Source organism: Hydractinia symbiolongicarpus, chromosome 1 (assembly GCF_029227915.1).
Source record: "Hydractinia symbiolongicarpus strain clone_291-10 chromosome 1, HSymV2.1, whole genome shotgun sequence".
Classification (NCBI taxonomy): Eukaryota; Metazoa; Cnidaria; class Hydrozoa; order Anthoathecata; family Hydractiniidae; genus Hydractinia; species Hydractinia symbiolongicarpus.
In genome coordinates, this window is record NC_079875.1 from 3,580,035 (window position 1) to 3,640,982 (window position 60,948).

Consider the following 60,948-nt stretch of genomic DNA (forward strand, 5'->3'; position numbering starts at 1 on the left):
TGCATACTGTGAATGAAGAATGCCAATTGTTTTCGCTTGCGAACCCTGGGGGACTCAGCCCCACGCTCCGCAACACTTTCTATCACTTCTAGGTTTTATGCACCTTTACCATTCTTTGCGCAAAATAAGATGGCTAAGATTAGTTGCTTTGGAGCTGAATAAAACTCTTATGTTAGTGTGCCTGTTTTAAACTATTTCTGAGAAACCTAACACAAGTTAGAAAATAGATGTGGAAGATGAGAGTTGTGTAAAATGTTGAGTTTAAATGTAAAAATTTGTAGTTTTGCTACATTTGTGTGATAGGCAAAAAAAGGTTTGAAATGCAGACACAAGTTGTGTGAGGTGTTTTTCCCTTTTAAATGTATCTAGTATACATCTAGCGAGTGTTTAAATAATATGAATCACAAATCGAAGTTTGCAATGATTTTTTTCCTTAAATTCTGTGCTGTAGATAACCCACTCACTCTTTGACGTCATTATTAACTTTCCAAAATCCAGATAGGTTTCTTGCTACAGACTATTTGCATTTAAAAATCTATATCTATATCTAGACGTGAGTGAAGAGAAAGTGGTTCGCAGTCTATTTGATGAAGGTTTCTCTCTACCTGCAGTACCAGTAACACCCACTTACAAACGAAGACATTCAGAATCGAGTATGTTAGCGATAATTTATTTAGTATATACTTCTATTTCGTATTTTTAAACACATAAAATGTATATTTACTAATGCCTCCTCCTCGCGAACTAAAGAGAATCTGTCATCTTTGTTGCGCAGTGTAAACCATGCTATATGTTTAGCCATACGAACTAAAGTTCCAAACACACCAGAAGGTAAACAAATCAATGATATGATGTGGAAAAAGCAGGATAGAGAAAGGTAAGTCTTGTCAAACTCTTGTTCTATTCATTTTATGCCGCCGGACTATTTTGTGGTTATTTGTCTGTTTTTCAGCATGTTATAAAAGAACGCTCGGGTAAACAGAGTGATAATTTGAGAATCATACGTTAAGGGCTGCTCATAAAATTTATAAATTTAGAGCTTTAGTTGTGTGTATCAATTGTGTTCTTTAATCTATTTTTCGTGTTCCTGTTATTCTTTTATGAAAACGAGTTTTGGTGTTGCTACCTATTAACACCAAAATCTTGTATGGGAACAAATTTTTCACGGGTACTAAATTTCGCGGATTTTGCGGTTTTTTGTTAATATCCTGAAATTAATTCCTGCAACATTTTGCAAAGCTAAATGGCCGCAAAATCTCACAAGATCGTAAGATTCCTTTCTTTACTGTTATTATTATCATTTTATTTTTGTTTTTATTTAAATATTATATAAAGACAAAAATCAGTACACACGACCGAACATGCTACGAAAAATTTATATATGGTTCCACATACTGCAATCTTTTACTCAGTAAAAATCAAGAGTTGCCATCTGCGAAAATTAGTTCTCACAATAAATTAGCAACATTTCTTAGCAGCGTAACATTCCTGCAAAAATTAACTAAATTTCATCCACAAAATAAAAATGGCTGCGAAAAAATTTCTCAGTTGGTTCTGTGTACTTTTTAGACGGCATTCCAACATCGACAAAAAGATGAAGCCAATCGAAGAATCGCCACTTAAAGAACTGCAGTGTAAGTAGCAAATTGTCATATTTCAGCATGTGTAGATGCTGATTCGTCATGGCTGTAAGTAGCAAATTGTGATATTTCAGCATGTGTAGGTGCTGATTCGTCATGGCGTATTCGTGTGTTAAGATGTAGAGTTGTGGGTTTATCTCTTAAGCCCGCCGATTGAATCTAGCTCGCTGTCAGCAATTTGTTAGCGACGCACAAAATAGTTTTACTTTATATGAGTTCAACGTGTATTCACAGTAGATGAGTTTTTGACGTTTTATGTCATGTGACGTGTCACGTGTTAAAATACACGAAGGTTGGGTTCTTGTCGAGACATGCTTTTTTAAGTAAGCCTTTGGTATTCAATTATTCGGTTAAGTATAGGTTGATGTGTTGTCTACATTTGCTTTTACCCGATTATTGATGTGAAGTACCTTAATGTTTAACCCTATTCGGACCAGATGGGGCTGAAATTTGGCGACTTTCCACTATTTTTAATCAACTTCTACAGAGCCAAAAAAATTGTGGTGTGACGTTACGTGTGTTGCCGGAAAAAATGTTAGACAAATTATCTTTCTCTCAAATATTCTTATAACAGTTCCAGAGTCAAGCCTTTTTTATGCGTTTATTAACTAAGTTACTCTATGTTCCACCGTTTTAGCTTTTTTCAGGGTAGGACTATATGATGACGTCATCTTCAAATAAATGACGTCATTAATTTTTTTATCTCAATTGTTCTCCAACATGCTAACAAATATTCGTGTCCAGGGGCTTTTTTCGTCACATTTAGAAGAAGGGACTTTTTTACCCCCATAAAGCCCAGACTAGGGTTAAACCGATAACGATCAATGAGTATAAACATATTTCTTAAGAACTGGCAGAACTGTGTCGAATGACGAGAAAACCACATAATCGTGTCCTTGGCACCACGTAAAGTATCGGATCTCGCTTTTCTCACATGCCCTTTCTGTGTACTTTTTCTCTCTTTAGCACCGTGTAAGAAGCAGCGTTCGCTCTTTCATCGTTCGAAATCGTTTGGTTGCCACACATCACCACGACGGTTTTATGCAATCAAACGGCATCTGACAATGACGACAAACAACCATGACAAGTCCGAAAGTGGATCCGATAATCTTTGGAAATTTCATGGAGACGAGGTTAAATCGGAACCAAAAAGTGACGTAAGCACAACACCTATTGAAAGAAAGTTAAAAAGAAGAAATACTCTCTTATCAAATTTTACTGATGATCTAAAGTCGCCTGAAAATAAACGGATTTTGAACGAGAAGAAAGATTCTGGATTCGAGGCTTTGGAATTTGTAAACGAGACAACCACGTGTCCGCGTAGAGGTATATTCTGCGCGCGCAACTCGTCTGAGACGAGCGGAACTAACACGCTTTCTTTCGAGTCGACGGAATGTGTGACCCGACAACATACGTTGAAGCGTCCTCTCAGTCCGGACAAGCGATTGACGAAAAGAATCCGGTTAGACGAAAACGACAAGGACGAAGATTTGTTGAGTTTGGATGACAAAACTCTATCATGCCATCTCAATGTACCAAACCGTTCACTTTTTGTTTCTGAGACAACCTCTGATTGGTTAACGGAGATTGAAAAGGAACAAAAAGCTAATACGCCGAAGAGTTTAACATTTCGCGATGCTTTCCTAGAATTATCTAGAACTCCTGCGTCTTGCTCAAAAAACTCGCCAACAATCGTAAAAGCTCTAGAACAAGCAATAACTGTATCGCCCTGTCTATCAGCTAGCAGCCTGGAATGCTTAGAAAACGCGCCGATACTTTCGCCTGTTGAGACGAAACAAACTTTTCGCCGACGAAGAATGTTGGCTCCGGAATACGAAACACAGTAGGACACACGTAACCATAATAAGGAGAAAATTTTACTATATTACGCCTGTTTACGCCGGCATTTTACTTGCTTTATTTTTAAAATAGAACGGTCAAACTTTCCCAAACAAACACCTTAAAAGCTGATCTTTTGTACGCCACTTTGCGAACTTGAACGCCCTCCAGTGTGCGTTAAAATGAATAACATCGATCGTAGCCAACTATTCTCGCATTTGGTAACCTAATATATAGCAAGATTAACAAAGTTTTATCGAAGATGAAAAATAATACAATATATTTGCTTTTGTTTTTGCTGTGCTGACGTATAGTGGTGCAGCACGCCTGATGGTGTTCGAAGTAAATTGTCCACCGTCCCAAAGTTGAGGTATCCCTGTTTTGCTACCTCTTAAAATAAGCTAGATTGACAAAAAAAATCAAAACCAAATGTTTTGGTATCCTTTTAGTTAAAACTTCCGGGACATGAAAATTTTCACAATGTATTTATACGCAAATATGTTTTTATTTGAATTTTTGCGCCTGTAAAAGGCAACATAATCCGATGGAACTGCAGTGAAAGATAATCATAAAATAACCATAAATGTTTGATATATAAAAAATTTTTTGTCCTACAAAAGAAATTGCAGAATAAATAAATAAGAAATAAGATCTAATAAACATTTACCTTCCGCAAAATACATCGCCAAAATATACAAAATCAACATGAAAACGAGGTTAGTTTGGAGAGACAATTCTATCAATCAAACATTTTCAAAATTTTTGCAGGTTCTAAATTATTTTGGCAAAAAAATTAACTTTTGAAGCTTTTTACTTTTTTTAAATTCTTTATAGAATGTTTTTTTGACACTTAAAGAAAATTATAAGAATATAATCCTGTTTGCCTGTTACGAAAACAGACACCACACTCTGTGTTGTTATAAGAGATTCATCCATCCATAGATTTGATTCATAGTACTTCTCACAATAGATATTGCGGTTTACGAAGTATTAGTGAAATCAAGCACGCTGTGTAAGATGAAGATGATCACAATGAATTGATATTAAGAATGAATAGAATAATTTTTAGTGACCATCAGAAAAGAAACAAAACAAGATGATGTAATCGAAATAGTTTTTCAACGAAACAAGCCTCTTGATCAATATCAAAGAAAGTAGGATTTTTCTCAAGCCGTTTATATCATAACTCGATATGACGTTTTATACTCTAATGCTAATATTGTTTGGAGCCGTGCAGAAATGCTTTGCACAAGCATGCAGCAGAGAAAGGATGATTATTCTTTCCCAATTTTACCAAAGTATGCTATAACTCCCCCCCCCCCCCTTTCCAATGCAATATGTAGAGAATTGTATTGGGCGATGTCGAGAGACAGAAGCATATAAATCTTGTGGTTTTACAAAACAGGATGTCATTACTTTCTGTCACCTGCTTCGTACAGATCGTTATAAATTGCCACAACCCACACCTCACAATCCAACTATAATCTCGTATTACGAAGCCAAATCATGCAACCAGTATGATAAAGATCTTGTGAAGTATTCAGTTCCACATGCTAAAGATTGTAAGGATGTGTATAAGAGAGGATTTACCGAAACTGGTGTGTATAAAGTAGGTGAATTCTACAAATATTGTGAAATGAACTATCTTGGTGGTGGATGGACAGTCGTAGAGAAGCGCTTTAACGGCGCCGTTAACTTTACCAGAACTTGGAACGCCTACAGAGAAGGGTTTGGTAACTTGAGAAACGAGTTTTGGTTAGGAAATGAGTACTTACATCTACTTACTAAAGATACGGAAAACGAAGTATTGTTTATCTTGAAGAAATTCAACGATGTTACAGAATACATGGCGTTGTATGATGGTTTTAGTGTAGATGATGAATCAACTAGATACAAATTGACGACCGGAACATACACAGAGGATGGAATCGCATCTCCTGCTGGAGACAGCTTCTCCTACCATGATGGTGAAGATTTTAACACTTTTGACAGCGACAATGCACTTTTATGTGCACAAAGATTTAGCGCTTGGTGGACGAAAGCCTGTCATTTTACCTCGTTAAATGGGGTATACTCAACTAACGGATCGTGCCAAAGTGGAAAGTGCATTCACTTGCATCCTTTTTTACCACATGGAAAGTCTCTTGAAGAAGCAACCATGATGGTACGGAAGAAAAATTAAATAATCAAGAGTAAATATTTGCCTTAAGCCAGATTTCCACTTAAAAAAGATACGCGTATCGTAGCGATATCAGTTGATGTGATTAAACCAATAATATATTGGTCGAATTGTTTATTACTAAAGTACTTGTCAAGAATGTTTTATCTCTGACAAATTATACTTAGTACTTAAATTCGCACCATGTAAATTGTGTGCTATTTTTGCGAATTGTTGGTCCGATTGTTTAAATTGGGCATTGTTTACATAAAAGAGTATAATTAGAATGTGAAATAATTTTTAACTACTTTAGGGGGTTTAATTTCACAAATTTTATAATTTTTTGTTAGTTCCTGCGAAATTATTTTGTGAGTTTTTTCTTAGCTCCACGAAAATTATTAAAAATTGCATAATTAAGACCTGAATTTTAACTTACGCGTTCTTTAGGGAACGTCTGAACGTCTTCTTCATTAAAAGGTCCTAAAAACAGTATAAGTTGTAAAAATGCATTCAATACACCTTTCCCGAGACCATGAGTCATACTTTTTTTTAAAACTCGTAAAATATGAATACCATATTTGAATTCAGCATGTTTTGTTTAATTTATGTGTAAAAGTTTAACTTTATACGCCAACAGAAAGTACTATTTTGAGGAGATATATATCACAGTTAAAGTCTTCTTAATGGTCAAGTTACCATGTCCCGCCTCGTTTTCAAAAAGAGGTTGCACATGCCACAAATCTTTAAATTAGAATAGCAGGTTGTTTACTTGCTGCATAGTTTTGAAATTTTCTTTGTTTATGACATTTTTGATAAGGAATTCAAATCTGTTGTCCGTTTTTCATCAGAAAAAGTTGCAGCACATCAAAAGAATAAGTCTCGGGAAAGGTGTATTTCTTTTTTTGAGAAGCAAAATATTAGGACTTGTTACTTTCGGCTTCGTGCTACTAAGAATGATATTTTTATACTGTATAATTTCTTAATTATAAGATTCCAACAATTTTATTAAAATCTAGCACACTCTCGATTAGACATAGAGGACCATACCTTTGGAATACTTTTTTATCTAATGCAATTAAACCACACAAAACCCTTAAGTTTTTTACGAGGAGTGTAAAAAAAATTCATTAACGACGGAACTTATAGACATTTGTAAATATTTTAGATACACACTCTCAAAGACCTTTGTAGATTATACTAATCATTTTTTAATATATATAATTATAATAGTTTGATATTTATTTCAACTCTTATCTTTTTTGCTTAAAAAGCGGGGCTTGGTGATAAGGCAACTTGTGCCTTCTTTTTGCTCCAGCCATTTAAAGAAGTCCTGTAACATTTATATGACGGTAAAATATATACCTATCATGCTGTAGTTAAATTTAATTCTCGCCAAAATTGATTCCATGAAGTTAAATATGTGATATACAAAAACTACGATTAAACTTTCGACAATCTGCAAAAACAGTTTTCGGTCTCCTTCTTCTTGCTACTTTTCTCCCTTGTAAGAAACACGAGACTTTTAACTACTGTCTTGCAAAATTGAGAAAATTTGTAAGTTAGTGAATAAACAGAATTTGCTGAAAAGCATTGTGAGTGTATAAAACAGTATTCAAATAAATTTTCTGCTCAACTCAAAAGTTTTTTAAACGTAATTCTATGACAATGTAGTCTGTGTTTTCGGTAGTTCTAGAGAAATAGTTCGCCGCCATTATAGAAAGTACCCGTGTCGGGGTTGTTTGTGACATTTTTATTTACCAATTACATTTTTAGTTCAAATGATGTAGCTGTAATTTTTTTCGAGTCTCTATTTTTCCCCATCCTTAACTCGATATAGTTTGACCCTACTTTATATCGCATATCGTGTGTTATGTTATAGCACGGTTATAACATCGCACAGACAAAATGTGGGTTTTGTAACAAGAGATGAAAAGAGTTTTTGTTGTAGTTCCTTTGATTTTCTATAACGTCAACGTTCATTCGTTGGTTTTTCGTCGCTCATAATTTTTGTCCCCCTCACGACTTTTAAAGTAACATGAGGCTCAATTAGTTTAAAAATAAAAAATAGAAAAAACCAAGCATTATAAAACGAACAACAGATACGAAAAAAACTTAAACTGAATGTGACAATTGATTTGTGCACCAGCGAACACATGAATGTGATAATCAAAAGCAACAGTTGATCTTGGAAAGAGAAAAAACTTAACAATTAAAAAAGTATATCAAGCCTTAGCCAAATTTTTTATCCTTTTTTGAGAATGCATGTCTTTAAGTAATACAAGAGTAGTTTTCATACCTGTTGTATAGTCTGTATTTTATCTTCAACTTTATATTCTATTCTGTTTCTGGAAAAAGAAGACGTGTTTCTTTGTTCTTTGTGAACTATACTTTATCCCTTAGAAGCAATGTCATTGAGTAATTTCATTTCTATAACCTTTCGCCGTACCGCTCGAACCGCTTTCTGTAATGTGGCTGGCTTCCGCAAATAATTGTACCAAAGGTAACAAATAATATTAAACTCGTGTTGCTTTTCATCCTTTTCTACCTCACATTTATATTGCCGTCTCAGGGGCGGCGCCAGAATTTCCATAGTGTGGGGGGAGGGAGCTTAGACATAGTGGGAGACTTTGAGATTTTAGTGCCAATCAACGAGCGAAGCGAGTTGCCGCAACAGTAGGGTCCAGGGCGCGCTGTAACCCCCTGGTGGGGTCCGCCAACGCAATTTAAGAGTGCTAAAACACGTAAAACGGCTATTTCGGCCCTGCTTGTTACGTACTGATTGCATTGGTATGTGTCACTGCATTACAAATTGCATTATCTAGTGAGATAGCCTACAGACTCTCTGGTTGAATAACATCAATTTTGATGCAGTATTAGAGACACGTATTGATAGAAAATAAAAAATATTACTTAGCAAAAAAAGCCCCCCCTAGTGGCGCCGCCCCTGAGTGTGAATGTCAAAAAGGAGGATGGGTTTTTTCAACAAAGATGAAAACTAGATATTTGAATTCAAAAGAAAGAAGTATAGTGCAAAGAAGTTGTTTACTGGCATTTCTAAGTTTTTTGGCTGGCTCTTCCACTTCTCCATCTACCATCTTTATACGAAAAAATTATTAACAAAGAAAGGGAAAGATTTCTCCGTGGTGCGTAAATTATAAAAACGTTGCTGTAAGAATTAACACTGCGTTGGAGATAAACGAAAGTTGGAAATATCTTGTGCAAAAGCTACTTCGGATTAATTCTTTCTTGACGTCACGGTATTAATCCGGCTTTGAATGTTTGTTGACAAGCTAAATCGTGACGCCACAAAATATTATTTCCATTTTAAATCCAGTTAAAATTATTAAAATACCATGCAAAAACGTACGTTTTATATTTATTCAGTACAACAGATCAAAAAAGGAGCGCCCGCCAATACAAAATCATTTTTCGTCACAACACCTAGTTTTTCATCATAGATACTTTTGGAAATAAAATTGCCGACCTCGTTCCCAGGGTTTTTTAATTATTTCACAGGAGGGTTGAAACCTTCTTTAGCTTCCGTTGCATAAAATCCCTAAGAAGCCTTTTAAATAGAACAAAGGCCTGGAAATGAGGTTGCACGTAACATTTTTTTCAAACTGAAAGAATTTTTGATCAGTTACAGGATTAACACTACTTTCACAACTCTTCTTTCACCGTAGATTATCTGTCAATTAAAGTTTTAAATTTTGTCACCTCGTATCCTTAAATTTGTTTATGATGATTTCCACGCAACGTTCACACGGCTGTGCATATGTATGCCAGACATGATTTTTTTATTTTTTATTAGCAGCTAGTTCCATGAAAAAATCGACTTACGCAGATAAACAGTTAAAAGCCATTTTATTTAAAAAATTTTGACGTCAAAAAATATCAGTAAACTGAGGTTATCTAAAAACCACTTGATTTAATTTACGAACCTATCCACGTTTCGAATTTATTGCGTCGTAATTATTTATCGTAACATTAAGCTATAAGGGTTTTCAGGGTGAAAAAAATGGGGTTCACAGGTCACGACTCTACACGTCCTACATAAAACTTTTTAGCAAGAAAAATTTAATTTATCTACATAAATATACATGCTACAAAAAAATGATCTTTATTGAAATGTTATAATCGTCTTTGCTTTTTTGGTTTTGGACCATTATGTGGAATAGGCGTGACGTCAGTGACAGAAACAATATCCAGACCTCCTGCTACCAAGCCTTTGACTGCTTCCTGAAGATAAATAAAAACATAAAATTCTTATTGGAATATTCCACTCCTTTTCTTTCTTTAACGAAAAGTTTATTCTAAAAAGTTATTCGGCGCGCTAAGCTACCCTTTTTAAACCATATGAGCGCCCAACTACATCCTATAGAGAGCTTTAGCCGCCCCCTTTCCCCTAAGTATAATCTTGCCACTCCCACCTCCATTAAGCCTTTCCTTAGTTTCTATAAATAAAATACCGTATTTACTCTAGAATTCCTCCTGTAGTAAGCCTGCCTTTGTTTATAAGCTTGAATCGCTCTTCCCGCAGAAGGAATAATAGTATAAATATGGGAACCGTCCGATACTTATCCAAACAACTAGCCAATGAGACAAAAAGTATTTAGCGCTGTTGTGAGACATATTTACCAAACGTCCTGGTCCCATTCCTTTAACCTTTACACGAACTCTACTCACACCAAGATCTTCAGCTCTCTATAAAAATAAAGAAAAAGAGTTGCGAAGACAAGCATGTTTATTGTTGATTATTCTGTGTTAGTCCTTAGATTCCCCACTTAAATATTACTTGCGAACCAATTTATCAAATTTTATGTGTGTTCCTTTTATGCTTGTTCATTGTTAGATTCTCGCATTTTTTTTTATTCTAACTATGGATTTTAATATTAGTAATAAAATTTATATCACCATTTCTTATGATACCACCAAAAAATTGCATATTGTTTTAAAATTAGACCATGAAAAATTATATATTGCATCCCGTCCTCAAGTACATTTGCTTATTCTTAAAATACATTTTTTTAAAAAAAAGACAATACAGCGATACCTACCAACTTGATTTGTTTTAGGGCATGTTTATACGGTTGGAGAAAAGTTAATAATATATTCATCTAACAAGGAACACCCAACTTTAATCGATCACTCCCCATTGATAATAACAAAACTGTGTATAGCATTTGTTTCAAAACAGATGAATCATGGTGGGCGACTTACCTTTGCTAAAGCTTCCCCTGCAATTTTGCCAGCATAGTTAGTTCCTCTTTTAGCGTTTTTAAATCCTTCGATGCCCTAAAATAATGGAATTCTCAAAAGCAATTGCATTAGTCAGTATGAGGAAGGGACATATTTGTTTGTTTGGTTGCTAAGGTGATAAAACCGACTTACTGCGGATGTCCATGTGGCCATTATTCCTGCAGAGAAAGAAAAGAAAGCTGCAATACATACATAAATAGCTGATTCTATAAAGTTTGTAAATATTGTTACCCAAAAATATAATAAAATATTTTTAATTAATTTGTACCAATAGGTTTTTATAAACCCAATTTCAACGTTATTTAGAAATTCACCAGAGGCCTATGTAACCAATCTTGTGCTAGATAATATTTAGGCTTAGATAGGGGGGAATTTCTTACACATACTAATCATATTGTCCAGCCTTGATTACATAAACCTTTCTTGTGTTACGGTTATTTTAAGTAGACTTTTATAATTTTTTATACGCAAAACTTAATGTACACCACTATACTATCTGAACTTATCTTGTGTAGATATACCTTTAGGTTTGTGAATCTTCTTTTAAAGACAAAAACGGGACCCTTTGATCTTATCTTATGAGGCAACTTTGAAGCTTTTGTTTTGCAATAAGCATAATGTTAGCATACTTGTCTTCTTTCAATAAGCATATTCCAGTCTGATTTTAATTATCACTTTTTTACATAAAAAATAAAAGTGTTGTGAGGCTATTTTTGTTTGCAACCTGGAAAACCTATTCACAGCTGTATGACAGATAAAAGAGATTTTAATTTTGCATTTAATTTTGTATATTAAATATTTCCTGACCAAAGTCGTAACTCGAAAAACGGCTCCTGCAAAATATTCTGCATGTATTTAAAGTTTGTTGGCTTCCTCATTTTCAAATATATTATGATTAATCAACTTTTTTGCCTTACATTCGTGGAACTTAATTTTGTGAAATGGCATGGAAGAAAGGGGCAACATTCTCTGTTCAATTGCGATTTTGTGAACCTAACGTACTTATATATTAACTGTTTATGTACAGTTATCCACGTTAGCTCTTTCTCTCAATTTAGGACACTGTGAAATCCACAATTTTAACGCTATTAGTTCGATTGTTCTGTCAGTGTGTTTGAATCACCTCTGATATTTATTGCCCTAATTCCTTTCCTGAATAAAAGCTTTTTATTCAAAATGTATATGATTATATCTCATTGCATATGATTGGATAAAAATCAGGCAATGAGAACTCTTAAGATTCTATGTTAATAATAAGCGGTATATATAAAAAGAGTCAGTAAAATACAATAAAAGAGCAAAAGATTCTTTTATTTATAGACTACTGGTATGCACCTATGTGACAGAAAATAAAATTTACCTTTGTGGTCAGTTAAATATACGAGAGTGTTGTTGTAGGTAGCTTTCACTAAGATGATTGGTAGATCTGGAAACTGAACTGAGGGAGAAGACTTCAGTTCAGCAGTTACTTGCGGTACTTTTGGTTGTGCTTTCTTTTTTTCGCTTTCTCTGTAAAAATTAAATGCAGCATAATGCGATCGCAAGAAAATCAAAGTCATAAAAACAAAAGGTCTTTCATTGAAGACAACATTTCAATTTCAGCATCCTAACAATAGATTCTCGAGGCTTAATCTTACGTGGTAAAACTTGCACGATAATCGCCTGAATATGTTAACACTTGCATAAAGTAATACGCAAACAAGATAAGAAGAAATATTTTTCTACTTCTATATAATTTCTAAAGTCAAAACACATATAGGATCAACTGCATCATCAAAAACAATTTGAAACATATAATGACATATAAAGACGTGAATTAATAGATTACCCCATAGTAAATAAAATAGCAAGAATTCAAATGAATATGCCTGAACTGTTGCCAGGTACCAAGCCTAATATTGAAAAAAACAATTAGGAACTTACTTGGGTGGAAATCTCTTGCCCATCATGATGTTACATGCAGCTGTGAATACAGGTCTTGTCATTAGTGATTGGTATTGGCATAATGCCTTCACCAAAGTATGTTGCAGTGTGGCCATAGGAAAAACTTTTTTTTCTTTTACTGGATAATATACATTATATATGTTAAGTTTAGCAACAACAAAAAAACAACAACAAAAAGATGAGAAGGAAATAACAAACTGCAAAAATTAACTTGGATTCCCATTCCTCTGTTCAAACTTTCTGCAAGATTATTTTTTTAAATTCATTTTCTGGCAAACATAGGTGAGAGCTGTTAAGTTGTAAATGAGGTTATACATATGGTGCAAATGTTATAATTGTGCAAATTATTGTTGTGTGTGGGTAAAAACAACAGCTGTGCAAGTGCTACATTTTCTTTCATAATCTTTTTCTCTGTATTTATCTGCAACATGAAACATTACAAAGAAATTCAAAATTACGAGATGACCTTGTCATATTTTGACCTTTTTATCAACAAATAAAGTGAAATTACATTGCGGTTATCATGCTAATCATAATAAATAAAACCAAGTTTTTATTTGACAATTAGCAAACAAAATGCATACAGGTGTATAAAACAGGGGGCATTGTTTCACAAATACCCATCTATGCATGGGAATTTCGGAAATTTAACCATCTATAATTCAATATTTTTTACATTTTAATGTTTTCAAATCGTCACCATTATTTCTGTCTTTAAAAATGCAATAATATAATATCACTTACTGTAAAGATTTTATAGTGTGAGATGCTTTTAAGAGTGACCAAGAAAATCTGATCTCCTAATATGGTATTTCCTTTTTTCTTTCAGCACAATAAGTGGAGGGTAGGGAATATATGCATACATATGCAAAGGAGGGTGTTCAGGTAAAAGTGTCCAAGTCCACAAAATGAGCAATTTGGTGCATACATATTTTATTGTTGCCCCCTTTGCACATTACATTGACAATTTTAAATTTAAGCATTATTATGTTCAAATGCAAAGATTTTAAGAAGCTATGGCATATAATGTAACGTTGACTTTTTCCGTCAAAACTAAAGAAGAAAAGGTAAATACATAATTCTCTTTCAGATTCAAAATAGAATAAAGATTATCACTGCAACATTACATCTATCACATTATAAATATTCTGCAACATGCAATGATATCAATGATCTAATTTAAGTTTGCAAATACTTTTTTATAGTACTTTTTAGCAGTGTGCCAAAACTTAAAAAATATCAAAAACAACAGTCACCACTGGGCAGTGATTGGGAAAACAATAATAGCGTTGCAGTTACGCACACTGGTGACCAGGCCCTGAAAGGTTTAATATGTTTTAGTTGGAGGTACATAAGATCTAGTTTTCAAAAATTTATAAACCCAACTTAACATAAAATATAAAATAGAGGAAAGAAATAAAGAGCACTACCATATATACTTCTAATATTTTATTTACTAAACAAGCAACTATCACAAACATGTCAACTCACATGCATTGATCATGTGACATTGTTTGCCTAACATGTTGAAAGAGCACGACACACACATTTATTTTAGAATAAAGAGAGCTTACAGTTTTAAAATTGCTATGGTTAACATATCATGCACACCTTTTGATTTGCCATGTCTAGAAAACTCTAGTTACCAAACCGGCTAACCAAATGAACACTGCTTTGATGTTGTACTGTTCCTAATTAGCAGAATATTGAAGTCTTATTTGATTAACGCACACCAAAAATATGATCATTGATTAAACCAAGATAAAGTCAAAAATGCATGCCCTTTTTGAATACATATATACAAAAACACTCGCAAGAATGTATGAATGAATTTCCCTCAGAAGTTTGAGATTTCCTTTTCGTTATAATTTCACAAAAGTTTAGGCACAAAACATTTCTGAGAACATAAAAAAATATATGTAAGTTTACATAAATTCTTTTTTGTGGGAGATCCATTAGGAAGGGAAGACCTAAATTACAATTAACTGCCAACAGCGCAAAAATTTTCTTTCAAAAGGCCCTATAATTACAGCTTTATTTACAAAGTTAAATCGATGGCTCGGTTTTTATAGCAAGTTGAAAAAACCTCTTAAAATGTGATTTATTCTAAATTAGCACTGGGCACTTAATTAGTCTTCCATCTGCTTATTACTCAAGAATCACCTAATTTTATCAGAAGCTATTTTATTTCATGATCCTGCTAGAATGTGTGCACATGTACAATTTTTTAAACATTGGCAAGCCGTATATTATCAAAGTTAAAAGGGTTTAAAGGCTCTTATTTAGAATTAAAAAAAGGAAGTAAACTGTTATGAATTAAGAAGGCACTGATCGTGAAAAAAAGTGATATTTTTTTGTGAAATATTTTAAAGTTACAATGATTTACGTTTTAATGTAATATTATTCTAAATAATATACTAAATTTTCATGCCATGAGACTAATTCTTTCTTCAGAAAATGAGAAATATTCATAGTGCCCATGGTCAAAGCCTTCTTAAATTGTATTAAACCATAGTCATATACTTTGAACCTTCTTGGTTTTTACACACACACACACATGGGATGGCGTCAGTAAAAAGGGGGTTCCACTGCAGTTCCGGCTGCCATTTTGTTTTTTTAAAACCAAAACAGATTTACTTAAAATAGAAAAAATGATAAAAGGACAAAAATCATGCAGCACTTCAGAGGTTATAATGGTTTCCAGATATCTCGTAGCTTTTAACTTGTGGCATGATATTACCCTCTTGACGTCATTACTCACTCCTCGCGGGACCGACTATGTCTCGTCCCCATGCCTTTAGATAGGATCGCTTCCAAAAATTCTCTGCTCTCCGGCCCAGATGATATTCAAAGACCGGAATTGTCAAAAACCAGAAACGAAGTACAGGAGGGTAAATGTTAACGACTTGTTATGAAATGAAAACAACAAAGAAATTCGTTGAAACGCAAGTTTTATATACTTGTGTGTTTTAAAATATAATGTCTGAAGTCGAACATGGCTCAGACTTTACTTGAAAATCATTCATACAAATTGTTAACTACAGAAGAAATCTTTGATAACAGACATGTTTACTTCGTAAAATTGACAGATTCGTGTTTGAAGGCTATTGAGGAACACGTTACGTCCAAGGTATGAAAACTTGTTTTTACAACTTTTGTTTTCTTGCTTTTCTCTATTTGTAGTCTTGTTCTATTACTGTCAACTATGTACAGTTTTAACTAATTAGCTATTTTTTCAACTTTGCTAGCTGTTGTGCCTTACTACTACATAGTTGCGAGTCTATTCTATTACATCTATCTCTAATCTAAAAACTAAAATTTCATGGCTTTAAAAGGAGAACATGACATTGCCATAAAGCATGGAAACCACAGAGCTATGGAGATGTTAAAATTATTTTCAAAGGCGAAATTTCGCATCTAATGTCCTGAGTGATTTTACATTTTCCTCTAAATACCAATAGTATAAACTATTTAAAAGAGAACACAGATTTAAAAAGCCAGTGTATAATATTCTTAATTTTGTAAGTTTTTTCAGTATATGGGAAAATATATTACTTTACTTATGGCTCTAGATGATGGTTAAAGATGTCTTAAAGTGGCTTAGGTACTATTGAAATCTTTTCCCCTCATGCCTTACATAAAATGGGCTATAAGTTCCATATTTTGTAGTTAATATTATTAGATTCTTTAATAATTGGGAAAATTAGGGATAAATTTCAATTGGGGAATACCCCGTAACTGCTACTGAGAATGCTGAATTGCACCCTGAATAGATGCGAAGGTTAAAAAAATCCACCTGCGCAAACACATGAATTTCCTCTTTCTTAATTTGAGAAAAAAGAAACCAAGAGAAAAAACTAAATTTGTGTTGTTGGCATGTAGTAGATTTGTTTTTATTATATAGCAAGTTTTAAAAAATTTTAAACCATGTTTTCTGCATGATCAACGAACATATGTTTAAATTTGAGATTGAGGGAAAGACTGTATAGATTATATAAAAACACTTATATATCTTGATTTGTAACAGGATGCTAAACTATTTGTTTTTTTTTCTCAAACCAGCTGTAATTTTGTGTCAACAATGTTGGATAAGTGATACATACAAATAAATATTTCACTTATATATGTCTAGACATAATTTCTCAGGTGGAAAATATAAAAACATGTATTTTTCGATTATATATATATTTATTCTAATTAATCTTCTGGGAAATTTGTCTGAAAAACACAAGTTATTAACTATATATAAATAAGATTTATTTATTTCTCGCAAAGTTTAAAAAAAAATTAACTGAATTATTTTCTTCAATATATATAATATTATACATAGCATGCTATCAAAGTTGTTTTGAATGATTATTATGTATGTATGCTGATTTTATGAACTTAAACAGATTTGGATGAAATAGAGTTTCCTTGTTTCTTTTGTGAATACTCCTTTCAAAACATCCTGTCAAATAAGTCTCCACCTTCCAACCTGCACCCATGTGTTGAGTGAGGTATTCGTTTTACAAACAAAAAAGCACACATTGTAACACTGATGGTCAACTAATGTTGGATTGTTTTATTCTTGTTAAATTTAAAAATTGTTTCTGTTAAAAAATTCAAATGTCATCAAAATATTTTTTCAATGCTTTTTATTATTATTGTTTTTTTCAAACAATAGAGCACATGAATTTATTGGGAGCATACACTTTAATAAAAGGTCCTTAGATTTAAATATTAACGATGTGATTAATAAAAAGTAAAAGCATCTGCAATAACATAACCTTGAAATAAAAATGAGTTTCTTGGAAAATCCTAATGTATCATCACATAAATATTTATAACTAGCCTATACTCCGAAATTAAAAATATGTTTTTAGTGTAGATTTTTTTTAATGTTTGTGCCTTAGTTTACATGCAAAAACATGTTTACATGTTCTTGCATGTAAACATAAAACATAGAATGAGTTGGTTGTTATCTAAGGGACTTTTTAGGTGTATTTTGATGTTATAGCAGTAATCCATTAAATTTTTCCCTTTTTTTAAAAAAAAGGTTGTTAAACATCCATCAGTTTAGTCAATGTTTTGAAAAAAAATACCTTTCCCTGTTGTTAAAAAGGTAGAATGAGTGTTTTTAGTAACATTTTACCCTATTATGCCTTGAGGGCACGAAGTATCCACAGCCTGTTTGACAAAGCATAACTTTTCTTGGACTCGTGACTGAGTGCTGAAACATTGTGACTTTCTCTAACTTTTGTTGGGGCTTGTGATTAAAAATATGTTTTGGAAGTGAATAGTGGTGACATTAATGTGCAAGTGTTTTAGAATGTTGCATTTGTGTATTTGTTACAATAATAAAGATTACCATATAGGTTCAAGATTCCTTAGGAAAAGGCTGTTTATTAATTTCTTTTTTTGGTTGGCTAACACCTTGATGCAAAATTTAGCTCTAAAAACTAGATGTATACCTTTTTTTAGAGAGTTTCACATGCCAAAGCTGCAGTAAAATTTGAAGGAGCCAATGGTGTAAGTATTTTTTTTTTCTTGTTTCTACAGAGAGTTGTTACTTAATAAATCAAAAACGTTTTTTCATGTGACCATAAAAAAATTCTTTAGGTCTGCATTATTTTAACATAGTAAATAGTGAGTTTACCTGTGCATATTTTGGATAAAAGTTTGCTACTTCATTTGTAGAAAAATGTGCATTCTTTAGCAACCTGGTTTTGACAAACAAACAAACAGAACACACATTTTGTCTTTTTAAGATTAAAAATAAAGGTCTATTGTTTAGAACAAGATTTAATTTTTTTTTAAAGTGTGTACTGGAATTATGTTAGATATCCATTACATTTGATATTTTATATTTTAATTTCAAAATTCCATGAAATACAAATGAAATAGTAATAGGTTTAACCTTAGAAATTGAATTTTTTAATCTATCGTACCACTTCCAGATTAAACCAATTACATAGTGTTTGATGTAAGTAATTAATCTTTAAGGAGTTTAACAATTATGGTAATTAGCTGTACATGTAGTGTGCACAATATTAATAATGGGTAAAGATGCTGAATGTGATAAATAATCAATCCCTATTCCAGTCATGACTGCTGCTACTGTTTTAGCTAACCTACTACTACTTATCAATAACATTTGTGTCATGTGCTGATATTAGTTGATTGTATCTCATGTCATTTCAACATGTGAGGCTTAAATGATTTTTTTAATTGGTTATAATTAAAAAATAATTTTAGCATTCAATAGAAACTAAATTTTAAATCCTCTTATCAATTTTTATGTGGATATTTTCCAACTGCACTCCTGCTTCTTAAATCATTATATATTCACAAAGGAGTTGGCTTCTTTGACTTTTGAAAGCACATATTCTGTTGGTTTTCCTGATCACTGGGTTTTGTAATATGCAAGAGTCTCTAAAAAGCAGCACCTTGGTTGGTGTTGTAGGAAAAACAATTCCAGCAAATATTTTTTATGAATTTTTTGGCAATCATATTACAATCAACACTAAATTTTGAGATTATTGGAAGGTTAGTAGGGGAAAGATAAACACCATTTTTTTATTCACAAGGCCTATCAATAAGAGGAAACTATTGCTCTTGCTCACCCAAAGACTAAGCCAATTCTGAGAAATGAAAAACTAGCTGAGCCATTAATTGCTCCCCCAATTCCAAAAAACTTTTGTCAGGCTGAGCAATATCAATTCACATGAAAATCAATCTTTCTGGTTATTTATAAATAAATATAAATAACCAAAATACATAAAAGGCCAAGATATAAAATAGATAAAAAAGATATACCTTTATAAAATTATTCTATTTATTCAGATTGTTCGCCCAGTGTAAGTTATTGTAACCTGGAGCAAGAGATTTATTTCTCTGGTGTTATTTTCTTATTGATAGGCTTGATACTAATCTGCTTTGACTTAACAACTTGTTTTGTTTTTTGCCTATAGGTATTATCTATACCAAGCAAACCTGGTTCAACAAGACAAAATGATACAAAAAACTTTAACTTCACAGTGTCTAATTTTCCAGTCGAAAGTAACCCATTACAAGGTATATTAGAATGTATAAAGCATGCTGATGTAAGAACAGACAGACTAGTTTCATATGGACCATTGCAGTGTAAGATTTCCATTGCTGCTACCGATGATGTATACGAGAACACAAGAAATCGTATGGCACAAGTTGATCATGAGCGCAAGGAGATTAGGTAAAATACACACTTTAATAAAACAATTGTAGCTCATTATAAGATAAGATCTATTGTTTTGGTGCTTTTTATGTATTTTTTACTTCAAAATTCTGGTTTTAATTCTAAGAACCAGGCTGTCACATAGCCTAAAAATATGGAGAAATACCAATTTTTTAAAAAAGACATTTAAAGCCTTTAATAGTCAGGGGAAAATGGTTAAAAGTATCCGTCAGGAAAAAATAACACATTTAATAAATATTGGAATAGCGCAGTATTGGCTAGGGAAAAATCATAAAATTATTTGATTTTTTCGGAATTTTTTTCCACAACAATCCTGTATATACAATTCTGTTTATATTTTTAGGACAAAAGAAATTGAGATTGGATCTAGAAAAAAAGGTAAATTAGCTTGAATCCCGAGTTATTCCCATTTTATTCCCAGCTTTTTGTATATTATATTATTTATTGCAAATCTTTATTCTCAAATATTTCATGATAATTTTTCTTACAAGGCTTTTCTACACTAGGTTAATTATTGTAGAATTACTGAGATCTAAATAATTATAGATTTTTTGGGATCTGGTATTTTGCTTCTTTTTGTTTCATTAAGTCCAAGCATGTCCTGTATCTTTAGGTAGCAAAACAAAACAAGTCATCAGACCTGTTGATGTTCGCCCCGCAGCAGATAAAAAGCCTGCAAGCCTAAAAAAGAAAGTTATTAACCATGCACCAAACTCTCCTAAACGATCTGCATTCACATCTACTGCTTCATCGTCTTCAATTAATAATCAACATTCATCACCCATTGGTTCATCTAATAGAAGTTCTCCAGTCACAGTTGGAAAGAGTTTTTCTTGCCGGTAATTTTCTTTTTATTTATTTTCATGTTTATCTTTATTATGATTGTGGGATATTTTTGGAATACAATTATATTTAGAGGCATTTGTATTACTTTTCATTTGTACCACTTTTTATAGATTTTGACTAAATAGACAAATTGAGATGAATTATTAATTAAGTTCTTAAATAACTGTAAGTGTATTTTGCACCATTTTTTTAGGGAACGTGTTGTGCATATATTAGCTATTGGTCCGCATGAAAAGTCTAAACTGTTGAGGCGACTAACAAGAGGTTGGTTGATTGCACGGCTATGTCACTGCTGCAAGTGATAAAAAGCTACATATCATTTTTTTTTCAGAAGATATATAACATTCAGGAATTATAAAATACTCTTTTCCAGTTATGAATGGCAAACCAGATTTTTTTGTGATTTTTATTTATAAATGGTAGCAAACACACATAAAATATTTATATATTCTTTGCAAACAGAAACTTTTAGAAATGGGACAATTCATGGAATTTCCAGATTTTTAAAACATCAATAAACTATTTTGGCCACAATTTTTATTCATTCATTAAACATAAACTACAACTCATTTCTTATTTTTTCACTTGCTTCTTCAAGGATGTTAGGAAAACGAACACTGCTACAGTCATTATCAGTCTTAATAAATCTGTGTCCCCACTGCCTTACTATTTTAATTGAATATGTTTACTTTTTTACATAATTCGGATTCATTAAATTTTTGTTTTTCTATATAGAGGCTTTCAGTCAAAAGGATCGAAATAATTTAGCAATGGTGTTACAGCAGGTTGGTTTTTTCTTTTTTGCATACTAGCTATCAGCCTATGGCCTTAACTCACTCACAATGCAGCTACCATTTTTAACTCACTCACAATGCAGCTACCATTTTAGCTCACGAACAGGCGAGCATTTTAACTATATAGTTGTTAGCCGGTGAACAATTAAAAAATAATGCCACATTTGCTATTTCAGACAAATATATTTTGTGCATTGTTAACACAAAATTGGCCCTTGTGATTTTGATGGTAGATATAGATGTTAGATATATAGGCAATAAGCTGTTTCAAGAATAACCAAGTTTGTTTTTAAATGCCTGTACGTTTATTTTGTGCTGTTAAAACATTTTTAAAAACATTCAATTTTAAATTATTTGTCCTGATGCCTTTTTTAAAAACTTGGCAGATTTTTATGATTATATACATGTACATTATATACAGGTTTCTTCGGTGCATGATAATCAACACAAATTGCATTCGCATTTATATTCAGAAGTCCAGGTCAGTATATCATCATTTTTAACAAAATTAAATTGAAAAGACGATTCCAGGACAACTATGAAAAGCCTAATACAATCAATCTAATACCATCTTAATGTAGTTTGATTTTTAAAGCAGTTGCATTAACTTTGATTTGCATCTCTGATGTGAAAATTTGTACCAAATGATTTGATAAAAGCAGGTTAATCTTTTTTTATAGGTGAATACTTGGCCGTTCTATAGCGACAGTGAAAGATTGGATGTTAAACGGTAAATGCAATACATTACTTTTCATTGGTCCGGGTTAATATGAAATTTATTTTAAAATTTATTCCAAATTACCATAAAAAATTTTTTTAATATGGCATTATAAACACTGTCCTGAAACAATTTTGTTCTGTGAAATTCTGGAATTTTGACAAATATTTGAATATGTCCTGGAATGATCCTGGAATTTAATCATATTGAGCTAAATTTTCACATTGCAATATGTAATTTTTTTACAAACCTTCCAGCAAGAATTTTCCTTAGAAGTAGATAAATTTGTCCTGAAAAAATAAGAAAAAATGCCATGGGAAGTCCTAAAATTCCTTGACCAGGATTTGGATTATTTTTCTATGGTCCATGAATATGTGTTTTTAGGAATATAACTGCACATGCTAAACAAGAAAACACGTCTCCACAAGTGGTATCGTCCACGTCCAAATCACCAGAAGAAAAGGCAAGTGAAATCTGTTGGAGTCAATGTTTGCTTAGGTCCAGCATTTGTAATCTCAAACGTTGTACAAACTAAATCACAGAAGTTAGGCGCTTATAATTTTTGCTTTTTTGTTAAGTAAAGAATTAGAATAAGTCAATTATCCATTAGACTCCATTTCTATCAGTTTATAGCACTGGTTGTTGTGTAACTAAGGATCAGGGAGGTGCTACTTTGTTTTATAAGCTCGTTACCTGCTTCTCTGTTTTTTTTTTGTTTTAAAAATCAGTCAGCTATCACCTTTGGCTCACAGGCAGACATCGAGCATTATCATGCATTTTATATGCTTATTCAAATCTTTTCTTACATTGATGTAAAGAGCTAATATCTGTTTCTGTATTTACCGTTTAGCCTGCTATAAAAAGACCTGTACAAAACGAAGTCACCAGTTCCAATAAACGTGCTCGCTTAGAAATTCGAAAAGCAGACGAACCTTCCTCAACTTCTTCGCTTAATTCAAATAAAAAAACAAAGAAGGAGGAGAGTGTGCCTACACAATCGAAGTCATTAGAAAACAAAAATTCGAATTTTGGCGAAGATTCTCCACCCACTGTAGCGTCAACGTCTGACACGCCTGAATATATGATGTATGCTTGTTTTGTTTTTTTTGTTAGGTGGAACTGCAAATATGTTTTGTTAACCGTGGGTTTGTCTCTTTCATTTTGCTCGATTTTTAAACAAAAGACCTGCCTTTCTAATTGTTAACGGAAATAGAATTCTTAGCTTCTCAGTGTACAGAAAGTTTATTCCGCTTTATAAGAAATGCTTACCAGCCTACAAAAAAATGTACCGGCCTACAAAAAATTGTACCGGCCTACAAAAAATTGTACCGGCCTACAAAAAGTTGTACCGGCCTACAAACAGATGTACTGGCCTACAAAAAGATGTACCAGCCTACAAAAAGATATGTCAGCTACAAGGATATCCTTTCAGTCTACAAAAAAATTAACCGGTTTATAGGAATTACCTTCCGGTTGAATGCTGTCCCTCCACTCTTGTTTGCCAACTTCCAAATGCTAAGAGAATACAATACGAATTTGAAAGTTGTTGCAACTTTTTTGTTTTGTTTCTTTTAAGCACGTACAAGCCGATCACAAGTTACGAACAACGTTGTAGATACAAACGAGACTTTCAATCGGAGTATTCGGAATATATCGAACTAAAGAAAAACGTGGACGCTGTTGCCACGAAATTTATGGAACTCGACCGATCTTGGCGAAGGTTAAAAAAGGGCTCGCCTGAGTATCAGGTGAGTGTTTGTTTTAGTTTAACCGACCAACTATGTTTAGTAATATGGTGGTTTGTGGTCGTACATGTAGAGAAGTACGAGAGGAAATTTAGTTGATTGAATTTAATTTATTTTAGTTTAAATTTGGGCTGTTGTTGTGTTCTAATTCCCTGAGAAACAAATACTTTATTTGATTTGTTTTATTATTTGTGTACGTTTTAGAAAATCCAAGACGAAATTATCGAAGCCTACCAGCAACAACAAAAGGTAAATATTTTTTCCTTGTTACTTTAAAATTTGAAATGCATACTATTTTTTCGGATAAGCTGTAACCAAAGCGGTGCCTGTTTTTATTTCCAGGAAAGCGGAGTTAAATAATTTTTTTTTTGCTCTGTAGTGCTACCAGCCCCCTTATTATTAAGTTCATTTTCAAAATGGCGACAAGCCCGTCTCGGATTCTCTGTAATGTATTTTTATCCAGGTCATACTTGCTTGACCAAATTAAACATGTCAATTTTGTAATTAAAATGTTTTGGGGAAAATTAAAACTTTCTTTTTCAACCGAAACTCTTTTGTTCTTATTTTTTAATGTTTCCTTTTTTGTAGGACGAGAAATACCACGAAATGAAACGACGTTGTGAAGAACTTCATCAGAAATTAAGTCACATTAAAAAGTTAGTCGTGGAATATGACAGTGCTTTGCATACGTGACATCGAGGCTAAAGCTCATTTCATACATGACATCGAGGCTGGATTTTTGTTGTTGTGTTATCAACCAACATGGCTTCCCCCCAAAAAAGATAGCCGCCACACACACACGCTAAAAGATCTTGAAGGATTAAATTTCTTTGATTTTTCTGAGAAGAAAAAATAATACAGAAAATTAAGTTATTTGAATAGCTGCCTTTGAAACAAAAATAGCATGAATCTTTTTACAAAAAAAAAATTGCTACACCCTAGCAGGCTTGTATTCGTCCTCCAATGTGTTAAAAATAATATCAATCTTTCGATAAAATTGCGGCTTTATTGTTACGCAAGAAACGCGTAACCTCAATCAAACATTTGTCGTAACGACATGGCGGCTTTTAACTGCAAGAACAAAGATTTTTAAAAAGAGATTTCGGTAAGAGAATGCCACTTTATTAACAAGAGTTTTGTTATAGCGGTGAATTTTTAGTTAAAATCTTTAGCGGGAAATTTGTTTATTTGTAGTTGTTATTTTTATTATTATTGTTGTTATTATTTTCTATAATTCGTCTCTGCATCAGAGAGAGAAAAATAAAACAAATAAGAGACCGCGCTGAGTTGGATTATTATGCTAAGTTGGGCTATTTGTTATCTTTTTTTAAATGTCTTATCATAAAAAAAATTAAGAGTAAAAAACAACAAGGAAAACAACGCTCGTAAGAAATACACTTCTTCCTTATTTTTTGAACCTTTTAATTATTTTAAAATAACAACCATGCTGGAGATTTTCTTTATAAGTGGTGGTATGAGTCTCCTCTCCATAGATGTTTTTAGTTGATCAGTTATATAGATCGTGTTTTGAATTATTCTCGTTTCCCTTTGTTTGCGTATTTTTTTGTGTGTTTTCTTAGCACATAAACAGAAATGAAATAATTAAACATATGCGTTTTGTGTTCTTCAACTATTTTTTTTTTGCAGTAAAACAGTTACAGACAAAAGAGCCCAGGTACGCTTTTGTGTGTTCTTTACAATTTTATCAGCTTCTATTTGCTACGCATTTGAAACAACCGGTGGCAATTTTTTCGTCTGCCGTAATATTTATCTATACAATTTATGTATTTTCAAAAGAGTTAGAGTCTTAAATAGTTGTTCTTTAACATTTAAGCTCATTTTTTTTTTGCTCAATACATGTTAATTGCGATTTCGTTTTTAAATCGTTTTTTTTTTGCTCGACATTACAGGGCTGGAGACGCCAGTGTTGGAAACAGGACATTCAAATCTTGTGAAAATTGCCGATTTTTTGTAGTTTAAAGCAACTTAATTAAGGTTTTAACACCAAATTTTTTTTCAGCACCCAACCACGATGAGCGTCATTTTGTAACTCCTACTACTGTCGCAAATTTCGAGTTTTTATTTTTATTTTTTGTTATTTTTTATTTGCTTTAGTTTATATTTTGTTTGTATGCGTTTATCTTTCAACGAAACAAATCGTTAAAAATTGTAACGACTCTACGTAACCGCTACGTAACTTTATGTCCGTACGAATTTTTACATCGGTTAAAATATATTCTCGTATCGACTTAGGTTGGGTGACAACAGTAATTGCCCACAAAGTTCTGGGAATGACCATGTACAGACCTTGGAAAAAAATTGTTCTATAGATTTACAAACTACTGAACCAATTTTTTGCATTTATATTTTTTATAAAGTCGGGGAAAAGATTCGTCTGTATATATTCTTAGTGCCCTCGTAACAAGCTTGTCTTTCTAGAGTTTTTTACCTTCTGTGCCAACTTTTGCGATGAGGCCTGTGTATTAAGTTGGTATATCTTTGGATAGTACATGTATCTTCAGATTTGGTTACGAATAAATAAACAAATACACAGTAATATTTTGTGTTCCGTAAGTTTCAGGAGTGATAGCTAACTTGGTTGGCGAGATAATCAGCCAATCAGAGATTTTTAAATAAATCGACGTTAACCGTAAATATATATACTCGCAAAATCGAATAAGTTAACCCTTAGACTTCCAAGTACACCAATTAACCTCTCAACGAGGCTGAGATACCGACATATTAACCATACGTCGCGATCACTCTCAACTTTGAGATACCAAACAGATTCCTATCTGACAGTACTTAAGTCCATCAAGGTTGAAGTAACAGGTAACTCGAAATTGGGTTTGAAGACGAAAGACGTATTCGAAAAACAATGAATATGTAGAGTTCTTACAGAAATGCAAATGGTTGATAAAAAATCGACATTAGGAGTCTTAATAATTCCTATAAGTATTTCTTAAATATTTGTTGAAAGAATCGACTAATTCTTTGATTACGAAGTTGAAAACCTCCGAAAACCTCCGAAAAAAAGATTTTGTTACAGCAATGTCCACTAACTAAAACCAAACGACTGTACAACACACAAAATGTAGTCGTTCGTTTTACACAACATACCACATACGCTCCTAAAAAAATTTAGTGTCGGATGATAAAGCCTCATCATTATTGTTACAACCATTTTCATAAAAAAGTCTCAAACAAAAGTATTTATGAGGTAAGAATGGCGCTATTATTATATCGAAAACGGGTAAAAATATCTTTTGTAACGAGGTTGACTGGGAATCTTTAATGTCCTCTCGACTAAACCATGGAGGTGGAATTACAGATTTTATGTCTTTAATTTCACCTCCATGATTAAACCGACTATGGTAATTGAATTGGAGGTGGCAGAAATTTTATCCAACAAAGTTCGAAAAAATATAAAATAGTATTGACGTCACGAAGTGTAGTTCTTAATACTTTTTTAACGTGATGTGAAGAAGACTAAACAGCTAAGTATTTCGTTTTACTGTTTCTCGATTTATTTCTTTATTTATTCAAACTTGTGTTTACACATTGATTCGCATCCACAATAAAACTTAAGAATGTTTACCAGAATTAGTTGTTTTCACACAAGTGTGAAATCAAGATATCAAGGATAAAAACTGAGCAAGATTTATATATTCTATGGTAAAATCTTATAAAAATGTCTTCTTCTACAGATAACAACAAAGGTTTTGAAGGTACTTTCTTTGTTCAACGTTTTAAACTTTTTATCATGCAACATTGTCGCTTAAGTTAATTTCACACCGACAAAAATTTGATGCGTTTGCTAGTCTCATAATAACGCACCTTACTGGTAAAAAAGTCGGTAAAAAAATTAGCCGGCAAAAATAAAAAGTCGACAAATATATTACTCACTTGGACAAAATTTAGTCACTTTTTGCCGACTAATTTTTTGAATTTAGTCACTAATAAAGAATAATTGCATAAAACTAATAAAAATTAACAACAGAGAGCAAAAAGATGGTCGGAAAAAAAAATCGGAAAAAAAGTTAGGTCGGTAATAAAAAAATCGGCAAAAATTATAGTCTGCAAAAAATATTAGTCACCTAGACAAAATTTAATCACTTTTTGCTTACTTTTTTTTACCGATAAGGTATCCATTGCTATGGTTTGCCGCAGGACGCCACTGTAGGTTTGGATTGTACCCATCTTTTCGCCTAGTGTATGAAATAAAATGCAATTTATTTGAAATTTAATGCAAATAAAAACCACACCATAGTAAAGTACGTTTACAGTGTAAATTTAGCCTTACTTCTTTTCACGGCTGGTTTAGTCCGTGTTTGAGATTATTTTTTCCGCCCTAGTAATACCATATTCGTGGACAAAATGAGTTACAACAGTTCAAAAATACGCATACTTTTCTGAGGATTAAATTAATAATTTTTTCTGATTTTTAAAATCCATGTAGGTCCATTGAAGCTTTACTTATTTTATATTGGAAACGGCGCGAAATTAAAAAAGCAAAAAGGGGTCTTGGGGACGAGGTTGGGAATAATTATAACTACCACTATAGCAATCTTTGACAGAAAAGAATTTTTAAAAGTTAAAAAAAAAGAGTTCTGGGGACATGGTGGCTTACTTTGTTCTGTTTTTGTTCTTTGTTGTGTACTAGACTTTCAAAACTACATCTTTAAACTACAATTCCATCTCTTCATTTTGGAAACTGACTTATAAAAATTATTTTAGTTGCTTTAATTCTTTGTTTAATGGTTAAGTTGAAAACGAAGCAAGATGATTCAAGGTGTTGCTCTCTCTTGTGCTCATAAAACTTTTCGTCGCCATCAGCTTGACTTTCGTGTAAGTCATTAAAATCAAAAACGAACAGTCTGTTTTGTAGGGTAAGACGTACCCAAGTACAAGCTTAATCGGACGAAATCTGTTTGGAAAGTTGAGAACTTGCTTCTTTTATTATGTAAAAGTTATGAGAAGTGTAACGCTGTAAAATCTGTTCTAGTAACGACAAAAAATTACTTTAATGTGAAAGGTGGGAACATCTGAGAAAACGGGTTCACTGCATTGTGATTCTACCTGTGTTGAATCTCCACGTGTTGTGTATCTGATTTCTTCTGTAAACATTTGAAGTTCAAATTTCATCAAAAGAAAACTTATGAAGAAACAAAGCAAAGTTTTTTGTAAACATTTTCTTTTTATAATTGTTGTTGACATAACTCGCTGCATTTAAGCCAATGAAGATCAAGTTACAAGTATTTCAACCAATCAAAACAAAGAAACAACATTTGAAAATTGTACAATCCGCACAGCACATGAACAAATTTTTGTGAGAGGAAAAATAACGCCGTCGCGAACTTGTCGAAATGACGAAGTCAGAAAATGGAAAAGTACAATACAATGCTTCCAACGAAGATGGTATCAAATTCGTTCACTTTTTTAAATTTTTCAGTTTACGATTTTTTCCTTTAATTCGATAGTTTGAATGAATTTCTTAAGTCTAGCAAGACTATTGCATGCAAATTTATTGCGAATTTGAATACTGTTAGTTTTTGCTACACAATGTAAGCAAGTTGGCGGCTTTTACGAAGATATAATGGCAAAGAATTCGCAGGCTTTTATCAAATTTACCCAAAAAATGCTGATTGTGCGCTTTTCGCTCTGACAGTTTAAATGCAATCAGACATGCGGGACTCGTTTTAGTATGTGAAATAATAAAATTAAAATTATAACATTCCCTCACATGCTTTTTCAAAACAAACTTAGTACGCACAACAAAAACCTATCCATTGCCAACCTCGTCCCCAGAGCTTGTTGATTTTTAAATTTAAAGCACGTTTCGTTTCAATACAAAGAATGGAACAAGTTCTGGGGACGTTGAGTTAATACAGAAATAAAGTTTGAATTGCAAGTTCAAATGACGCAATTACCAACCTAAGCACCAAACCGGGAAATTGGCAAGTACTTCGTACGCCGTCTTCTCTTCTCAAATTAAGTTTTTATCCTGCTTTTTTATTGTACCCAGATAAAACGCTGCACACACTAGAAACATATAGTCTTACCACAAATATAAAAGTAGCAAAGAATTTATGTATATCGACTTTTAGTAGTACACGAAGCAACGGTTGTGAAGCAGATATAAACTGTGCGTTCTCGTAACGCTTCACAAGTTAAACTTGCACTATTTTGACTTTACTTGAAATCAAAATTTGTGAATCAAACACCGTATGTCACAGCTAACAAACCTATCTATCTAAAATATTACACTTGCCCAACTTAGGTTACAGTCTTCTTTACTAAGTGAATAGGTTTACAAGTTGTCCACATTGACATCTAAGTTGCTTTGGCGGGAACCACACGCGTGTTTCATTCACTGTATGAGTAATTCTGTTTATTTTTGTATATCTTGAATTGCGTAATGCAGCATAGTAACACGAGCTGTATTTGTGAAGTAATCTCAAAAGTAAAGAAAGGCTGATGTTTTGTTGAACGTTTCAACCAAGTTTTTCTCGTATTAAAAATCAGATATTAATTTTTAACACGACTACGAAACAGTGATTGATTTTTTGATTTAGTGACTTATAGGTGATTTAGGAGCGTTGGAAAAGTTATAAAATTTAAAATGTCTCAAGCAATTATGTAGATGCACAACCTCTTTCCCAGGGCTTCTTAGGTTTTTTGGACGAAACAACTTTGTTTAAGTTCTGTCCGAATGTAAAAAACCTAGCAAGTCCCGAGAACAAGGTTGGTAGATGCATTAAATAAAATCAGATTAAATTTATCGATCCCTTTATAAACCTTATTTTAATGAATTTTAAAGCTCGGCCCTCCGTGATAACAACTAAGAGCCATCCAGGAGACCAAGGGGGCGAGAATGTCTCTTAATCTTAAGTTTTCTGTCTCTATTTTAAACAAATTTTTCGCTTTCTTATGAGTTATAAATAAAGGGGCTAATGAAATTGTTAGGAACGTATGGAAGAGTTGTTGATAAGAGCATTGCATTTCAGTGATACATTTCTCATGCCACCAAGGTTAAAATTTATTTCTTTGCCCATTAGCAAAACAACGATATACTTCATCTTTTGCAAAAAAATTAATCTGGAGAAATTCAAAGAAACCTCCCACACAACCCGAGGTCTTACTTTTAAAAAAAAAATCTGAAAAGAATGACGACAGTTGTTTGTCTATTATAAGCAAGTTAAATGATTTTAAATTTTTAGAAAGCCTACAATGACCGTAAATACATTCTATTGTGTCAATCTAGTTTGTGTGTGTGTTGACAGGCTCAGGAACATATTTTTTTCTTAAGATTTCATTTGTTTTCAAAACGTGACTTTTTTCTCATTTAACACCATTGCAAAGCGCATGATTTTGTTCGGATCATAATAATTTGTGGTTAACCTCGTGTGAGGATCACATCTCAAGTATTTTAAATCTTTGCAAGCTCCGCCCCCGCAAGATAAAAAGTTGATTCAAGGTCACCATGAATCACAGATGTCCATTTTTTTTTGAAAGTACGAAAACTAACCGCACTAGATCATGGGGACTTGACAATTCGATGCTATGAAAAAATCAATTAAAGTATCAGAATGAGCTAATTAGTAATATAAAGATATAAATATCAAAATATTTATATTTATATATACTTATTTTTCTTACTCTGTTTAAGAGGGATGAAATCAAGTCAGTTTTAGGAATATCATTTGTCTACTAAATATATTGATGAGGATCAAAAGAAAACAATAAGGATTGTTATTTCAACTTCAATTCCAGTTGTAAATAATGATTAAAATCAATCTCGTTTTTAGGTTTTTTGCTCTTTTTTACGCTAAATCGGGAAGAAGAAAAAACAGAAGCCCTGAAAAAAGCTGTACTAGAGCGATAAGAAAATAAAACAGAAAATAAAATCCGTTTTTTTTTGTTTGTTTTTTTTGCAATTTCTTGGGCGTTTCTTGGGCGTGAAAATTAAAGGCGCGAATTTAATCGTATAAAGGTAGGCCTAGTAAATAAGGTTATAAATAAAATAGTTGCCGGTGAAGGTCTAAGAATCTCGTTGTGCAAATACTGAGTGTGAAGATTGAAGATTTTAAGTGCGCGTAATTTTAAAAAAAGAACGTTTCTTGACCTTTTCTGTCAAGATGTTTTGTCCGGTATTGCTGATACAGTTCTACGTATAATTAAATTCGGTTTATTCGTCCTACCTTGAAGTCAGCCATAAAGAAGAAAAAAATAGGTTTGCAAAAAAAAAAATCCGTGAAAAATAACTGCAAGAGATAACATTATTAATAACTTCGAAAACAAATAGAGTGCCAAATCTGATTGGTCAATATTATTTTTCAGTTGTAATCGACGAAGGGGAGACATTTAACGACGCATGCTTACCGCAACTATTGGTACGTACATGGTATATTTTGTTTACATAAAATCTTGCTTTTCTTTCATTCAAAATAATATGTATGTTTTTTATTCAACATTTTGAAAAGAAAAGAACAATTTCATGCAATAAAAAGCAGGAGACTGTATACGGTCTTCATTAGTGTGCTAGTGGTCTTACAAAACTGATCTTTTGGATCCCAGTTGTGTAATATTTTTAATCAAAATGTTTCAAACTGAAGCAATCAACTCCATGCCAATGTTACCCCCTTTTTCCTTTCTTTTAGCGTTTACCGAAACAAACATGGCCCATATTAAATGCAGAATTGTGCGAGCGTTTCTCCTACTATGGTATAAAAAGTAAGTAGAATTAAAGCTGTAAAAATGACAGTCATGTCTTTATTGACATGCATGTGTCTTTATAGAATAAATTTTATTTTTTAAAAAGGTTTATATGTTGATCACCCATTTACAATATTAATCTTATTGTTACAAGCTCGTGAGCTTGTATTAAAACGCAAATGTGTCCTTACAAGAATGGAAATTTTTGCCTCTCTAAGCACCGACACGGGATTAGTCGTGTGTTCGAATCTCATTTTTGGTAACTATTTTTACTTTATTTTTTCTTTCTACTATCTCGCCTGCGAAGATGGTTTCCAACTCGTAACTAACTATGTCCGAAATGGTCAATTGCAATGACATAGATTTAAACTTCGTACCTAAACTCTCTAAGTACTTGGAAGTAAATGACGTTTCAGGCCAAAATTGGTATTTGTTGTCAACAAAATTTGGCACAGTTAACAAAAAAAGTATGCTGAATACAATAGTGACATCATAATTTTGATTTTTGTCACTTAAATGTCATTTTAGCCCAATATTGGTCCAAAAATTAAAACTACTTTATTTTTGACAAAATTTGGCCCAGTTAACAAAAAAAGTATACTGAACATGATAGTGACATCAAAGATTTTTTGTCACCTAAATGCCGTTTAAGCTCATAAACGTTTCAATCACGCAATTTTTACCCATAAATGATAGGCTGTATTAGAAGTTGTAGAATTGGGTTGCATTGTGGATATTTCATAGTTGTGCATTTTTAATAGTGTTTTTAAAAAGATAAGATAGTGTTCACAAGTTTTATTTAACTAACTGGTAAAGTACCAAAGTTTTCAAAAGTAAATATAGGCAGAATAACTGAATTACGCAAATTTTAGGTGGGGCTTGTGGTCTTTCTTCTTCCTGTCAGTCAGTTTGTCCCAGACTGACCCAACGAAAATTGAAATTTCGAGGAATTTTCCGTTCAAAAAGATCTCACAAATCAAGTTTGAAAAATAACTGCGTAGTGCATAACAAATATTATTGCCTATCTGAATAGTAAAATATGACGTGTCTAACTTCGTAAGAGAAATCACAATTATATAGATAGCTTTTTGTAAAATTTATTCATGAGGTTGTTTGCGTATATCATACGTCTTGTTTTCATTAATTTGAACAATTTACCCTTCTTTGAGAATACATAACATTTACCTTTTAGCTGTCCTCGTCATTTATTTGACCAAGTCGTTAATGATGTCAGATTCAGATGGTAAAGCATACTACCATGCTTTTAGTATGGTTAGCTATTTCACAGGTGTTCTCGGAGCTATGATGGCAGACAGTTTTCTCGGAAAATACAAGTATTCACTTTTATTTATATTTCAAGAGTTGACAAATATTACACAGCTAGCTGTTATTCCACCATCGATGCATTAGAGTCAACATCTATATATGTTAAAGAAGATAGCCACCTTTAGAATAAAATAGAATGTGTTAACTATAAACAGAATGTTTCTTAAACGCATTGTTATTTTAGAACGATCATATGGTCTTTGGTACTTTATTCAATTTCTGAAATTGTTTTGACTTTAACGACAATTCCTTCTATTGGAAAAGGAAATAGGTATGACATTGTAGTAATTCTTGATGAGCATAACCATTCTTGATAAATTTAAACCTTTTTTACTAGGAATTACGTTTGTTTTACAATTTGTACTTCAATAAGTCTACAGTTTACTATATATCGTCTTGCATGTAATGTGTTTTGATTTCTGTTTCAGTGCAGGACCTCTGATTGGTTTGTTTGCAACAGCTGTTGCTTGTGGTAACATCAAACCATGTATGGCTGCATTTGGTGGGGATCAGTTCAATCAGAAAGATGTTTGTACTTTGATCATTTTTTATTTTAAATTCTTTGTTTATGGATTCTCAGTATGCCAGGGACTATTTCTTTACAGGATGCTTCAAATACGCCACTAGCGTTTTGTTGGTAATTTTAGATAGTCTGAGTAGACTCTAAATGAATTCGAAGGAGGAGTTTACTTGACCATTTAAAGCTTTCTGAATTAAAATTTGTACTTACTACAGCAAAACCATGCTACGAAGACTCAAATCTTTGGGACACTGTTTTTGCCATTTTGAATAATTTACTCAATTTTAAAAAACCACGAAAAGCCTAACTATTACGTAAAAAATGCAAAAAAACAGGATAGTTTCGAAGGTAAACAAATCTTATTGATGAAACTGAAAGCGAAAGGAAAATGTCGAAATTTACGGGACAATTGTCGACGATTGATTTAAGGATCATACTCCTATATATTTGCATCACGTGAAAATGTTGGAGAATTTGGATTTCGTTTTCTGCTCTTTTTGGTCATTTAGCCCATACAAATTTAAATCTCGTACCACTGCCAATATTAAACCAGAACCTTTTCCTGTTGATAACATACCATTATGTGATCATCAAGCGAAAACCCTCCTTATTTAAGTGTAACATTTAAATATATTTTGTTTCGTCATAGACTGGTTTGATATCCACCTTCTTCTCTCTGTTTTATATGTCAGTAAATGTTGGAGCTATGTTGACCATGATTTTTGTTCCAATGATAAGAAGTAAGTGCTTTTAATCAAAGCAATGGCAACAACCATAATAGATTGGTCAATCCTATCTGTTATATAAAAATCTGATATTATTAAAAATATTATTTCAGTTTGTCTGTTCAGTTTTCATTATTGTGAGGAAAGTTTATCATTTCTTGAACATTATAGTTTAGTAAGCAACGTTTCAAGAGATCTTTTTCCCATCATCGGATGATGATAATGAAAAAAGGATCTCCCACAACGTTGCCTATATTACACTATAATGTTCAAGAAATAATAAAAAAGTTCAAAAGGATTGACTAAAAAAGGGTGAGTTAAACAGTAAATATTTTTATGAAAAATGTTATTTTTGCAAATTTCCATTGTTGACATTTTGAATGTTAATAAGGTTCTTCTTAAGCTTAGTAAAAAATTGGCAATTTAGCTGGGTGAGAAAATACATGTAACTAGCTAGCTAGCTAGCTAATCTTGTTAACATGTACATGGACAGGCATAATAAGCTATTTCTAAATAAAAAATATATCTTCCAATTATTATAAGCAACTGATGGGAGCTTAACAAGTTTACAATTTTGTTGGTCTGTCATGTATAGCTAGCAAGCAGAAACGTCACACTTGTGCAAAATCTAGCCACGCCATAGAAAAATGTCACGTTTTGAAATAAAATTTGTTTCTGAAAACACCTCAAAAAGGATTAAAACATACTAAAAACATACGAAACAAAGAAAAAAAATATATAGCTAGATGAACCATTCAATAATTACATAACGTTTGAGATTCTTGAGGGGTAGGGGGTATGATCATATTTGTTACACGCCGTTACGAAAATTTAATTTTTATGTATGTCAGATATTTTTAGATATTTTAGTGTATGATTTACATAGTGAATTTTTTTTTTGCGTCTTGACTTACACAAAAGTACTAAAAATGTCATCTTATGTGCTTAGAATATGGCCCTCATATATTTTTTTCTCCTATTAGACCACTAGTTTGCCTTTGCTATGGAATGAATATAGAAATGAATCAACAAGCTCTTAAAATTTGAAACATTACGTAAAAAGGTGTGTGTGTGGTACTAGATTTGTTACAATGGCAACAAAAGGTGAGGAGTCGTAAAAAAATGACTAATTTGGGTGCCACGTAATTATTGAATGGTTAGTGCTATACAATATATGACACATTTCAATGATAGTAGATTAATCTATGTCAAGCATTAAATTACTAAGGCCTGTCTGTAAGTTTCTTAGCTAATTGTTTGTGGCACCTAGCACTTTTATTTACCAACACAGTTCGGGAAATGTAATCCAGATCTTGACATAAATAATGCTTCTTAAAAGATTTAATCACTATAAAATATAGTTCCAGGGTGAACAAATAATAACTTGATTTGAAATAAAACTTCTAAAGTCAAGCGTTGAAAAACATAAACAACCAAAAGACATCGTCCCCGCCATGTGTGAAGGACTCGATCTAATTGCTTTTACTAGCCGCAGAAACTGTAGTACCGAGCCAAACTGATTAATTATTTATAGTAACCAATATCCTGGTTATTAAAAGCAGCCTGTACCAGGGTCTTGGTTAGCCGTCAAGTAAGCGATAGCGGCTTTGGCATAGGCAACAAACCCTGAGGACAAGGATGAAAATCTGATAGTTTGGGTGATATCAAGCTTAGCTGTTCTTATGCTTTCAGGGTTCTGGATAAATTTGAAACCCGCTTGCAAGACTAATATAAGCACTACACTATATAGCAATTATTCAAACCTTCGTTTGATCTAAAATACATCCCCCCCCCCTGAAGAGTAATTGAATTACTTTTTTTGCTAACAGACGAACAAAGGAATAGCGATGCAAAAAATCCACACACTATCTGATTTCCCGCGGATTTTTTCTACGAGCTAACGACTACTTTTTTAATAATTATCGCGTTTTTTTTTAGCGGATATCAAATGTTATGGTTCTGATTGTTATCCTGTTGTGTTTGGTGTCAACTGCATCGTCATTATCCTTGCTACAGGTATTTTTTCCTGATTTTCTTTATTATTTGATAATTAGTTTTATTATTATATTCATTGGGCGAGTTGTATCCTTTTATCCTTTATGACTTTTGATATCCCTGCCATTGTGCATACCAACTCACAAACGTAAAATATGAAGCAAATCTTTTCACAATCTCCAACGCTTGTATCTGAAATTTTTATTCAACTATAGATATTTCTATTTGTATTATTTTTTAGTTTCGCTGTTTCTTGGGTCACCTTTCTATGTCAAAAAAGAACCTGAAGGAAGTATTATGATCCGAGTGTTTAAAATTATCGGGGTATGTGTTACATATAAGAATCATTGGGGTATGTCTTACATATAAAAATCATTGGAGTACGTGTTACATATAAAAATCATTGGGGTATGTGTTACATATAAAATCATTGGGGTATGTGTTACATATAAAAATCATTGGGGTATGTGTTACATATAATAATCATTGGGGTATGTGTTACATATAAAAATCATCGGGGTATGTGTTACATATAATAATCATTGGGGTATGTGTTGCATATAAAAATCATCGGGGTATGTGTTACATATAATAATCATTGGGGTATGTGTTACATATAATAATCATTGGGGTATGTGTTACATATAAAAATCATCGGGGTATGTGTTACATATAATAATCATTGGGGTATGTGTTGCATATAAATATTATCGGGGTATGTGTTACATATAAAAATCATCGGGGTACGTGTTACATATAAAAATCATCGGGGTACGTGTTATATATAAAAATCATTGGGGTATGTTTTATATATGAAAATCATTGGAGTATGTGTTACATATAAAAATTATCGGGGTACGTGTTACATATAAAAATCGTCGGGGTATGTGTTATATATAAAAATCATTGGGGTATGTGTTACATATAATAATCATTGGGGTATGTGTTACATATAAAAATTATCGGGGTACGTGTTACATATAAAAATCATCGGGGTACGTGTTACATATAAAAATCATCGGGGTACGTGTTACATATAAAAATCATCGGGGTACGTGTTACATATAAAAATCATCGGGGTACGTGTTACATATAAAAATTATCGGGGTACGTGTTACATATAAAAATCATTGGGGTATGTTTTATATATAAAAATCATTGGGGTATGTGTTACATATAATAATCATTGGGGTATGTGTTACATATAAAAATTATCGGGGTACGTGTTACATATAAAAATTATCGGGGTACGTGTTACATATAAAAATCATCGGGGTACGTGTTACATATAAAAATCATCGGGGTACGTGTTACATATAAAAATTATCGGGGTACGTGTTACATATAAAAATCATTGGGGTATGTTTTATATATAAAAATCATTGGAGTATGTGTTACATATAATAATTATCGGGGTACGTGTTACATATAAAAATCGTCGGGGTATGTGTTATATATAAAAATCATTGGGGTATGTGTTACATATAATAATCATTGGGGTATGTGTTACATATAATAATCATTGGGGTATGTGTTACATATAAAAATCATCGGGGTATGTGTTACATATAATAATCATTGGGGTATGTGTTGCATATAAATATTATCGGGGTATGTGTTACATATAAAAATCATCGGGGTACGTGTTACATATAAAAATCATCGGGGTACGTGTTATATCGTCGGGGTATGTGTTATATATAAAAATCATTGGGGTATGTGTTACATATAATAATCATTGGGGTATGTGTTACATATAAAAATTATCGGGGTACGTATTACATATAAAAATCATCGGGGTATGTGTTATATATAAAAATCATTGGAGTATGTGTTACATATAATAATCATTGGGGTATGTGTTACATATAAAAATTATCGGGGTTTGTGTTACATATAAAAATCATTGGAGTATGTGTTACATATAAAAATTATTGGGGTATGCGTTACATATAAAAATTATTGGGGTATGTGTTACATATAAGAATCATTAGGGTATGTGTTACATATAAAAATCATTGGGGTATGTGTTACATATAATAATCATTGGGGTATGTGTTACATATAAAAATTATCGGGGTATGTGTTACATATAAAAATTATTGGGGTATGTGTTACATATAAGAATCATTAGGGTATGTGTTACATATAAAAATTATTGGGGTATGTGTTACATATAAAAATTATTGGGGTATGTGTTACATATAAGAATCATTAGGGTATGTGTTACATATAAAAATCATTGGGGTATGTGTTACATTTAAAAATCATTGGGGTATGTGTTATATATAAAAATCATTGGGGTATGTGTTACATATAAGAATCATTAGGGTATGTGTTACATATACATTGTGTCATGAAGTTTGACAAGACAAAGTAAGATCAAGCAATTTGTTATTAAACATGTCTCCTAACCATGTCAAGTTTAAAGTTTTATAACATCACTCTTTATCCAGTAGCATGCCCCTCTCCTTTTCTATACCACAGGATGAACCCCCTTTCGCCATCTAGCAGTATTCTGCTTTCCATCCAGCAGAATTTCTCTCTTTATCCAGCAAAAATATTACCCAGAAGAATTTTTTTTAAATTTTGTTGACCATAAGGACGGCTGTTTGGAAATTTACATTTTAATCTTTTAACCAACGTTTGTCTGCGTATGCTTGCCTTACAAACTTTAGTTCATTTTTTGTATTCTTTTATTCATAGCATGCTCTCTCACGAAAAATGAAATCCTCTGAAGAAACTTATCATCACTGGTTATATTACGCACAAGATAAATATGACGTAAGTAAATTAATAAATACGCGTTTTTTATGAGAGATAAAAAAAGAGATTTGAATTCCAACCAATGTGTTTTATTCTCATTTCTACTCTATAAGTCAACCACCTGCGTAGAACGACCAGGGACCTGTCTAAGACGGTAAAAAAATTCTTTTTGAAGAACAAAAAATAAACGTTCAACACTTTTCTAGTTTCTTTAATATCATCAAAACAATGTGCAGTGCACTAGGTATTGCACAACAAGCGCGTCTAAAATTATATTAGGGAGATTTAGTAGCTTGACTTTATTGGGTTAATGGTCCCTAATACGACATTTTATATAGGCATTTTATAAACTTGAAAGACGTACTCGAAAAATCAGTTTTGTCGTATTCCGATTTTGCTGCAAAATTCTGTGTCAACTCGACTATTTTAGTTGTATGACACGTTCGATGTGAAAAATGTAAAAAAGTAATACGCTTAGTTATTGCCGCATATGGGTTTGGTAGTTTTGATCGAAAACGATATGGTTTGTTTCACGTGTGTATGGGCACAATAAAGTTAATCTCCCATGATATGCACTATAAAATTCTAAGTTTAGCGAATGTGACATCTTAGTGCAACTTCACTTTGCATGTCACGGACAGATGGAATAAGCGTATGACTCTATGAGACTGATACTCTGATGTTGTTACTGCTTGGTGGAGTCTAGCATTTCCAAATGTGTATTTTTTGTTTGTAGAAAACTGAAATTGATGATGTCAAGTCACTTATGAAAGTTCTTGTCATGTATCTTCCACTTCCGGTGTTTTGGGCTTTGTTTCATCAACAAGTAAGTCGTCATAAGAGAAATGACATAGGGACACTTGTGTCTGTTTTTTTCAAGGGTTATTCTATTAAAATTTGGGGTTTTATTTTGATTTAAGGGTTCAAGTTGGACTCTTCAAGCTACCCAAATGGATGGTGATTTCGTAAGAATATTATTTATTTACAAACCTAAATTCCAAAATATTGAATAGAATTGCATTCGTTTCAGATTTTTTTGAATTCGTTTTAAAACAAAGCCATGAGGAATGTTGCAATGCCAGAAAGTAAAACTTAGGTAGAGAAGAAAAGAATATTTATATTTTTGTTTTATCTTCAGGGTGGTGGTGTTATGTTAAGATCAGACCAAATACAGGTATTATAGATTTCTTTATCCTCTTTTAGTTCGGTTCCTTACTTTTATATATACATATATATATATATATCCTTTTATTTAGTTTTTCAATCCAGTCTTGGTTTTGATTCTCATTCCTGCTTTTAACATTGTTATCTATCCCATGTTTGAGCGATGTCGACTAGGGTTAAGGTATGCGATGGTATTTTAGATATATTTTAGTTCGAAGTTGTATACAATAGTACCACCGTGGACAAACTTAATGTACTTTAATTCAACTTGATTAAAAAACTTAAAACATTTTTTTTACCAATAATTATAATTAAAAAGAGAAATGGAAAGAATAAAGTATTATTTTTATATTCTGTTTAAGTTAAATTCTATTCTATTTTCGTCAAAAACAAAAGGCACGACCGAATGAGAATTTTAATAGCTAAAAAAATTTCTACAAAGGTGACGGAAAAATGTAGGCTGCTAAACGTCTGTGTGAACATAGCTGAATAACCGTTCTTTTTTGTTCTATAGCCCTCTAAAAAAGATGGTAGGAGGTATGCTGTTAGCAGCTGTAGCATTTGCTATCACTGGATTCATGCAAATCAAAATACAAGTACGCATTTTTATGCTGGAAGGTTTTTCAGATAAAATGGCAACGATTTTTATAAGAAAACTACAATCTCGGTCAGGATATTACAGGAATAAAATTCAGATTTCAAACATGGTACAAACGATAACCATGTACGCTCTTTATTATGTCAGACATATGCACTTCTGAATTTTCAAAATTCGCTTGTCAATTTTTACATGCTCACAACAACGGATATAAGACTTAGGATTTTAGGTTATTACATCCAAAGCCTCAAACTATGCTAGTTTTTGCTGGCCTTAGCATAACTAACATTTTCGATTACGTGGACCTTCGCGGATCGTTGCATTGATTATTTCATAATGCGTATATCGCAGAAACTGCAACTAGCGCGATTTCAACACTATTTACCTGGTCTACACGTGTGCCTAAGTGGAACTTTTGCAGCCTACCGGTTTATAGTCAACATCAGCCAAACCTCAGAAGAATATGTTTTCATCATCAATCCTGCTGCCGCAAGGTATGAACGAGCAGGTATAGGGTAGACACAAGCGTGTAGTCGCTTTTATTGCAACATAAGAACAAGAAATACTTTATCTGAAGACGTTTTTTATTTTCATATTGATCTTTGATCTTAGAACGCGTTTTGCCTAAATGTGTGATGTTGTTGTCTCACAGAAGTATTTTTTTCATTCTTTAGGATGTGCAGTCACCACCTCCTGCACCGCCCGCGACAATGACAAGTGTCGATTTCATCAATGTCTCACCTTGTGAAGTTATTGAGTTAAATCCTAGCTCGTTTCTGAAAATTTCATTGCCGTATGGACAGGTTGGTCTTGTTTGTATAATTTTTTCTGCGTTTTGTGCTAAACAGACAATTCCACTATAGATTCTTATCTACTTTTTTATTGCCGTGGCTGAATTGGACAAACTAGATTCCAGTATATAACTAGCGGCAAAACCCGGTGCCGCTACTTATAAGACACGACGGCGAGGTCTGGCGTTAGTTTGACCAATGCAGTCACGGTTATTTCTAGATTCTCTAACTTTTCTGAATTTTTTTAAGCTTGCCTTTACGCTTTGAATTTGTATAAGTGTAAGCGTAGTATTAGTTGGAATTAAGAGTTCATTCTTTATTTTCAAAAAAGGAAAATTAAAGCAGACGCTTATTTTGATCGTGTAAAATCATAAGTATATCAAAAATTCAATTAATAACTTTTTACTGTTACTTAGCTCTTCTCATTCATTTTATTTGAAAACTTTTCAATTGGTTTGGTTGTATATATTCTTAGAACACCGGTCATAAAATTGGCCAATCAGGCAATAGAACGTTTAAGGTCAAAGGAACCAACTGTTTCAAAAAGGTGGATTTCTACACGAATGAAGTGACAGTTTCTTTGAAAGCTGGCGCAAGACAAACGGTTTTGTTAGATATTGCTGATGACGGTATGATGGAAAGTACAGTGGTAAGTGATGTTTGCATCGCTTGTATAAGATACTGTATATGCATTTTCACAGTAACAACTCACTACTTTTTAAAGTAGCATGGGGAAAACACAGCTGTTTGTTTTTTGTTGCTGTTTTTTGTTTAAATAATGCTTCTGCGAGAGTTTGAATGCGGAAATCCTGTCTTTTTTTCCAACTAAGAGAGATGCCACGTGACATTCTGACACATACTGGCACAGTTGTGGCGTGGATCACCGAAGTTTCTTTCCCACTTAACAGCAACAACAAAAACAACTAAATGTTTATTATATTTTACGAATGATTTTTATTACCTTTTTTTTAAACGTGCAGGTCGATCATTTATTTCCTGCTGTTAGTGTAACAAAAGCTCACACGAGAGTAAGGTAATATCATTTACTTTTGGTGAATATTTGTAACCATTTGTGTGATTAAGTCCTCGCCTGTCTAAAGCAATCTCAAAAGAAAAAAAGCCAAGTTTTCCATTTCACATTTTGATTCTAATTGGTGTTACTTTTAAAATAAACACGACGCTGAACCTTCTTTCCACTTAAGTCAACTAATGGCTTAAAGAAAGGACTAGTATATTATAGGTTACAGACGGACAGATAGATGGACAGACAGACAGACAAATCGTACATCAAATATATATATTTACATTTAGAACATTTTACGTACCTTCAGGAAATATGTCTGATCTTGTTCACCTTACGTACGATCATGTGATTGAAAAGAAAGACAGTGTAGTGGTGAAAAACTTTACATCATACAATGGAACGTACGATTTTATACTGGCTGATGAGTAAGTAAGATTCTACTATATTCCTGGCTAACAAATTTGTAATCAGTGCATCTGTACAGATGTATAAGACTCAACGAGATCAATTACTAGCGATATCGATTTTCTCGGATTTTCCCATACGACTTCTCTGCAGTTTTTTGAAAAATTTTTTTGATTTTTCGCTGCTTTTGCAAAAATAAATCTTGGCAAAAAATGCTAATTTTTTTACTATTTGCAACGGTTGCAAAATTCGTGCAAAATGAGAACTAGATGACCATATGTATTATATTTCTGCAATTACCATACATTCTTATTACCTACGATCCGCGAAAAATTCTCATTCGCAAAATAGTCTTATTATTTTGAAATTATTTTGAAAGATTAATTTTCTTAAAACTTTTCCTATTTGCATTTTATATATCCATTGTAAAATCTGTATAGACGCTTATGCGAGCAGTAAATTTGTGTGGTCACTTTCGCTATGCTTTACTATGTGTTACTGGTGTTAAACTCTTTCCGTAATAACATAAACTTAATTTTAGGTATCAACTTTTGGTGAGGCCATGGAATAGTCAAAATGGATACAACATTAAGGTGTGTGACCATTGTTTCTTCCTATGCGTTGTAGTTTTTATAAGTAAAAGTGCAATTGCGTGCCTTAAATTTGCGTACTTCATTTCTCAACCTTGAAATGAAGAGAAATGGAGCACTAAAATAAGCCTAAGTTTAATTTCTGGGTTTGTTGATATTAGGTTAATACGAAAAATATACGAGAAATATTATAAACAATATAAAAATACCCGGAAAAACTTAATTTCAAGGAGAAAATTTGTGAACGGAAAACGTGTGTTGAAAAAAAGTAACTGTTTTCGAAGAGGAAGGATTTCCGTAGCTAATTATAACCTTACCAGTTTTATTGCATTGTTAGCTTCCTAGCGAAAATCTGAAACTTGGAACTTTTGGAGCATACACAATTACATTAAAAAGACCAAAACACCAGAAATACTCGCGTGACGTAAGTATTTGGTTTCATAAATTGTATTATACCTGGCCTGTCGTAGTTTGCAACACAATTCCAATCAAGTGGTGATAAGAAAAGCACAGTCCCTTTTAATACGTCAGTTCCAAAGTTGTTGTTGTCAAGAAAAATGAAATATATAGATATGACAAGCTTCAGGCTGTATCTGCAGTCATCCACAAAATTATTGAAACAATCAAATTTCTCATAAAATTGGCTAAAAAAGTGTATGTTACCCTAGTGTATGATACCCAAAATTTTATTGTTGCTCATATATTCTGAGCATAGAAACATGGAATAGCACTAGATAGATAGAAAATAAGGGGGAATAGAGATGTAGCCTATCCACTAATTTTATGGACCGCTGCAGTCACTTGCAGTTTTTATTTGGCCAGCTTTTTATCCTCGTATAATGTAGAATGTGGCTCTCCCAAGGAATGTATTTCTTGAAATTAACATCCTAAAACTTGAATTTATAAGACATGTTTGTTAATTTTTATATTTCAGTTGGTGGCACATTTATATGAGGATGTCGACAGCACATCTGTGCACCGTCTATGGCAACTTCCGCAGTATGTTGTCATTACAGCTGGTGAAGTCATGTTTTCGGTGACAGGTCTTGAATTTGCTTACTCTCAGGTAGGGAAATCCTATTTTTCTTAAAGTGTGTAAAATTAGACATGGTAGAGTAAGTGTTTATACTTCCAGCCGAACTCAGAGTTTATTTCCAGAAGGTAAAAAGTCAGTTCCTAGATGCTGAAGCAGTGCTTCGTGAATCTTTTCCTGCTAAATTTACTTTCTTGCTTAAAACAGCTTAAAAGGCTCTTCAACTGTTTAGGCTCCACCAAGTATGAAGTCAGTTTTGCAAGCATGCTGGCTGCTTACTACAGCTTTTGGTGATCTTCTGGTGGTGATCTTGTCTGTTGCTAAGCCTGTCGATGGAGTGGTAAGTACCTGCCTTGAATTCTGTTGAAATAAAGCTGTCTAAATTTGACGTGATCTAAAATAAACACCTTTAGATAACGGACACTGACACTTAGAACGATTTGCTTGATTTTTTAGTCAAACATTGAAAGGAATACTATGTTATTCCATCATTATTGACGATGTCATAATGTAGTAAGCATAAATTAATACTAGAAATATCTTGTAAACTTACATAATATTTAAATAAAACTTTCAACTAGCAGGGACTTCGCAATCGATGATACCTTGTGTAAACTTCTGTAGTTTAAGAATGGTCTCATATTTGATTATAAGTAGAAATGTGATGTCAGCATTCTTCAAAACTTAATTATGTCATCATAAGATCCTAGATTTTATATATGAGAACTTAAACTTGAAAACAAGAAAAGATGTTAATAAAAATTTCAAAGTGCTTATAAACAACTTTTAATTCTCTATAACACATAAAAATACCATTTTTAAAGAAGGAATCACTTTTATATATATACCTTTACATACATACAATGCAGGAATCCCTTTAAGATAACAGAAGTAGCTACAATGATACAAAAAACGTAACACATTTGAAATGAAAGCAACAGGCCAAGTAAGGACGCAATGACTATGGGAAACAATGTAATACACTTTTTTTTTAGGAAAAAGAAATGTTTTTATACGGTGGCATTATGTTGGTCGTTGCTTTTATATTTGCTGTCATGTCATATTTCTACACTTATTCCGACTTCAGTGGAAACATAACCACTAACCCGGCAGACGAAAAAGAAATAGAAGAATCAAAGTTAAATTCGGCTGACTCGACTACGCACTTGTAACCCAAAATGGTAACCAAAGCTGCTAGGCTTGTTTCGCGTGCGCGTTAAATTAGATTTGATTTCGAATGTCTTGCTTGTATCAGAGCTTGCAAGGGAAGTTTTTGTGAAGCTTAACAAAAGCTGAATGAAAGTTAAACGCGTGCTTTTCTTCATATACATTGTGGTATTTTCTAACTTGCTGCTCTCGACCGAAAGTAACCTTATCTATTTTCTAATTTCTAAGACAGGGATGACTTAAAGAACTTCGACTATAGTAGTGTGTTATCGTAGTTATAAATCTAAATATTTCAGCTGGTTTTGATTTCCAGTGTTACAGTGTTAAAACCCATTTTCAGGAGCATTCTTCAGTGTTCTAAATTGCATGACATTATAGATCATTCTGATAGAAGTGAGGCTAGAGCTTACTAAATACAGCTGTGAAAATGAAAATATAAGAGAGATGCAAGAATAAAAGGGAGGGTTGTGTAGAAATTATAAATATAAAGTCTAGAATACGTTTAAAATTTTTTTTTTTATTGTAATCTTAAAATTTATCGATTAATATTGAAATTATAAATGTATAGCAAAGATATAAAAAACATTGTATATAAATTTGTAGTTTTATGATTCTATTTTTAAAGATGAGTTTATATCATGACGAACGGAAATTAAATCATGGGAAAATTTGTGACTATCCACAATTCTTCATTCACATATACCATACAAACCTGTTGGCGAAAAAAACGCGGGAAAATTTCTTTTGTAAGAAGATAAATTTGCTACAACGAGGTATGGATAAATTGAATATATTTTTTTCATATAATCATAGCAGCCTGACTACGTTCTTTTTTATTTCAAAACACATTTTCTTAACTAAACTAAGTTCCAAAATTCTGGCCAATTAAAGTCCCCAAGAAACTTCTACATGTATAATACTATTTCTGGTTCAACAAAGTCCTTATATTTTCCTGGTTCTAAATTTTTTAGTGGTCTGTTGCAAGTTATTATTGTAATTAAAATGATTTTATAAAAGTTGTAACCAGTTTTGTTTGTGAATTAAAAATGATGAGCGCTGTTCCCCGCTTGTATTATTAAATCCGCTACTGCACTATGTCTGTTCGTGCGTCTGTTTACCTTTTTGTTAAACACGAAATGTGATATAACAAGGACGGGCGACCCCGTGGATTTTTCACGGGTAACGACTAGTACTTATATAATTGTTGGAGAGGTCTAGTTCAGCAGCATAAACAACAATGAGTCTGTATTTTCACAACAAATTCATTCTTCAGTTTAAACGCTAGAATAGATTAGTTTATTGCTTTGATATTACAGACTGTCCAAATAAATTGCTGTGATTTTTATCGTTCTATGTTTATAAACAAAGTATAAGAAGGAAGCCCTGGAGTAGTAATTGCAACAGAGAATGTGGAAAGAAGCTGTAAATCATTTTAAAGATAACCAGAGGATAACTTTAAATCTCTTCTTGGGCGATCATAAAAACAAAGACATCACTCCTGCCGTTAAGATTAGGACCGTTTGATATGTACGAATATCGAGTAGATAAGAAGAAGACAACTGAAGAAAAAGCAGCAGCTTCTGATTCCATACCACCTGAAGTACTAACAAAATGTGACATTGACAAAACCATGTTTGAGTTTGCAAGTAGACTGTCCCTGAACTGCATAAAACATGATAAGAGGTCGTTAATAAATACATGCTGCATCAAGATATATATACTTGGGACTGTAATCTAACCAGATTTTTTTCGTAAAAAGGTTAAAGTACTGGGACCAGAGAAGAAGTCTTAAGTGAGATTTTGTCAGTTTAAAGTTGTAATGCGTCACGCGCGTAGGCTGTGTTTGCAACAATAATAAATAACGATTGATTTGCTGAGTGTTCTTGGTAGCGATGTAATTACTTGATATAAAACATGAATTGAGCATATAAAACTAAACTAAAATTACCAGCTTGCCTATAAAATATGAGCGATTGAAATTAACAGCCAAGAACTTGAAGTTTATTGTAAAGTATTGTAAAATATTGATTTGATTGATATTACGACGCTTCCGAACTCACTTTGTTAATTGATAAAAGTGTGCGAAAATCGTATGAACAAAAATGAATGAATGCGCGTGTATATATAAGCACAAAACCTAATGAACTATGAAATACACGTTCGGAAATTAAATTTTTACACATACATGAGAATTCACAAGTAGTACCAAGGGACGTATACAAATGAAACTAAGTAATTAAATACGTAACTATGGAACATACATTTAACATGGTTACGAATCAAATACAACAGAATGGTAGGACCCAAACAATAAAACAAGTAGTACTATGAGATATAGCAAAAAAAGTTGTCACAATGAACAAACCGTTGATGTCACTATTACTTCTATCGAAAATTATATTTGCTAATCGCCAATTTTCTTGGAATCATAAAATATTGTTCCAAAAACGAGAAAAATAACAAGAGAATGCAGATAAAAGCTTTTATTTTACTAGATCAAATAAAAATTGGATATCGGCAATAAAGAAAAATAAGTTTGTCTATAATAATAACGGTGTTATTCCGTTAATGCAACAAAGTTTTCGGCAAAAAATAGATAACGCGGTAAGGCAAAGAGTTTTTGGGGTAAATATGTTTGACAGAACACCACAGTCAGAGTATAGATCAACTTTTCGTTCGCACTTTGTACTTGACTTTGTTGTTGTCGTCGTTGGACGTGTAGTTTTCGTTGTGGTAGTCGTTGGACGAGTTGTCGTTGTTGTTGTCGTCGTTGGACGTGTAGTTGTCGTTGTGGTAGTGGTAGTGGTTGGGTGTGTTGTATTCGTATAACCTTTACATTCGTAATAGAGATTCAATTGAAGAATATCTGATGCAGTCATTTTCCTTCCTCCTAACGGTCGATTTGGATTGGATTTCCACTCAATAGTTGGCAAACTCCGTGGTTGCTTTGACAAGGTGAATCTAAAATACACATTCACATGCTGACTTTTACAGTTCATCAAAATATCGCAGCAATTTTGCTATCACTTTCTTAGCAATTCCGTTGTACAGTAAGAAAAGTATATCTTCACAGAGAATTTTCAGGGTGCGAAAATAAACTAATATCTACCTTCCATAGTGCATAATGGATTCAGGATCGTATTCAATACCCAATCCGTCTTTGTAAGACAATTCAGAGATGCTAAAGTTATCTTCATATCCTTAAAGCAAAAGGAAAGATAAAACTGATAAAACAAAACTGTGCTATGAAGATAAAAAGCATTATTCAGTGAACATATGTAAAGTACCTGGTCTAATATTCTCTGTGTTAATGGTGACATATTGATCTCTATCTGGTCTTGAATGTTCGTTAAAAAAGCCAAGAGTATGTAAAAGCAATATAATGGCTGTACGTACATGGTCACAACCAGGACCCAACGACAATTCTTGGCGTCCATAAGCACGACCAACGTATGACCAGCAACTACATTAGTGTAATATCATTAGAACATTGTCGCTTTTCAAAGTTGTTTTTAAAAATTCACAAATTTAATTTTAACATACCCTGTCTCTTTATAGATATATACATGGTCGCGTGGAGGAAGATCTGTTGTGTATTCGCTAAATCGAACACAAGATACATTCTCAATCGTCCTCATGGCTTTGTTTATTGTTGCTTTTTTTGCCTCATCTAAATAACAATAATGTTACAGTATGAAAATAAAAAATAACATTTAAAAAAGGTGTGACATACGTTAGTTCCATTACTTACCAAAATCGGAACTAAAGGAAACGGGAACTACAGCTTCAGGCCATCTAACGTCGTATAATTTATCATATAATGATCTTTTGTTTCGACTTTTGCTGTTCATAGATTTGAAGGTGGCGCGTTGCTCCTCTGTTAACTTAATGTAGACTTGATCATAATGTTCACCTGGAAAGAGAATTAATTGCGTTGTAAATGAATTGTCAAAGCCCCACACTGTATGGTGTTAACACGTGAACCCATCAACTTCTTCATATTGATTTGTCATTCAAAATTATGTACCTTGATTGGCCATTTCAATTTCATCCATAGCGGCTTCATATTCAGAGGAGCCATTAATACCTGTATATAAAACAAACAAGTAGCAAATATTTAAATGCATCAAAAACTAAAGGATAGAAGGACTCACTCGTATACCTCTGTTTAAATTATTTAAATAAAATTAACAAGCTAATAAAAGGTTACTTCTAAATGGACGTTTTAGCCTTCAACTCACTACTACTTAACTAGAAATAATTTTTTTATATATTAAAATAAACTTACCACAAATAAATGCGATACAGAGTATTAACTGTATAAACCTCATTTTTTCTCAGTTGGATATTTGTTTTTAAGTTGTGTGTGTTTGTTTTTAAGTTGCCTGTTGAATGATTAGAAACTTGTTCTTACCATCTATTTATACGCGAATCTGATTTATTAAGATGTAATCGAGATGATGCTGACCGGAGATTGTAAAGGATAGACTGAAGTAATTTCTAATATTTACTGTTGAATGCGTGTAACAAAATGATTAATTAGTTTTACACACTTCATAATCTAGAACAGATTACGGACACGCGATCTCCATGGAATGGTTCCGGATTAAAGGGTTAAACAAAATTCCCTTCCAGTTGAACCTGATCAATAAATTTTCTCATTGGTTTTTTGAAATTGTTCTAATGGCAAACGAAGCAAAGTAGTGTGACCCATTATTATAAAATCAGCCAAAAATCCATATGTATTTTTAAAAAATACTTTATTTAAAAGATCATTCAACCAACAACTTAAAAACAAACGCATGCAACTTAAAAACAAATATCCAACTGAGAAAAAATGAGGTGTATACAGTTCTTTATAATTTTATTGTCCTTACTTTCTCCAAAAGATTCTTCGATTGTTAAACTGAATTTTTATCATCAAGAGTCACCCAAAACTTAAAAACCCAACATAAACAGTTCTTAAACGTCGGGGTGGATCTACCAGTAGTTATACTCATACAAGGACCTGGGACATTTCTGTAACTGATTTTATTAACAAGAATTTTAAAGTAAAAAAGAATGAATATAAGGCTTCGTAGTAACAAAAAGTGGTTATTAATTGTTCCAGTCTTTTTTTTGCCTGCTCCAAAATCAAAATGTAGAAGTTCTTCTAGTTGATAAGTCCGCGTAAGAATCCACTTTGGTAGAAAAAAAATGAAACAAATGTCGCTATTTATTATTGTAAATACAGTGGGAGCTTGTTATCTCGACTACCCGTTATCTCGATCTTTCCGTGTCTCGAATATCTGGTAAAAAGCATTTCGAATTTTTTTCAATGATTAAATACATATAGCATGAGAATTCATCCCTGACAAGGTTTTGAAGTATAAATATTTTTTCTAATGTGTACATGATATTGACAAACTTTTTCACGACCGGCGCTCCTTATCTCGACTATCCACTATCTCGAACCTTTGATATCTTGACCATTTTGACCGAGCGATAACGAGCGTCGACTGTAAATCAAATGTTTCGTAACTGAAGTTCATACATGATTAATCTATTGAGAATTGATTTTCTTTTTTGAATTTCCTTCTCCTTCTTCTCCTCCTCCTCCCGTAACCGGACATGCTAGACAAATATTACATCATATGTCACGACACACTCGAATCTGTTTTTTCTTTTTCGTATCTCTTGTAAGCTTTTGTAGGCTTTTTTATGTGATAAAATATGTAAAAGAATTAATCAATTTGTTGTATTTTTCCTGTTATTTGATTGCTATAAAATGCTTTATTAATCAAAGAATATTCTCTTTATTGGTCCTGCTTTTAAAAATGTATTAAATTGGATTTAATCCTGCTGGTGCTGGTTTGGCTATATATACGGGATAGCCAAGGGTGTTTTAGAAGCCCGCCCAGCTGCATCACAAGCAATTTCAATTAACTGATTTTGCTCAGATCTATTAGCAAGACTGAAGCACTGATCCGGAATAAAAAGTTGTGTCAAATTTGAACGTTAGAACCACATAGACGTCTAGATAAGCTGTCATAAATAATTACAACTTTATGACGAATTTTAGGGCCATTTGATTTTTAATTTATTTGAAAATTGAAAATCCGAAATAATGGCTATTTTGATTTTTAATTTAATTTGAAAATCTCAATTGTTTTATCAATTTTTCTTTTTTAATTCAATATAAAAAGAAAATTTCAACTTAATTTTCGTTTTTCGTTTTTAAATCAAAAAACAAAAAAGGAACTTCTTATTTTGGCAAAAAAGTACGCTCTCCTTCCCAGACGTTTTTCTTCTAGGAACCCAAGGATTACTTTGGGTCATTTGGTGCTAAAAATCACATAATGTAATATCAATTTCCAAATTTTTGATTTCTTATAGAATTTCAAATGTGAAAATTAAATCAAATTTCGTTTAAATCAAAAATTGAATTTGAAGTTCAATTTTTAATTTTTGATTTGAATAATACACATTTCGTAAATATACATATCTGCTGAAGAGTTTGGCTTCTAAAGTTTTACTAAGAGCCTGATTATATGAGGCAAGTTGGCTCGGTGTTGGCCCGGTTGGCGGGTCAACCCGGTTAAAAAAATTTCATATTATATGGAAAAAGTCAACCCGGGTCAAGAACTACACTGCTGCCGGTTTGAAAAAAAAATGCGCGTATTCTTTTAAAAATGGCGGATGCAAGATGTAAACAAACAAGCGAAATTAAGTCAAAATTATCATTAAGTATTTTGGTCGCCAATAGTTTGTTATTCCAAATCCATTAAAGTCCCTATTACTAAATGTCATATTGACTTTGTATTCCACAAGTTCTGAAGTCTATTTAAACTTCTTGTCTGCTGCTTCGCTCGCCATTATTGTTTTTCTTCTGTTTTGAATGGCAATGCGCATGCTTGTCTTTTCCAACCCAGCCCTGGCTTGGCAAAGTGATATTATATGAACCGAGTCAACCCACCTAACCAACCTGTCCCGGGTTGAAAAAACGAGCCAGCCCGCCTAGGCGGGTTGACTCACCTCATATAATGTCAAATATTTTTTTGTAGTGATCAGCCATTATGCCGAACTGTTTAATTTTATCATGCTGAGCATGTGGCGGGCCAACACCGAGCCAACCCGCCTCATATAATCAGGCTCTAAGACATGCGACGTTGCAAATGTCCCCGAAAAACACATTTTCTTCTCTGTTTCACAATTATGTATCTACATTACTAAATTTTAAACGCAATTTCACTTTGAAATATGTTAAGTACGCAAAGTTCCCATAAAGACTGTTCTTAGTTATAATCTAAGAATATACACAATATATCTAAAATTTTCGACGTTAAGTCGACCAAAAAAAATTTTAATCAAAAATGCATCTTTATTTTCCATATTTTATAAATAATATTACGTTAAAAAATCTACGAATTATACACAGTTTACTTGAAATTTTTAATGTTATCTCGACCAAAAAAAATGTATCTAAAATGCATTTTTTTCTTACATATTTTATAAATAAATATACATATCTGCTGAAATAATATTGCTTCTAAAGCTCACTAAAAAATGCGACATGTAAATGTCCCCAAAAAACACATTTTGTTCTCTATTTTACAAATATATACGAATTACTAAATTTTAAACTTAATGTCACTTCAAGGCATGTTCCCACAAGGCGGTGCTTTCTTATAATCTACGAATATACACGAATTAATATAAAATTTTCGACGTTATGTGGACCAAGAAATATTGTACTCTAAAATGCATCTTTCTGTTACATATTTTTTTAATATACATATCTGTTGGAGAACTTTCCTTCTAAGGTCTCACTAAGAAATGCGACGTTGCAAATGTCCCCGAAAAACACATTTTCTTCTCTGTTTCACAATTATGTATCTACATTACTAAATTTTAAACGCAATGTCACTTAAAAATATGTTAAGTACGCAAAGTTCCTATAAAGACCGTTTTGACATATAATCTCCGAGTATACACAATATATCTAAAATTTTCGACGTTATGTCGACCAAGAAATATTTTACTCTAAAATGCATCTTCATTTCACATATTTTGTAAATATGCATATCTGTTGGAGAACTTTCCTTCTAAAGTGTCACCAGCAAATGCTACGTTGCAAATCTCCCTGAAAAACCCATTTTCTTGTCTGTTTCACAACTATGTATCTACATTGCTAAATCCTAAACGCAATGTCACTTGAAAACATGTTGAGTACGCAAAGTCCCCATAAAGGCTGTTTCTACTTATAAACTACGAATATACACAATTTATTTAGGATTTTCAGAGTTATGTTGAGAAAAAAAATTTTACTCTAAAATTTATCTTCATTCAAAACGCAACAGAAAGCTGTCTGGTTAGAAATCATAACTTCAATTTGCTCTTAAAACAATTTTTAAATTGCTTGCTAAATGATCGCAAAGCCTTTTTGTATCTTATATTATTTACACGTAAATGTGGGAGAAAAACGGATTTTCTTAAGGATACAAGTAAAGTAATGAAAAACAATAGGGGAATTCAATTCAAATTCCTTTTACTGCACCTTTTGGACACATGATTTGCAATAAAGTTGTTCCGAATGTTAAAGGTGAACCAACAGTTAATTAATTTTTAACTAAACTTCAAAAGGAAGTTTCCCATGGACTTTACACTTTATGCAATTTTAATCACAGTTATGACATGATATAAGTTTCAAACCCTAAGGCTAATTTTAACAAAAGTTAATATAAAAACTTAGTAGGTATTACACATCACGTATTGCCGAATTTAAATAAATATAAAGAGAAAAGAATCTGGCTGAGGCCGCCCGGCCAAATGCTTTTTCTTAGCTTTGCAATGAAAAGTATATGTCCTTTATTATTTTGCATAAAACCTGTGTCATCTTTAAGTTCTGGTTTTAACACATTCACTACTAGAGGCACCCTTTATTTTTAAAAGGATAAGCCCCTTGAAGTGTTCATTCCAACTGAAATCAGGATGTGTTTTCCAAATAAAACTAAGATTGTTCTATGTTGCCGGAGCTGTCATAGCAAAGGTATGCGAAAAAGGTAAGACACTGGGAGAAAACTGTGAAGCGGCAATAATTTATACTTTATTAATAATAACCAATACATATATTTATGAAACGTTTTTTCACTCATAAAACTGTCCACGCATGCAGCATGTTTTTGGACATTCTTGCTTCATCCTTCTTCTTTCTCTCTTATCCTTCGATACGCAGTGTTCCTTTCTTCTGCTACTTTTACAACCAACATTTATTGCATTGACGAAATTATCACACATGTTTTCTCTTGGACCTGAACATAATCCACACGACCGTCTGCAAAATCTTCCAAATGCACAGATAGCTCGGTTTACAAATACTTTCGAACATAAGTAAATTTCATCTCCACATACTAAACAAAAGGGTAAACATGTAATAAATGGCAAGTATGCGCGAACACACATATCCAAATGTAGTAAATAATGTAATGTGGTTTTGTTTAACAGTCTCAACTAATGTTTATCCAATCAAACATTTAAATAAAATTATTTCTTCTTACCTTTTGAAGATTTTGTTGTTGGTCTTATTGTGGTCATCGCCTTAGGTGTCGTCTTTATGGTCGTTGTTGGTTGTGCCGTCTTTGTTTTAGTTGTTGGACGTGTTTTTGTCGTCGTGGTAGTCGTAGGACGTGTAGTTGTCGTCGTGGTAGTCGTTGGACGTGTGGTTGTCGTCGTGGTAGTTGTTGGACGTGTTGTTGTCGTCGTGGTAGTCGTAGGACGTGTAGTTGTCGTCGTGGTAGTCGTTGGACGTGTTGTTGTCGTCGTGGTGGTCATAGGACGTGTGGTTGTTTTCGTGATAGCTGTTGGGCGTGTTGTTTTCGCATAACCTTTACATTCGTAGTAGAGATTTAACTGCAGGATATCTGACGCAGTCAATTTTTTTCCTCCTAACTTTCGGTTTGGATTGGATTTCCACTCAATAGTTGGCAAACTCCATCGATTTTTTGAGAAAGTGAATCTAAAATATGCATACACATGCTGAGAACGTCTTCAGTTTATCAAACTCTTGTAAAAACTTGACTTAGAGTTATTTTCAAGGAGCATTTTCAGGTTGTGATAATAAACTAATACCTACCTTCCATAGTGCATGATGGATTCAGGATCGTATTTAACACCCAATCCGTCTTTGTAAGAATATACAGAGATGTCAAAGTTATTTTGCTTACCTTTAAGCAAAAAAAAAATGAATAATGTTAAACAAAATTGTTGTACAAAAATATAAAGCAATATATAGTAAATATCACTAAAAGTACCTTGTTGAATATTTTCTGTCTTGATAGTAACATATTGATCTCTATCTTGTCTCGATTGTTCGTGAAAGAAGCCAAGAGCATGCAAAAGCTCGTGAATGACAGTATCCGCATGGACACATCCAGAACCCAACGACAATTCTTGACGTCCATTAATTCGACCAATGTATGACGAGCAACTACAATAGTGCAATACTATTAGAAAACATTGTCGGTTTTCAAAGTAGCTTTTAAAAATTCACAAATTTAAATGTTAACACGTACCCTCTCCCTTTATAGAAATATATAAAATTGGATGGAGCAGAGTTGGATGGGTATTCCTTAAATCGAACACAAGAAACACTTTCGATCGTCCTCATGGCTTTGTTTATTGTTACTTTTTCTGCCTCACCTAAATAACAAAAATGCAACAGTAAGAAGATTTAAAATGACATTTTAGAAAAGTTTGGCATGCGTTATTTTCATTACTTACTGAACTTGGAACTAAAAGTAACGGGAACTACAGCTTCAGGCCATCTAACGTCGTATAATTTATCATATAATGATCTTTTGTTTCGACTTTTGCTGTTCATAGATCTGAAGGTTGCACGTTGCTCCTCTGTTAATTTCATGTCGACTTGATCATAATGTTCACCTAGAAAGAGAATTAATTGCATTGTAAATTAGTTGTCAAAGCCCCATACTGTGTAGTGTTAAAAACGTGAACCCATCTTCGCATATTTCAACTTCTTCATATTATTTCGTCATGCAAAATTATGTACCTTGATTGGCAATTTCAATTTCGTCCATAGCGGCTTCATATTCAGAAGAGCAATAAGTACCTAAAAATAAAATAAAATAAAATAAAATAAAATAAATAGAATAAAATACAATACCTAATATGTAAATGCATAAAAGCTGAAGGAAAAGGAGGAATATCTTTGTTTAAATTCTTTAAATAAAATTAAGAAGCTAATAAAAGCTTAATCTGAATATAGATTTAGCCTGCAGCTACGTAACTAGAAATAATTTTTTTATATATTAAAATAAACCTACCATAAATAAATGCGATGCAGAGTACTAACTGTATAAGCCTCATTTTTTCTCAGTTGGATATTTGTTTTTAAGTTGCGTGTGTTTGTTTTTAAGTTGCTTGTTGAATGATTAGAAACTTGTTCTTACCATCTATTTATACGTGAATCTGATTTATTCAGATGTAATTGAGATGATGCTGACCGGAGAATGTAAAGGATATGACTGGTTTAATTTCTATTAATTGTCGGTGATATTGCTACAGTAAAACGATGCTTAATTGTTTTTACACACTTTATTAACCGAGAATTAATTACAGACATATGATTTTCATGGAATTGTTCCGGATTTAAAAAGTTAAGAAACATTTACTTCCAGTTGAACCTCATTAATAAATTTTCCCATTGATTTTACATACTCATACCCGATGGGCGTGGTGACTAACATCCTGTTTTCATGTCCTAACAGCAAACAGAGTTGTGTATGACTTAGACAAGTGACTATTACACCAATAACATATCACTGGTGTTATTCTTTTGATCTTATTTGCTGCAAAAGATGTTTTGCAATTCTTTGAATGAATTTTGAAGTCTGCTCATAACTTGAAAACTCAAGTTCTTTACTGTCGAGGTGGATGTAGCTGTTAGTGGCGTAAAATGCTTTTCCGTGGTATACTTATATGGTGATCTAGAACATTTCTGTGATTGATTTTATTTGCCCACAGAAATAAAATATATATGAAAAGGCTATGTAATACGAAAAAGCGGTCAATAATTTTTTTCTAGTCGATAAGACCAAAGGATTCACTATGGTAGAAGAATCAAAATATCGACGTTTTGTGTTATTTTTCTTTATGAACTAACATTTTAAGTTTATCAATGTTTAACCTATTCGGAATCACTTTTGTTTTAGAAATTTCCTTCTTTTTCTACTTCTCCCGTATTGCATAAGCGGACATACTACACAATTTTTTAATCATATGTCACGACACACTCTTTTAAAACTTTTGAATCTGTTTGTTCTTTTTCGTATCCTCTTACAAGCTTTTCATAGGCTTTTCTATTTTTAACTCTGTTTTATCTATAAATGTCGCAAGATAAGTAAAAGGATTTTGTTGTCTTTTTCTGTTATGTGATCATTAATAAACTAGTCGATAAAGCCCGTGGAGAAATTCACTTAGGCAGAAGGACAATGAAAATATAGGCTGTTTTAGATTTTGTGCTTACATCAGCGTCAGCGGTGTAGAGGTTGGGGTCCTGATCAAATTAATGTACGTCATAGAACGCCTAAGGGGATATAAGAGTTTAAAAATTTTGCTGACGTTAGCAAGACCTACGAAAATGAACAAAAAAACTTTATTTAGAAATTTGTATTCCTGTTGCCATCATCGTACGTATCTTGAAACGCTGATCAAGAAAATGTATAGGATCTGTATCTTTGACAAACGATTGCAGAGATATTAGGTTTTAAAGTTTTTTTAATACAAACAACACAAATATTTCCCGCATCAACGTTTTTCGCATATTTTTTTGTTCTCTTACCATGAAGTAAATACTTTTCTCTCTAAGGCGGAGCTGAAATAAAACTACGACGCAATCATTTTCAGCCCGTAGAATACTGGTCTTAATAAGGGGATGTATCGAATGTTTTTTTCATACAAAAACCAGTTATTCAGCATTGTATTTGTACTCCAAGTTTCTGTTAATGTATTATTGGGCACACAGCTAATTTGAGACTGCAAGTTTACTGTTGCGTAGCTACAGCTTAACATTCTTTTATGGATTGAAAGTTTGTGCATCTTTCAAAGATTTAATATTAATCACTGATTTGTTCTTTTATTTTTTTATCATCTTTTATCATTGTTGTGTCTGTTTTTTGTGACAGGAAAATTTGAGGCAATAAACTCTTCATTTTTTGTCAACTGTGATTCCTTCATTATTAAAATCCCATTAAATATTACTATGGAAAGTCATTTAATTTAAAACTTATGACTTATAGACATCAGTTTCAATATTCTTCTTTTATATTCAGTGTTGCTAAAACTACTCTACTATAATACAATTAATACAAGTAACACATAATACTGGATATTTAGTTAACAATCAAGGTGTTTTCAGCTTTTCTCAAACTTATATCCTCGATTTTACATTATTTCATTCTCCATGCACAGTATTATAATAACTTGTGGCTGTTCCTATTTTAAATGATTTTCAAAGTTAAGAGTTGCTGTTTGTTGCTCCATACTGTCATGTATATGCACGAATCTCACTCTAGCTGATTATCTTTGCGACGAAAATGAAACAGAAAGAAAAAAGAAATGAGCAGTTTTCATTTTTTCCTTTTTGAGATGATTGTGATTTTCAAGTGTACGTTCTAGCACTTGCTACACTTCTAGATTTTTCTCTATATATACGTTTCTCAGAGCCATAGTTAATAAACAAAATATTTAAATTTACTATGTACATTAGCACAACTTGAGTGACTAAAAAAGAACAACTGGTAAAGCATATGTAAGTGTTAATGCATTACACATAAAAAAGTGTTTTTCGAACCTCCTGATGTGTTTAAGCATTATATACTGTCAAGTTAGTTAGCTATTTGTTGGCCAAGAATTGAAAAAGTTACTTAGAGAAACTAGGACATGGAAATTACAATTATTTAATGGGTATTTAT

General features: G+C 32.6%; 7 protein-coding genes across 9 annotated transcripts in view; 4 read left to right on the forward strand and 3 right to left on the reverse strand.

Moving 5' to 3' along the window:
* Positions 1-3,606, forward strand: part of LOC130630678 (uncharacterized) — a 15,247-nt gene extending 11,641 nt beyond the window's left edge. Inside the window, exons 15-18 of the mRNA XM_057444262.1 lie at positions 552-653; positions 799-877; positions 1,570-1,634; positions 2,607-3,606. Coding sequence (XP_057300245.1) covers positions 552-653; positions 799-877; positions 1,570-1,634; positions 2,607-3,487 — 1,127 coding nt within the window. The 3' untranslated portion in view covers positions 3,488-3,606. The remainder of the gene's footprint in view (positions 1-551; positions 654-798; positions 878-1,569; positions 1,635-2,606) is intronic.
* A 604-nt stretch (positions 3,607-4,210) lies between these two features.
* On the forward strand, positions 4,211-7,012 carry LOC130630690 (microfibril-associated glycoprotein 4-like). Its single transcript, XM_057444270.1, has one exon. It carries the CDS (start codon positions 4,810-4,812, stop codon positions 5,659-5,661), a length of 852 nt encoding a protein of 283 aa, XP_057300253.1. The 5' UTR covers positions 4,211-4,809; the 3' UTR covers positions 5,662-7,012.
* Positions 7,013-9,661: 2,649 nt separating this feature from the next.
* Positions 9,662-12,987, reverse strand: LOC130630719 (30S ribosomal protein S11-like). The gene is made up of 6 exons (XM_057444310.1): positions 12,820-12,987; positions 12,257-12,405; positions 11,029-11,054; positions 10,858-10,932; positions 10,276-10,341; positions 9,662-9,876 (listed from the first exon to the last, which is right to left on the reverse strand). Exons 1-6 carry the CDS (start codon positions 12,933-12,935, stop codon positions 9,769-9,771), a joined length of 540 nt encoding a protein of 179 aa, XP_057300293.1. The 5' UTR covers positions 12,936-12,987; the 3' UTR covers positions 9,662-9,768.
* Positions 12,988-15,686: 2,699 nt separating this feature from the next.
* Positions 15,687-26,412, forward strand: LOC130630712 (RNA polymerase II elongation factor ELL-like). The gene is made up of 14 exons (XM_057444302.1): positions 15,687-15,970; positions 18,304-18,351; positions 19,794-20,053; positions 20,400-20,434; positions 20,670-20,895; positions 21,096-21,166; positions 21,638-21,687; positions 22,118-22,177; positions 22,377-22,426; positions 22,799-22,877; positions 23,265-23,500; positions 23,991-24,162; positions 24,364-24,408; positions 24,748-26,412. The coding sequence occupies exons 1-14, from the start codon at positions 15,836-15,838 to the stop codon at positions 24,850-24,852; spliced, it is 1,572 nt and encodes a 523-aa protein (XP_057300285.1). The 5' UTR covers positions 15,687-15,835; the 3' UTR covers positions 24,853-26,412.
* Positions 26,413-27,742: 1,330 nt separating this feature from the next.
* On the forward strand, positions 27,743-47,620 carry LOC130630698 (peptide transporter family 1-like). 2 transcript variants are annotated; one of them, XM_057444292.1, is made up of 24 exons: positions 27,743-27,887; positions 32,500-32,552; positions 32,820-32,892; positions 34,067-34,208; positions 34,385-34,471; positions 34,629-34,728; positions 35,370-35,460; positions 37,384-37,461; positions 37,682-37,764; positions 40,147-40,224; positions 40,943-41,032; positions 41,127-41,171; positions 41,345-41,380; positions 41,463-41,551; positions 41,885-41,966; positions 42,643-42,771; positions 43,235-43,408; positions 43,740-43,792; positions 44,071-44,208; positions 44,730-44,781; positions 45,116-45,202; positions 45,713-45,844; positions 46,044-46,151; positions 46,807-47,620. In XM_057444292.1, exons 1-24 carry the CDS (start codon positions 27,851-27,853, stop codon positions 46,981-46,983), a joined length of 2,214 nt encoding a protein of 737 aa, XP_057300275.1. In that variant the 5' UTR covers positions 27,743-27,850; the 3' UTR covers positions 46,984-47,620. The 2 variants fall into 2 exon arrangements, with proteins under 2 accessions (XP_057300275.1, XP_057300267.1); XM_057444284.1 differs by lacking the exon at positions 27,743-27,887 and adding an exon at positions 29,180-29,577.
* An 813-nt stretch (positions 47,621-48,433) lies between these two features.
* Positions 48,434-51,309, reverse strand: LOC130632073 (zinc metalloproteinase nas-14-like). The gene is made up of 10 exons (XM_057444486.1): positions 51,267-51,309; positions 51,006-51,065; positions 50,730-50,891; positions 50,522-50,648; positions 50,266-50,441; positions 50,088-50,178; positions 49,648-49,939; positions 49,240-49,303; positions 48,927-48,934; positions 48,434-48,640 (listed from the first exon to the last, which is right to left on the reverse strand). Exons 1-10 carry the CDS (start codon positions 51,307-51,309, stop codon positions 48,434-48,436), a joined length of 1,230 nt encoding a protein of 409 aa, XP_057300469.1.
* Positions 51,310-56,070: 4,761 nt separating this feature from the next.
* Positions 56,071-58,085, reverse strand: LOC130645396 (protein SpAN-like). Of its 2 annotated transcripts, XM_057452459.1 has the most exons (7): positions 58,026-58,085; positions 57,737-57,898; positions 57,529-57,655; positions 57,268-57,443; positions 57,090-57,180; positions 56,515-56,972; positions 56,071-56,367 (listed from the first exon to the last, which is right to left on the reverse strand). In XM_057452459.1, exons 1-7 carry the CDS (start codon positions 58,051-58,053, stop codon positions 56,105-56,107), a joined length of 1,305 nt encoding a protein of 434 aa, XP_057308442.1. In that variant the 5' UTR covers positions 58,054-58,085; the 3' UTR covers positions 56,071-56,104. The 2 variants fall into 2 exon arrangements, with proteins under 2 accessions (XP_057308442.1, XP_057307747.1); XM_057451764.1 differs by having other exon boundaries at positions 57,090-57,443.
* Positions 58,086-60,948: the final 2,863 nt, after the last annotated feature.

Excerpts from the sequence above, each read along its gene's own strand:
- LOC130630719 (XM_057444310.1), bottom strand. The coding sequence starts at position 12,935 with ATGGCCACACTGCAACATACTTTGGTGAAGGCATTATGCCAATACCAA. Across the intron at positions 12,406-12,819 it reads GGCAAGAGATTTCCACCCAA|AGAAAGCGAAAAAAAGAAAG; the intron begins GTAAGTTCCTAA and ends TAATTTTTACAG. Across the intron at positions 9,877-10,275 it reads GAATGGGACCAGGACGTTTG|GAAGCAGTCAAAGGCTTGGT; the intron begins GTAAATATGTCT and ends ATTTATCTTCAG.
- LOC130645396 (XM_057451764.1), bottom strand. The coding sequence starts at position 58,053 with ATGGACGAAATTGAAATTGCCAATCAAG. Across the intron at positions 57,899-58,025 it reads AATTGAAATTGCCAATCAAG|GTGAACATTATGATCAAGTC; the intron begins GTACATAATTTT and ends TTCTCTTTCTAG. Across the intron at positions 57,444-57,528 it reads TATTTCTATAAAGGGAGAGG|TTGCTCGTCATACATTGGTC; the intron begins GTACGTGTTAAC and ends GCACTATTGTAG.
- LOC130632073 (XM_057444486.1), bottom strand. The coding sequence starts at position 51,309 with ATGAGGTTTATACAGTTAATACTCTGTATCGCATTTATTTGTG. Across the intron at positions 50,649-50,729 it reads TTCCTTTAGTTCCGATTTTG|ATGAGGCAAAAAAAGCAACA; the intron begins GTAAGTAATGGA and ends ATTGTTATTTAG. Across the intron at positions 50,179-50,265 it reads CACAGAGAATATTAGACCAG|GATATGAAGATAACTTTAGC; the intron begins GTACTTTACATA and ends TTTTGCTTTAAG.
- LOC130630698 (XM_057444284.1), top strand. The coding sequence starts at position 29,526 with ATGACGAAGTCAGAAAATGGAAAAGTACAATACAATGCTTCCAACGAA. Across the intron at positions 29,578-32,499 it reads CAATGCTTCCAACGAAGATG|TTGTAATCGACGAAGGGGAG; the intron begins GTATCAAATTCG and ends ATTATTTTTCAG. Across the intron at positions 44,209-44,729 it reads GATTTTATACTGGCTGATGA|GTATCAACTTTTGGTGAGGC; the intron begins GTAAGTAAGATT and ends ACTTAATTTTAG.
- LOC130630712 (XM_057444302.1), top strand. The coding sequence starts at position 15,836 with ATGGCTCAGACTTTACTTGAAAATCATTCATACAAATTGTTAACTACA. Across the intron at positions 20,435-20,669 it reads GATTGGATCTAGAAAAAAAG|GTAGCAAAACAAAACAAGTC; the intron begins GTAAATTAGCTT and ends CTGTATCTTTAG. Across the intron at positions 21,688-22,117 it reads TAGCAATGGTGTTACAGCAG|GTTTCTTCGGTGCATGATAA; the intron begins GTTGGTTTTTTC and ends CATTATATACAG.
- LOC130630690 (XM_057444270.1), top strand. The coding sequence starts at position 4,810 with ATGCAATATGTAGAGAATTGTATTGGGCGATGTCGAGAGACAGAAGCA.